Below are 71,090 nucleotides of genomic sequence, written 5' to 3'. Positions count from 1 at the left end.
CTTAATATCTCCATATATATTTATATTGAAAATATAGTTATCAAATTCAAGAAATTTGACATATTCCATTTTATTTTTCAGTTGTCCCAATAATGTCCTTTTGGGCATTTTCTTCCCTCCATCATTAAATTGAGTTCAGATCACGTATTGCATTTTATGCCTATAGTCTCTTTAGTCTCCTTTAATCATTTCCTCAGCTAGCCTTTCTTTATCTTTCATGATATTGACATTTTAAAAGAGTACAAGCCAGTTATTTCATAGAATATTTCTCAGTTTGGGTTTGTCTGACGTTTCTTCCAGACTAGATTGTGCATCTCAGCTAGAATACTAGAAAAGTGAAGATGTGTCCTTTACAGAGTATCATGCCTCGAGGAACAAGCATCCATCTGCCTCTTATTAATGATAATTTAGATCAGCCAATCAAGGTCTTGCCTAATTTCTCTGCTCTATAGTCTCTATGTTCTCCTTATAACTAACAAGTAACTCTCAGGGAGATACTTCAATTTTTTTTTATTTTTTATTTTATTTTATTTATTTATTTATTTTTTTAAAGATTTATTTTCATTTATTTAATTCCCCTCCCCTCCCCCGGTTGTCTGTTTTCTGTGTCTTTTTGCTGCGTCTTGTTTCTTTGTCCCCTTCTGTTGTCGTCAGCGGCACGGGAAGTGTGGGCGGCGCCATTCCTCGGCAGGCTGCTCCCTCCTTTGCGCTGGGCGGCTCTCCTTATGGGTGCACTCCTTGCGCGTGGGGGCTCCCCTACGCGGGGGGCACCCCTGCGTGGCACGGCACTCCTTGCGCGCATCAGCACTGCGCATGGGCCAGCTGCACACGGGTCAAGGAGGCCCGGGGCTTGAACCGCGGACCTCCCATGTGGTAGACGGACGCCCTAACCACTGGGCCAAAGTCGGTTTCCCTATTTTTTATTTTATTTATTTCTCTCCCCTTCCCCTCACCCCCCTTGTTGTCTGTCTGCTCTCTGTGTCCATTTGCTGTGTGTTCTTCTGTGACCACTTGCATTCTTGTCAGCGGCACCAGGAATCTGTGTCTCTTTTTGCTGCGTCATCTTGCTGCGTCAGCTCTCCCGGTGTGCGGCGCCACTCCTGGGCAGGCTGTGCTTTTTCCATGTGGGGTGGCTCTCTGGGAGATACTTTAAGAACAAGCAAATACCCTGTTCATCATCAGATGTTTCCCTTAGATTTAGCCAACATTGATGATTCTTGCTTGAACCAGTCTTTATATGAAGTTGGAAAATGGTGATTTTCCAACTCACCACCCACTCAAAGGCATTGGGATATTTTTAACAGTGTTAATGACAAACAACTGTAAATAGTTCGTTTAAACTGTACAATTTGATGTTTTGACATTTTTTCTTCTGTGGAACTATCACTACCATTGAGATAGTGAACTTATCTACCATTCTCAAAAGTTTCCTTGAGCCCCTTTCTATTCCTTCCTTCCCCACAACTAGTGATCTGCTTCCTGTTACTATAGATTAGTTCGTATTTGCTAGAATTTTATACAGATGGAATCATACAATATGTAATTTATTTGGGGGTGTGTGGCTTCTTTCACTCAGTATACTTGAGATTCATTTATGTTGTAGCATGATCAATAGTACATCTTTTTAAATATAATTTTTAAAGAGAAGTTGTAGGTTTACAGAAAAATCATACATAAAATGTAGTTCCCAGATACCCCCTTCCCATTACTGACACCTTGCATTAGTGGGGTACCTTTGTCACAAATTATGAAAAAACATTATTAAAATTGTAGTAGTAACTATAGTCCATAGTTTACTTAGGGTTCTGTGTTATACAGTCCTATGTTTGTTTTTTAATTTATTCTAGTAACATATATACGTTCTGTTCTAGTACTGAGTAGTGTTCTTCCATTACGTGAATATATCACAATTTGTTTATTCACTTACTGATGGACATTTGAGTTGTTTCCAGTTTTGGGTTACCACAACTAAAGCTGCTATGAACATTTGTGGGTAAGTTTTTGTATGGACATATGCTTTTGTTTCTTTTGGGTAAATACCTAGGAATGTGGTATGTTTAACTTTTTAAGAAACAGCCAAACCATTTTCCAAAGTGTTCGTAACATTATATGTTCCTGCCAGCCATGTATGAGAGTTCCAGTTCCTCCACAGTCTTCCCACACGGTATGGTCAGACCTTTTAATTTTATTCATTCTAATAGGTATCTCAACAGGTAATGGTATCTCATGACTTTAACTTGCATTTCCCTGTTGACTAATGACCCTGAGTATCTTTTCATGTGCTTATTTGCCATCTATATGTCTTATTTGGTGAAGTGACTGTTCAAATTGTATGCCCATTTTAGGGGGAGAAGATATTATTTGTTTTCTTATTTCTGCATTTTGAGAGTTCTTTATATATTCTGGATACAAGTCCTTTATCAGAAATACTTTCTCCCAGTCTGTGACTTTTCACTGTGTTAACAGTAGCTTTCAAAGGGCAGAAGTTTTAAAAATTTTGGTCAAGTCAAATTTATCAATTTGGCTTCTTATGAATTATAGCTACCGTATCTTTACTGAACCCGAAGTCACAAAGGTTTTCTCCTAGACACTTCTAGGATCATATTTAAGATCCCTTTTAAGCTAATTTCATATAAGGGGCTAAGCGAGGATGAAAGGTTATTATTATTATTGCATGTGAATATAACTGTTCCAGCTCCATTTTTTGAATTTGTTGAAAGGAGTTCCAGCTTCTTTCCCCATTGAATTGCCTTTGCATCTTTGTCAAAAATAAGTTGTGGTGGGAAGCGGATGTGGCTAACGCTGTTGGGTGCCCGCCTATCACGAGAGGTCCCGGTTCGGTTCCCAGTGCCTCCTAAAGAAGATGAGCAAGGACAGTGGGCTGGCACCGTGAGCTGACATAACAAGATGAAACGGCAAGAAAACACAAGAGACACAGCAAACAGGGAGCAGATGTGGCTCAGGTGATTGGGCACCTCCCTCCCACACAGAGGTCTCGGGTTTGGTTTTTGGTGCCTCATGGAGAAGGTGAGCAAAACAAGAAGCAGACAAACCAGAGAACCATCTGGGGGAGGTGGGTTAAATAAAAAGAAGTAAATAAATAAATCTTTAAAAAAAAGTTGTGGTATATGTGTAGGTTGCACGGGGATTTCTAAATGCTCCCAAGGTTGAGAGCCACTGGTATAAAGCCGAGAGCAAGCACTTGCGCTGCAGGCGTGCCTGGTGTTGCCACCTTTCTGAGGTACAGCGGACCTACAGAGCAGAGAGGATTTTACCCGCTGTTTTACAATCTTCTCTCTTGGTGTCTTTTCTTCTTGCCTTCTCCACTGTACCTCAGGACAAAGTCGTTGAAGTGGGAAGGCTGGCCCTGAGTAATGTTTCTCAACCTCTAGGATCCCCAGAGGCAGGGCTCTAAGAAGGAAATAAGGTGCAATGAGTTTATGGTATCCATGAGCTCTGTTCAGCCAGCTAGGGCATCTAACATAAATCAGACAATTGCTCCAGGCAAGGCTGTAGAGACAAATTCACATGTCAAACGCCTTTGCTTTTGGTGGAATTTGTATAACTTCTTGCCACCTGTGTAGGGCAGAATCTCTGCTTTCAGTCAATAACAAACAATTTGTTGTTACTTGATCACAGGAATTTTTTGATAGGCAACATCTTCAAAGCACTGAGATCATGGAGAAATAATAACGGAGAAGGTAGGTGGTGAAAATAATGATTACTCTCTTAGAGAAAGGAAGTTTTTCTGTGATTTATGTATCTTTTTAAAAAGATAATAATTTTTTAAAAAGTAAAAAAAAGAGAGAGAGAAAGGAAGTAACAAGGATCCTGTCCCGTGTCTTCCTGCATGTGGGAAGCCACGATCTCACAGCAAGGACCTTTCAGACTGTTGAGGGAGAAATGGGCTTCACCTTTGGATGGTTCTAGCAATGTGTCTGCAAGATCCAGGTCAAGTTGGGCAGATGTGAACCTGAGTGCTTGCTTCCTGTTGTTTACCTGGCTGGTCCTAAGTTTTAGCACATACCATCTCAGTTTATTATGAATACATGTACAATTAACCAAATCTTTAGCTAAAATTAAGGACATCCATCCATGATTGATCAGGGTAAGTTGTAGTTAACCCTCATATTCTGGTTGCTAAAATAAGGAGAATTTCTGTCAGTATCAAATCTTGGAACAGCATATGATCCAAAACTATTCCCTACTTGACTTGTAAAGGTATTCTATGATTTATGCAGTTGGATATTCATTTGACTTGTTAAGAAGTTTGTTATAAAAATATAATACAGGGAAGCAGATGTGGCTCAAGCAGTTGGGCACCTGCCTACCACACGGGAGGTCCTGGGTTTGGTTCTGGTGTCTCTGGAGGAAAAAAAAGAAGACAAGCAGACAGCAGACAGTGAGTGCAAACAATGGGGAGTGGTGGGGAGAAATAAATAAAAAAAATCTTTAAAAAAAAATATATATAATAGACTCAGTCTGATAATCTTGGAAAAAAGAGAAGATTAAAGATATAGGGAGAGAGAGAAATACAGATATTCTTTCCAGGATTTTTATGATTTTGATTAATTTTTCTTATGAAATATTTTATAGTTAACAAAGATAACATAAAATGTACATGTTCAGTGTCAAGAATAATAAAACAGGAAAACGGATGTGGCTCAACCAATTGGGCTCCTGTCTACCATATAGGAGGTCCAGGGTTCAATGCCCAGGGCCTCCGAGTGAGGGCAAGGTGGCCCACGCGGCAAGCTGGCCCATACGGTGAGCTGGTCCATGCGGGAATGCAGCCCTGCGCAGGAGTGCTGGCTGAGGTGGAGAACTGGCACAGCAAAATAACACAACAGACACAGAGGAAAGAAAAGAAGACATAGCAGAATAGGGAGCTGAGGTGGTGCAAGAGAGTAATCCCCTCTCTCCCACTCTGGAAGGTCCCAGGATTGGTTCCCAGAGCCACCTAATGAGAATATAAGCAGACACAGAAGAACACACAGTGAATGGACACAGAAAGCAGACAACAGGGGGAAAGGTGTGTGTGTTTGTGGGGAAGTAAAAAATAAATCTTAAAAAATAATAATAATAAAACAAATGCCTGTGTAGGCATCACCCAGATTAAAAGCTAGACCAGCAACAATATCTTTGAAGTGTTTTGTCAGCTCCTCTGTAATCATCCCTATTAACTTCTCTAGAATGAATCACATTCTGGAATTCTGAGTTGATTATTCTCTTGCTTTTCTCTAAAGTTCTACCTCTTCTGAATATATTTCTAAACAGTATATTGTTTAGTTTTGCATATTTTTGAACTTACATACATGGAACCATAACGTATATATTATTATTTTTTAAGATTTTATTTATTTCTCCCTGCCCACTTGTTTGCACTTGCTGTGTCTGTTTATCTTCCTTGTTTCCTTAGAAGATACTGGAACCAAACCCAAGACCTCCAGTGTGGGGGGGAGTCACTTCATCGCTTGAGCTACCTCTGCTCTCTGTCTTGTTGTGTCTCATATTGTTTACTTTTTTCTTCTTTTTCTTGTGTCTCTTGCATTATCATGTTGCATCAGCTTGCTGCCTGCCCATCGCCCAAGGTCAAAGACGCACCCTAACCCAACCAGGGACCTCCTATGTGGTAGGAGGAAGCCCAATGCTTGAGCCACATCTGCATCCCTATATAGTCTTCTGTCACTAGGTGTTCTTTTTTTTAAAATTTTTATTTTATTATTTTTTTCTTTTTTGTTCACTAGGTGTTCCTGATCAACATTCTGAGATTTTTCTATGCTCATACATTTTGTTCAAGTTCATTCATGGGCACTGCTCACTAGTATTCTATTGAATAATTTTACCGGGCTTTTTCTACCTTCCTGATGACAGGCATTTGTGTGGTTTCTAGGTTTTTTGTTATTATAAATAATGCTGTTATGAATATTGTTGTACATATCTCCTGGTACCCATGTGCAAGAGTTTCTCTAGGTAATTTCTAGTCTTTTGTGCACAGGTAGTTGAATTTTTAAAAGATGGTTCCAATCATATAAACTCAAGCACTTGATTTTGTGTTGTGTTTTCACTTTATCTTTATTGCATAAACTTTCCCTCAAATTATTCAAAATCCTTTTTGAGCACAATTTTTAAAGGCTACATAATATTTTATCAAGTAGCTATGTTAGAAGTTACTTGAATATTCCCGTTTTTGAACTCTATGTTGTTAACAGATTTTTCCCCCCTTACAGTTACATGCAACACATCTTTGTTCGTTAAGTCTTTTTTATATATTGGGTGTTTTTGTAGAAAAGTTACCCCAAAGTGCAATTTCTAAGTCAAACAGTATGAATATTTTTAAGGCTCTTATTACCTTAAAATTGTTTTCCCACACAGCCATATGGAATGTTTTATTTCACTATATTCTTGCTAGCAATGAATATTATAATTTTTAAAAATCTTTGCTACTTTGATGACTTCCTTAATTTGTGTTTTAATATATAAAACTGCTAGAAAAATTGGTTTGCCTTCTCCTTGATTGTGCATAGTTGCTTACTCGGACATTCAGTAAATATCTGCTATGAGCTGGGTGATATACCCCCAAACAGTCTGGGAATCACCACAAGGGAAGGCTGTCTTGGGGTGACATTTTTGCTTTGGATAACACACAAAATAACAAATCTTTACATGGTCAGTGGGGGTGCTAGCTACATCCCCAAAAGAAAGAACCTAAGAGGGCTCTTGGCAGAAGGTGAATGTGGGCTACTCCCTTGAGATTGTCATCCTGGCTGTATGGCATCAGGGGAGACCAGGGTGGTAAACAGATGTGCCTTCTAACTCTGATGGTTGGCAATGAGCAGGCACAGAGGCAAGAGGGTGCTGAACAGTTGGCATTGTCTGTTATGGGCACAGTTCTGGGGAGTGACGTGCCCAGAGATGCACCTTGGTTGCTATTCCTGATGTAGACCAGGCAGCCTTGTGACTGACTCTGTGATTGTGATCTATTGTATTTACAAAAATAAATAAACAAAAAAAAACACCCACATGCTGAACACAGAGCACAGTGTTTTATCTGATCATACTGACCATGTCTTTGTCGCAGATAGTATCAAAAGATACTTTTTAAAAATGTGTTTATTGGACATCTATCATTGCTATACTACCTGGATGATACAGAGGCTTTTCCCTCAAGAATTTGATACATAAACTGCTAATAAAATTGGTTAGCAACATAAGATACAGAGAAGGGATACAAAGAAATAAAAGTGTCCTATGACTATTTAGACAACAAATTCTGGGAGTTCAGGGGAGCGCCAGACTCTCCGGTCTGAATCACCCTGCACTGATCCTCAAAAATGTAAGGACTTTCCCGTTTTGGTGTATAAAATACTAAAAGCATCTCAGTATCCTTCCACTTCACCAGAAATAACAGTAGGAATGATAACAAGTTGCTGATAGTGGGAGAGGGAGAAGGAAGAGGGCGTGAGTGAGGGAAAGGAAGAAAATGATAGGAAATTTTGAATAGGTATATTGATTAAAAAGAGGGAAGAAAAGGGTTGAGGGGCAGAGGAGGAGAAGAATAACAAAAGGGGGAAGGGAAGAAACAAAGAAAAAAGAAAAACTGAAAAGAGGGTAAAGGTAAAGGGGGAGGAGAAAAGGAATTGACAGTGTCGGGAGTGGGAAAAAAATGGAGGAACAAAAGGAGGGGGTGAGGAAGAGAAAGGGGAGGGGAAGGGGGAGGGGCAGGGAGGAAAAGGAAGGTAGGGAAAGAGAAGGGACCTTGGACCCCAATGCAAAGCAATTTAGACATAACTAATATATTTGTTCCCTACACGTTTTATAAACACATTTTAAAACTGAAAGGACCATAAAAATGTATTCCATAATTTATCATATAAATGCTGACCAAATATTTTCAGGTTATGTTTAAGACTGGAAATTAAGTTGCCTTACCAAATATTCTGAAAATTTTGGGGGGTGTTTATGGGAGAGGTGGATGGCCCAAAACTCTTTCTAGACTATTTAACTCATGAAAATCAGAAATCAATTTTAGAATTGTATTTTACTTTAGTCAAGCAACGAGTTTTTAAAAAATAAGATACTATTGGGCTGGGTCCCTTTTCTTTCTAAAACTGGTTTGCATGTGAAGACAGACTGAAGAGTTTTTAGGAAATTCTGGATGGTGAAATATTAGAGATATATTAGGGAAATAATATATTTGCCACTTTTTGTAACAAATAAAAAAGTCACAGCAACTTTTCCCTTTAGAACGCTGAAATATGTGGGGCAGTTCCTGAGCAACCACAAAAACAAAACCAAACAAATAAAAAAACCCACCCTATCTAGAAGCAGGAGTAAAATCAATTAATCTTATCATCAGGAGTACAGTTTTTAAAAATGAAACAAAGACAACTTGCTTTTCACTAGAAAAATTATTTTGTCTTAAAAAGCATAGGTTTTATGTAGCTAAAATTGGATTGACTTCATACATTTTAATGTTGTAACTGATTCATTATGACATAATAATTTAAATACAAAGTATTTAAATACTGGAAGATAAGTGGATTTCAAGTACAAAATTGTCATTACTATTTCCACTTTAATTACATTTAGTTATGGATACCCTCTCTTTTGTTGTTTTAAAAATTTTGTTTTATTTTGAGAAATTATATTTATTTCCTTGTCTTTTCTTAATTGTTCAGTCTTCCACCAAATGAACCACTGATCTATTTTGCACTTTGTGTGGTAGGTACTGAACAAAATTGCTCATTATCTTTTTAATTAAATAATTTTTGGAGTAAAAATGCAAAACGCAGAAATAATATAGTGCAAGGAATGTTATTGACCATTTCTTCTAAATGGGTCAATAAGGGCTGGAGTGGAGTACTTTAACTTACTAACAAATTGAATTTGGAAACATCATTTTTTAAAAGTGTGTTACTACAATAAATTATTCCCTTCCTTACCTAAAAGTTTCTACATGGCAAACCTGAACTAAAATAAAAATTGCGCAGTTTCGTCATGCACACTGTGAGAACCACAGAAAAACAAATGATTGTGGTTAAAGTTCTTTTTTCCCCTCTTGATTCCCTTCTATCTCTGGAATAAATACACATTTCTTTTAAAAGTTTTAAACACCAGACACTTTTGAATGATAATTTGAAGAAGGAAAATTTCCTTTTCTGCTTTTAGTTCTCTTACATTTTATGAGCTATCCTAAACACACAATTATTCTCATTTATTTGACAGTAGAAAATGCTGCATGTGCTTTTAAACTGGTACTAATTTACACTTTTTCAAAGTTTATGGGCATTTAAAAGAACCATACTAAGACTTCAAGTTGCAGGAAGAAGCAAAACATCTCAAGGCAGTAACAATGAAAAAGCAAGCAACGACAATAAAATAAAAACCAAACAAAAAACCAAACTCTTCCATAAACTTTGAAACAAAGTAGCCTATGTCAGGAAATATGAAATTTTATTTTTCTATATTTCATAGAAACTCAAAACTGATTATTAGAGAAAATATAAAAAATTAAATTATTTTAATATATTTCAATCCAGCTGCTTTATAACTTTATCTTCTTTTTTTAAGCTATGCTGAGTTTTTAAAATAAAAAAGTTATTGATAAATGCTAGATTTGAAATGCTGTATATATTGTAGGAATTTATTCAAAGGAGCTATTAATTCAAACAAGGAAAAGTTATATGCCCCAAAATGTCTATCACAGTATTATTTACAAAGGTAAAAAATTTGATGCAACCTAAATATCTAAAATAACAGTTAATGATTTACATACATTTACTGGGTTGCATTTTTTTAAGTCGTTTGGGAAAATGCTTGTGGTACAACAGTGAGAAATTAGGCTGTAAGAATAAGATTACAAAACGTACTAATCTTACCAAGAACAAATATAGGAAGGAAACATTTTAAAATAAAATTAATTTTGTATGGCAATGGTGGAATTGCTGATTTTTTTCACCTTCTAATTTTTAAAAGTTGTTTTATCTCTCCATTTTCTCTCAGAATGTATTTGTGTGTTCACATTGGAGGAAAATGGATCAGAACCCCACCTTTACTTTAAAATAGTCAAGTTTCAGTGTTTCTGAATTCAGAGGGCAACTGAATTCCATAACTAGACCAAAAACTTCTGAAGGAAAAGAAAAAGGAGAAAAATGACAAGAAGCATTGTTAGTATTAAAGAAAGAAAATAATTTATCTTGCAGATATATCTTTAACTCTTTAAAATTTAACTTTTCATTGAAGATTAATCTTTTCCAAAGATGTAGTGTGGGGAAAAAAATGGAAAATAGACATTTCTTAGTTGCCTTTAAATATATATTTTATATATATATATATATAAAAGAAAGGGAAGATGATAAATTATGGCACCCCAAGACTGCTCAAACCTATCCCTAACCTAGGAATCTGTGTCTTGACAAGAAATAACCCTTCTTTCAGTTTAATTTTAGTGCTCAGCTCATTCAGAGGGGAAGAGATGAAGCACCAATCAGCGTCACTCAGAACTCCCCCGCCCCCCAGCCTAAAATAGCTAGGTCAGTGAGGCAAAACTGATTTGGGGGTTAAAAAGGTCTGTAGCTCACCCCAGCTGTCTCCTTCTCTCCCTTGTGTTCTTCAACCTCTGACTATATCACAGAAGCCATTTTTGTGTGTGAGGAGAGGATTAGAATTCAGTGAAACAGCTGATTTTTAAAAAGAACTAGTCACTTTCAATTTTGCAATAGTTGGTAAATTTTAATAATTTAAAAATATTTTTAAATAGCAGACGTTTTCACCTCTACTGTCATTTTAAATATATTTAAAACTGAGAATTTCAGCTAACATTTAGACTTCTATGTTTTTTTGATGAATAAAAAAACCTAAAAGGGAACTGGTTTCAATTATTTTTTAAAAAATTGTATCCCTTTGAGGCTAAGATAGAAAAGGTGAACTATATTTGTACAGGGGTTTGGAGATCTGGATGGAGATTTTTGTGGGATGTAACTTGCTTTTGTTTTAGGGAAAAGAGGATAGAGTAGTGTATATCCCCCCTGGGAGAAAAGCTGAGAGGTGCGACTATTAATACTTAAAAGATTTCAGTGGAATGACAGAAACAGTACTTGTATTTTCTGGGAACTGAGAAGCCTTGCCCATTACCCTCTCTCTTCCTTGTTCCCCAGGAGAAGAGACAAAGATTTAAAGGATCTAGGTTCTTACTTGGAAAAGGCCAAGGAATACAACCGCCTTTCTTGAGACCATCTTTTAACCCTTTCAAAAGTCTACACACCAAGAAAATTCCCCGGGAACCAGACCCACACACTCTGGCCAAAATCATTTGTATTTTCTGGACTCAGAGTTTCCTCTGAAATCTCTGCTCTGCAGTTTGCATTAGTTTGTTTCTCATTAAAAAAAAAAATGTTTATGGCGTGCCTACTATTCGATAGGCACTGTTGCCAGCCCTTTGGTTTATTTTAAAATGTTTGTGATCAAGAGCTGACTAAGTCTTAAGAGTCAGAGAAAAGTGGGGCGGGTCGGAGAAGAGGTGTGAGTGGGTGGGACACGGATGTCTTCTACCTCCTCGAATAGAAAATTCTCTACTCAGCATCTAATATTTTAAAAATTCCTGTTGCCCCATGGGAAAAAAAAATACCACAAAAACAAAAATCCGACAAACACGTGGCTGGCTGGAACAAAACGCTGATGAGAGAGGGTGGGTCTTGAAGGTAGAGGAGGAGATAGAGAGACCGCGTTGGAAGCCCCCACTGCCCCCTCGTTTCTTTTCCGCGCGCTGGGAAAACGGGGAGGGGGGCCAAGGTGCTGCAGGTCTTCTTTTTAAGTCGCGACTTTTTGGACGGTATAAATATCACCGGCAGAAGAGCGTGAGCCGAAGTCGGAGTCAGCTCACTGACTCTGGAAACGAAAAAAATAATAACAATAAAAAATTCAAAGCATTCCTATCGGTGCGGCAACACGTGTCGCAGAGCCGGGCCCGGGCCGCAGGCGACTAGACAATGGGGTCGGGGACCGGGGACCGGGCGAGTGACCCCCTTCTTCACCTGCCCTCGCTGCCCATGTGCCCCAAGCATTATTTGTCTCTCCCGCAGAAGCCGGCCCAAGCCCCGAGTGTCCGCGTGAGTGGTGGTCGACCCCCGCCCCTTCCCCCAGTTCCCTGGCTGAGGAGCTTCCAGGGTCCTCCGGCCGCGCTCTCCACCACCCCTCGGCGCCACCCCAGACCCAGCTGTTGGAAATTCGTTGGTTTCGCCTCCCCGCCCGGGACTCGGGGCTGGCGCGTGGACCCCGCGTCCCGCTCTCGGCCGCGGATCCGGGACTCCGAGACGCGCGGCGAGCCGCCCCCTCCCCCACCGCCGGGACGGGGCGCGACCGCCCACGTGTCGCCCCTCGCCCAGTCGGGTCGGTCTCTCGGGCTCCGGGAGCCGGAGGATCCGGAACGAGTTGGTCAAGGCCGAGGGAAGGGACCTGGGCGGATCCGCTTCCCCCTCCCCAGGAACCAGCGGCGGAGGAGCCCCCGCCCCCTCCTCGACGCCCCCGCCCCCGGCTTCCTCGAGCGCGGAGCGGAAATTGCCCCTCCCCCCGCGGGTCTGACCTGGGGGCGTGGGAGGGGCTTCGTGCCCCGTCCCCCGCCCCCGGCCCCTCTCCCGCCTTCCCGCGGGGATCCGAATCTTGCGCCCCAAACAAAGTTCGGAGACCCGGACCCAGCGCCTGCAGCGCTCCTCTCGGAGTCCCCGGTGCAGCAGGCCAGGGGACTCCACCTGTCTGTCCCTGCAGGGCAACGGGGACCATTCCAGTCTCCTCCCGGCCACCGGTCACTCCCTCGCTGAGACCTCCCCCTTCGGTTCGCCGGGTTTGCCCAAGATACCACCCCTCTTTCTTTTCTTCCACCCTCCCCCTCCCAGGGGGCATTCTGGGCCGGAACCGCGCGGCCCCCCAGGAGCTGTGAAATGTGGTCGCTCAACAGTCGGATCCCATGTGCGAGCACCCTTTCTCCCGTGGGAATCCCGAAACATGATTTCCTGCAGATCCCTCGATCCCAACTGCGATTCGTCGCGTTCCCGGCTTCTCGATCCCGCGCTCTCAGGGGAAATCGGCCTCCGGCCCCCGGAGGCGGGGGGCGTCGCGGGGGGGTGGGGCGGGAAAGGCGGAGACCCCTCACTTGAAAATCTAGGGAAAAGGCGCCTTTCTTTTTAAATCACCGCCTCGCAAGACCCCCTCCTGGGGACCCCAGAGTCCTCGGCTTCTCTTTGTCTCTCACCGCCGCCCCCGTACTGTCAGTCTCGAGCAGTTAATCGGGGTGGGGTGGATACCATTTCCCCCCAAACGAATAAAAAGTAACCCTACATTTTACCCTTAGATACAGGGAAGATTCTGGGCCCGACTACCCACCCCCCAGCTCGGGCCAGGGGAGGGGGATGGGTGGGGGCGGGGCGCTTCCCTAGGGGCCAGGTTCTTATAAAGGGGGAGGGGGCAAGTGGAGGCTCCGGGGGGATGTCGCCCCTACCATCCCCAGTTTACCCGGGGGTGAGTCGAGTGCCCCCCAGGCAGGAGATTGGTGGACGAGGATGGGCCGGAGGGCCGAGGGGCCCTGAGGCGTCACGGGTCTTCCCCTGCGGGGTGGGTGGGGGCTTTCACCACGTGGCTTCGCCTTTTTTTTTTTTTCCGCTCCATTTTTTTTCAAGTCTATTTTATTTAGAGGCGGCGCCAGGGCGGCCGCGGAGAAACGTGACACACCAGCCCGCTCGGAGGGGTGTCCGACCTCAGGAGAGGAAAGGGCCCGCCGCAGCGTCCTCCGCCTCCAAACGCGCCCCGGGCACTTCTCCCGGGCTCTCCACGGACTCTCCCGCGCCCTTCCCTGCCTCAGGCGCCCTCCCCGCCCTGGGCTCCCGACAACTCAAGGGTGGGGTGCAAAGAAAGTTTGCGTTCCGGCCGCCGGTCGCCGCATCGCTCGGCCTAGGAGGCTCGCCGTCCGCACTCGCTGGGTTCGGCCTTGCGGGAGACCGCGTCCTGCCCGGAGACAGCCACCATGAACAAGCTGTACATCGGCAACCTCAACGAGAGCGTGACCCCCGCCGACTTGGAGAAAGTGTTTGCGGAGCACAAAATCTCCTACAGCGGCCAGTTCTTGGTCAAATCCGGCTACGCCTTCGTGGACTGCCCCGACGAGCACTGGGCGATGAAGGCCATCGAAACTTTCTCTGGTAAGCGCGCACCCACCTCCCAGAAAAAACACCAACGAAATCCCTGACCACCGAGACCGGCACCTTCTCTTTGCTTGCCCGCCACCTCCTCGACCCCCAGCCCCCGGCTTGCGTGCCTTCGCCCCAATACCGACCCTCAACCCACCTCAGTTCTCCCCACTCCCTCCCGTAGAAATCCTCGGGATGCCCCCACCCCATCCTTCTAGCTCGAGGTAAGAAGTTGGGGGCTTTAGTAAGGTGATTCCTTCAAACCCGAACGAGAGCCCTCGTTTGGCCCTAGCGGGGGGCCGGTTTTAGCGGCGCTGAGGCGACCCCTGTCTGGGCGTTTTTTCCGAGTCCCGCTCCTTCCTAGCCGCCACTCGACGGGCGCTCAGTTTGCGCCCCCCCCCCCGTCCCCCAGTTCCTGCCCTGTGCCCTAGGCCTTTCAGAGCAGGAAGGGGGGTTCCCGCACGGTGTGCGGGTCTTGCAGGTTTCCGTGGGGACAGCAGCCTTCGAGCAGAGCCTGGGAGGAAGGGGGTTCCGCCTCCCGCCCAGGGCCTGGGACTTGAGCCATTTTGATTTGAAAGTGGGGCGTGAGCGGCGTGGCGCGGCGGCGGCGCAGGGTCGCCATGCTGCTTCCCGAGACGCCCAGGCTGGGCCGAGAGGCGCGCGGCGCCCGCGGGGCACCGTCCCCGCGGGCTCAGCTCCGTTTCCCCAGGTCCTCTCCTTCCTGACGAGGCCCGACAGGTGACCGCCCAGGCGCCGGAAGCCCTTTTCCCTGGCTCCACGGAAAAATAAAGTTTCATTCTGCACCCGCGCCCCGCCCCCCTGCGCACACTTTCCGAGAAACCGAGAGCTCTTTCTCTGCTGGCCACTTCTTCCCACATCTGGGGGTCTTGGAGGCAGCGCGCCCACACAAATGCCCTTGCACCTTTTGCAAATGGGCCTCCCGGAGCGATCTGCAACAAAGCTAGTTTCAATAGAAAACAACACAAAAATTAAGAAAAGATTACGAATTTATAGATTCCACATTTTCTCATCCACCAGCGGGATCCACTTCTGGATTTCTAGGAAGATAGCGAATCCCAATTACTCCTGAATAACCCTAGTGTCTTTCCTTCCTCTTCTCACCCCCACCCCTGTTCAGTCTCATTAATTTTTTTTTTTTTTTTTTACTCTTTAGGAAAAGTAGAACTACAGGGAAAACGCCTAGAGATTGAGCACTCTGTCCCCAAAAAGCAAAGGTAGGAAAGAGCTCTTCTCTGGGGGTCGTCCTGGGGGCCGGGAGGCACCGTTCTGGGGTCCATAGCGTCTCCAGTGGAAGAAACCCTTTACTGGTCTTCTCACTCCCAACTCCGGATGTTGGGGGCAGGGAGGGAAGATTGGCCAAGATCTTGTTGAAAGGGTGGTTTACAGCTTGTAAAAAATAAGTTGGGAGTAGGGTGGGCTAAAAGATATTACTTGGAGAATTAAAGGGAAACAAAAAATAATGGGAAGGGGAGAAATCTCGTGGAGTTTTCTCAAGGTGTAGGGCCGTTTTTGTGCGGAAGATTATAATCGATGCAAATCAATTTCTGCAACTTCTTTGCAGGCTTTATTTTCTTTTTCCCATCCTCACCCCCTTCCCTCACCATAATTCTGAAGTGGTTTGGAAAAAGGGGTCCCCTTAAACTCCCTAGTTTAAGGGGGAATGAGCTTTCTGGTCCCAAGAAAGAATATCCTTATGCTTGTGCTTTTTTTATATTTCTGCAACAGGCAAAGCCATTTTTTTCTCTTAACAGACCCTACTCCCAGTCTCTCACTCACGCATATGTACCACCTCACTGGATTTTCCTAAGAATATGATTTGGCTGTACTGTCCTTTTGGAGCCCCCTCCCTCATTCCTTGGGTCCATTGTTACTAGGGACCATCTGGGTGAGAGCTTTGTTTTGAGGCTGTGAGCTGGGCTCTTTGGAGGGCCTAGAACTCCCTGAATGAATGGTGTGTGTGTGTGTGTGTGTGTGTGTGTGTGTGTGTATAGGTAGGTAGTATGTTTTTCAATACCCTCTGTCCTCTTTTGCAAAGTGGGGTACTTCCATCACATTTCCCCCAGATGGGGTTCATGTTGGATTCCAAATCTTGGATTGAACTGTGGCTAGGAAGTAATAAGGGCAGTGTCTTTCTACTTTCTCAAATCAGCCTTTAAATATGTTGACAGTGCAGCTTTCCTTATGTTGTTAGTTGGAAGCAGCCCCCAGTAAATCTTGGATCCCCTTCCTCCTCCCTTTCATTTCAACTAGAAACTTGCTGCATTTCAGAATATAGTTCTAGCCTTCTTTGGGTGGGAAGTGGGTGACTGCTTTTTTATTGAGGGAGAAGGGTTAAGAAGAGGTAGAAAGTTTAACTTGAGCCCAAAATCTGTTCAGTGGGTTTAACTTGATATTTAAAGTAACTCGGAACTATTGTATCTATAGATGATCAATATGGCATGTTACTATGTTTATAGAGCTTGTGATTTAACCTCAAGTGGTTGGAATACTCTGTTATTGGAAAGGCAATTAGAGTTGGGAGTAAAGAGGCAATAAAATTGGAAGGAAGAAAAGAAGTCTTATTTATTTATTTGAAACATTTCCTGGAGATGGGAATAAGAGAAACATACACACTAGTATCAGTGGATTTATTGAGAAGATTGTGGTTATTTGAATTTAAACTTAGTCTTAGAAACATGTTGATAAGAAATATTCAGAATAACTGGAATTCTGATCTGTAGACATTTTTTCTTTTGCTCATAAGGATGGTTTAAATTTGAAGAGGAATGAAGTAAAAAGCAAGAGAAATACCAAAATGTGATGAAATGGAATTCAAAACATTTATATTTTAATTTCCATGGTGTAGTATAGTTATAGATCTTTTTCCTTAAGCCATCTGCTTGCTTTGAAGCCATTTCTAGGCTTGTTTCCTCCAAAATGCATTACTGTGGGCTCTTTTTGAGTTGGAATGGAATGGGGGGAGGGGGCGTTGTGAGAAAACTGAGTTAAACATCTCCCTCTGTATGCCCATATTAAATAAATCTTTTGTGTTTCCCATCCCCATCCTGAAATAATTTTTGAGCCAAAATATATTGTCAGTTTTGTTTTATTTCCCTTTGTGGGGTAGTAGTGAGGAGGCACTTCGTTTTTTGTAGATTGAGTCAATGTTTGCAGTCTTGGGATTTAAAAAGAGAAAGTTGGTTTTTAAGCCAGTTTATCATTTATGTTCTTTAAGGAAGCATGTGGTGTGGTGGTGTGTTTTCAGTCTGTGTCTGGAAAATATTTCTTCACTTGGTTTGTTACTGGCTTTTTTCAGCCTTATGGATATATACAATAGGAACTAGTTAATTACGACTAATAGATCCTAAGCAAAACGAACAACTATACTTATAGACTTTGTGTTTTACTTAGAAATTCACTGTTTAAAGTAGAACTTTTCTTCCGTTCCAAATGAATTATGATTTTTAAAAATCCTTACGATCTTCGTGAAAATGCCAACAACCTATATTTTGACTTTTTTTAAAAAAAAGGGGAATCCAATGGAAAATACATTATTAGAGCAGTTACCTGTTTTTTTGGTCTAACTTGGTATCTGTTTGGTAAATAAAATCTGTACCTTTTCAAGAACCCAAGAGACTGAATAATGTCAATTAAACAGAAAACTGCAATTAATTTGAAATTATTAAATGGGTTGAAATTAAATTTCTATGAGATGGCCTTCCCAAACCCAAACCCCCTCTTAGTCATAAGTGTTGGGATTTTGGTTAACAGATTGGGCTTTTTGTTGAGAATTTGTATTATATTCACTGCCAAATATTGGAACAAAGGAGAAAAACCAAAAACATTTTAAAACACTATGGAAAGAATTTGTATATGTGTTTTTTATTTGGAGAGGTTTAAGAAAGAGTAGTTAAGGTAAGACTTGTCTCCTGGAACTTTTGTTAAAAAATTTGCCACCATGTGTGATTTTTTTCTTGAGGAATGCAATCTTAAGACAGCATACTTGCTGACAACTTGTGTGATCAAAATGTATTGCTGTTAATTAAGAAAATAATGAAAAAGATGAACTTTCATTTTTCTGTGAAATGTGTTCAAGTTGAGAGTTTTAAGTTTGGTAATTTCTTGAAGCAGGCCAATCAATTGGTTGGCTGCTTTTTTCTCTAAGTTGACTTAAAATGTAGCAGGCTCACATCCCCACCCCACCTCCAAATTTCCAACAATTAAAGAAAACCCTAAAATTAGCCCTCATAATCATTTATTTAACTGTGAGAACTTCTCAAAAGAGAAATTGTTCAAACTTGATTCTGTTTTACATTTTAATCTTTTACTGAAATTAAATAGCTTTAAAAATATCTGTGGAGCTGTATTGACAAAAAATATTCATTTTGGCTTTAAAATTTGTGGAGGCATTGAAGAAGTAATTGATTACTAAATGTTTTCAAGGCAAACTAAGTTTTTGCTTTTAGAAATGAGTTTACCTTTGAAAAAACTGGTTAGGGATTGAAAATGAAGGGGGTTTAAGAGAACTAGGAAGTGAAATGTATTAGGATGGGGAGAATTTCAGGCACTTCTACTTTAGTGGTTGTAGTTGTAGATTAGTATCCAAATCAAAAGTTAACTCATAAGGAAAAAGATACATCTGACTGGTATTCAAGAAGTAAGTTTAAAGTAGAAATAGTTCATGACACTTTTCAGTAAAAAGCCTATCTTAACCAATATTATGTTAGATGTTTTTGACTTAAAAAAGTGAAAAAAGTTGAATCTTAAATTTTTCTGCACTGTTTGGAAGAAAGGTGAAAGTCAGGGTTCACTCCACATTCTCATTTACTCCTAGAAATTAAATTTAAAAATTTCATGAACTAAGTTTTCTTCACTGCCAGAGAAATCCTTAACTGTTATCATTTGCTGGACAGTTTTTCAAGATAAGGCTTTCCTAAGGACAGTGGTATTTGTCACTTTCCAGATCCTTTTATTTTATGACCCAAAGTAGAAAGGTGAAATTTTACTATAATGGTTTCCCAAATAGAGATCTTTTTAGTAAGGAAGGAAGAATTTTAATTTCATTCAGTAATTTATTCAAAGTATAGCTAACTTCCAAACGTAAAATTTTAATGACTTTGCTTTTGTGGAAAAAACAAAACATTCTTTTTTTTAATAATTATGTTTTAGAGAGGAAATATATGACACTAGCAATTGTGATTCAAAAGTTCTGAGCTTCTAATCTCTTAAATTACTTTAATATATATCATTTTAATCTATTTTGTATGTGTGGGTACTTTTAAGGCTTATTTTTGCAAAGCTTATTTATTTTATACTTTAATGCATAACAACCAGTTGACAAAGATACTATTGAGAAGTAGTAGTAAGCGTACAATTTTAAAACAAAACAAAAAGACATTTCAGATCTGCTTAGTTGAGTGAAGAGTGGAAGACCAGCAAGTGCTGTTTGTTGAAGTTTAGAGAGTTTGTGTGAGAGATATTTATTGGTTATTGGATTGTGGGAGAGGGGTAGTAGAGTTGGTGATGGTGTCATTAGAATAAATGTATGAACCAAAGGCGTTTGAACAGACGTTTTTCTAGCGGTTAGAATTTAAATTCGATCTTGTTCGCTCCCCATCTTTTTCAAAGATTCAAAAAAACGTGGCTAATGTCTTCCAGAAAGTGCAGCGTAGATTTTGGGATGGGAGTGTTAGGGAGAGAAAAGGGGAGGTAAAAAGCAGCAGGGGAGACTTGAGAAATCAGACGAGTTTGTCTTGGGTTGGAAATTCCAGACGGGGGTAAAAAAAAAAAAAAAAAGAGAGAGAGAGAGAGAGATGGGGGTTGGGGTGGATTTCTCGCTTCCCTTTTAAAGAGGAGCGGCAGGAGATTACAGCTATCCATGGGAGAGGGGGTTGGAGACCCCTGGTTTAGAGGAGGGGTCTAGGGGTTGAGAGAAGACCAACAAGGCTATTTTTGCTTTTTGAGTTGTCCGTCTTCGCTTCCCCTTTTCAAAAAAAAAAAAAAAAAGTCCGGCGGCGCTGGAGGCGCTTCCTGGAGAGCTCGCGCGCGCCCTGCTGCCCCAGTCCTTCCCCGCCCCAGCCTCGCAATCTCTGCCCCCTCTGCAGTGGAGCCGCCTGCCTTCCTCCTTTTAACAAGGCCAGGACAGAGAACATCCGCATGCCTGGGTCTCTGAGGAACCTCCTTTCCGAGGGGCCCGGAGAAACCAGGCTGCAGCGCGTCAACAAACAGCTTCGCTTTAGCTCCTGGAGCCCCCCAGATCTCAGACCTCCCCTGCCTTCCCCGTGGAGTGGAGGGTCTTCCCAGCCGGAGTGTGTGAGAGGGGGCAGGTCTTTTCAGCGCCTGGGCTCTTAAGACCTTTCCATTACAAAGCAAAGGCAGAAGGCCAGCGGGAAAATATGAAGGGAAGAGTCAGAGGAGAGTAACAGAGTAGTGGGTTAAGAGGAAAATAGAAGGATGAGAGAGGTGGAGAGAAAATGGAGGTGTATGTAGCTGGCTATTGCCCTTTCCCAGTAGTAGGGGCCCTTTGGCCATGGCAAATAGAAACTTGAAGAGTTAACAGTGTCGCATAATCTGTAGTGTTTAGAAAATGGACCGCCTATCCCTATGCACAGAGGCTGATGGAAACAGTAACAAAAGAAATAATAGTAATCAGAGGTCTTTTCCATAGATATTATAAATGTTGCAAAAGGTGGATCACAGGTCCTCCAGTTGACCCTGGATCTTTCCCAGGGTCTCATCCCCCAAGCATATCTCCCCTCCACCCCCTCCCCCCCTTTTTAAATGTCTGTCAAAACAAAAAGGGAAAACTGGTCTCTACAAAAAAAGTATGCACAAGAAAGAAAGTGTATGCTCTTTTGGTTATTGATAAAAGTTTGGTTTGGCTAGAAAACAAATATACAGGGTAGCTCCTGTGATACAACACCATCGCAAGAAAATATTGTCAGTAAGGAGATCTTCAGTTTCCAGTTTGGTAACTCCATTCTAGTAGAATATAGATGCTTACTCAGGTTTTGTTCAACAGGGATATATATTTCTGAGTGGGTGGGAAGGGATAATCCTAGTGTTGAAATGTATTGCAGAGCTAGCTTGTAAGACCTGCTTCCTACCTTTATAGCACAGTAGGTTTGCAATAAATAGGTGAGGAATGAAGGAACAACAGGCTGAAACAAGCTTTTACCCTAAACACAGACAGCCAGAAAAAAAAAAATGTGTTGGTTACGGGTAAATCACAGAGGAAAAGTAGGTCTGGACCTCATAATTTTAACATAGTTGGAGAAAACCTGATTATAACACACTGGAATGTAACTGTATGTAGAACAAAACACCATTAGAAATGTAGTCCTGTTGCAGGGATCCAAGCTCCTGAGATTGGATGTTCTTCATATGGCAGAGAGTATGGAACCTGGCTGGACATCAGTGAGCTGTTTTTGGTTTTGAATGAAGTACAGAGCAAAGAGCTGAATGATTGAAGGAATTTTTGACTGGACCTTGCGTATATTTCAAAACTCCTCAGGACAAGTCTGATTATTAGACAAGTGGTATTTTAGTGGATGCATGGCTTATGGGATGGGAAGGAGTTTTTTGCCCAGTTAGGGGAGGATCTTGGGGAAGATATCTTGCAGGGAGGTAGAGGTAGAGGGTGTCCCTTCTTCATTTTCTTGTTTCTTTTCCACCATCGTCTTGTCCTTGGTTCCAGTCAGTCCTTTCCACATTTAAGAAGAGAAGGTTAAGGAGAACTTCAATTTTTTTTTCATTGGGTTCATTTCAGTTTTAAAAAATTAGTCATCCAAACATTTTGGGCACTTGAAAATGTTAAGTTGGAGTGAAATTTGATAGGATAGTTTAGTTTTGTTGATTAACTATAGTTAGACTACTTGATGGGGAGCGGATGTAGCTCAGTGGTTGAGTGCGTGCTTCCCATGTATGAGGTCCTGGGTTCAATCTCTGGTACCTCCTAATAAATAAATAAATAAATAAAAGGGGCATTTGAATCAGAATTCAGAATTTTTTTTTTAAAGATTTATTTTATTTATTTCTTCCCCCCACCCCAGTTGTCTGTTCTCTGTGTCCATTTTGCTGCGTGTTCTTCTTTGTCCACTTCTGTTGTTGTCAGCAGCACAGGAATCTGTGTTTCTTTTTGTTGCGTCATCTTGTTGTGTCAGCTCTCCGCGTGTGCGGCACCATTCCTGGGCAGGCTGCACTTTCTTTTGCGCAGGGTGGGGGGCACACTCCTTGCGCGTGGGGTTCCCCTACACGGGGGACACCCCCGCGTGCCTTGGCACTCCTTGCACACATCAGCACTGTGCGTGGGCCAGCTCCACACGGGTCAAGGAGGCCCGGGGTTTGAACCATGGGCCTCCCATGTGTTAGACAGATGCCCTATCCACTGGGTCAACTCCGCTTCCCCAGAAATTTTTTAAAAAGTTGTTCTTGTGTGTAAAGGTCATTTGTGGGGTCTGACTTCTTTGGCCAGAGGGGTGGGGGAGGGGAAGTAATCCAGAATTCTTGAGGCTCAAGAAGGGAGGAAGCTCATTAGGTCATAAAGTCTTATGACCCATCCTAGGATCATCACTCTACAGGGTTCTGGAGGAAAGATCTCAGGACAAGTCAAGAGTTTAAAACTATGAGCTTTGGAATTGGGCAATACGTAACTGGGAAATCCTGGAAAATGTCTTAACCTCCTAAAGCCTCAGTTTCTGTAACTGTAAAATGATTCTAACAGTAGAACACATTTGCTATTATTGTTGTTGTTATTTTATATTATATACTGATCTCTCTGTCTCCCTCCCTGGTGAGCTGGTCTTCTGAAGCTTTTAACATTTTCTGCCCTGCAATATTAGTTGCACGAAAATGAGAACTGATCAAGTGTTGTATAGATACTTTGAAAAGTGTGGTCCTGAGAAGTTCTGCCTGTGGAACAGTGTATGGCAGCTTAAGGCATATAAGTAGTAGGTTAGTGAGTTTATACCAGTGTGAATTTGGCATGTATTTTATTTGAAACTGATGGATAGGCAGGTTGAAGGGCATCTGTGTGTAGGGTGCTTTGAAAGCAAAAGCCAGCTTGTGGGAGTGGGGGATGAAGCTTGCCAGGGCACCCCCAAAGGCTGCCCTCCCCAGATTATGGATTCTACCACATCTCTTACCCATCCTTTAGATAAAAGGCTTGGAGACTTGGAGAAGTAGGGGCAAGCATGATAGAGAAAATATTAGGGGACATGACCATTTATTCTGTCTTTGATGTCCTGAACTCATGCCAAATTCCTAGCTTAAATTTCACACTGTCAGAGGTGCATGTTAGGGTAGCCACATTGGTGAGAACAGGCATATTGTAGGAATCCAGGATGAGAATCCATTGATGAGGGAGGTGTAGAAATCCAGGATGAAGGGGACAGTATGAGATGAGTCCTCTTGGAATATCTGAGGAAGAAATGAGAGCAGCTTCCCCCCAACCTGGTGGGAGATGGGTATCTTTGTCTCAGTGATCTGCTCTTTAGAATTAACAAGGCATAGAGGAGCTGGGAATCCTGGATGTCCAAGAGGTGACCCCATAAATTGTCCTCTTTCCTCTGCCCTTGTAGGGGACAAAGGCAAAGTGGCCTCATTTCTCTCCCTGGTCCCCTGGCCTGGAAAGACTCCCCACAGATGCGCTGAGAACCCACTTCCATGGCCACTTCCTCTCTTCAGTAAAGGGTCGTGCCACCATGCCACACCACGTATATGTGCGTGGGCACACACACATACACACCCCTATGCACAGCCACTTTGAAAAACGCAGACCTGGCAACTTTCTCTTGCTGAGGGTGGGGAGGGGAAGAACTTCCAATCTGGATGTGGTTTTTACCCATTTAACAGGCTTGTGACTTTAATCAGTTACTATAAAGGGTTTTACAATTAGTTTATGCAGAATGATGTGTGTTGCCTCTTTCTGGAATGGCATTTGGGATTGCTTGGGGCCCATCAACTTTCCATTAGGTACTCTGAGGAGGAGAAAATGAGGGGAGACAGGAACTGAAGTGGGGGCTGTTGGGTAGAATAAACTTGTTGAGGATGTCTATTCAGAGTTAGAAATATTTATTCTATTTCCTCCTTGGTCGCTAAGTTACTTGGGAGGAAAAGTCTAACTGTAATAAAGACCAGTTGCCTTGGTAGGATTTGGAGATGGAACCCTAAATTAAAGGCCTGTTCCTTACCAGAGAGAGATGTGGTTGGTGGTGGGCGTGGCCTCTGTACTCCGGGTGAGCACTGAGGAGATGTAATGGCATGTTGGCCGAGAAGCAGCAGCGTTCGGAATATTTTCTCCATGCTTCTTGTTGAGTGTTTTACTCCAGCTTTTTACTTAATGTGAGAGGAAGGGAACATCTAGCTGATTGAAGTTATCTTATCTACCCTGGTCTGCTTCCCAAGCTGATTGTCACGAACCTTATTTATCTCTGTGAGATCATCTTTTTTTTCTTTCTTTCAGTTTCTTACCTTGCCGCTTACTGGCCATCTTGAATGAATAGTTTCTTTTAAACTTTAACTAGAAGAGGAATGGTGCCTATCTAGCCCCAGGCTCCTTTGCTCTCTTAAAAATATCCCCTGGCCGAACTTTAGCCTGGGTGGGGGTCACTCAGTCATTGGCCATTTTTAACCATTGCTTGTTTTGCTTTTTCCTATATGGTGGACAGCTCTTCATCCTGTATAAAATGGAAGCCTTTGCTTGACCCCTGAAGTATTTTAAATTATTTATTGGGTTTTTATTTAGCATTATTGGGCCTTTTATTCAGGGTGGGTGAAGGGAGACAGAGGTAGAGAGAAGGAGCTGCACAAAAGAGGTACAAGACAAAGTCCCTGCCCTCCAGCGTTTTCACTTTAGATCCAGAAAAAGCACAAGAGGGCAAGAGATTATGTACTAAAATGGGAGGCATATAACCTGGGGAACTAAAATAGTTGAGAGAGGCTTTGAGCTAAGCTGGGTTTTAGAGGACAGGCAGGAAAAAGAGAGGAGTGGATTAAGGAGAGCATTGTGTACCCACAGGAAGATGTTTGTGGGAAGAAAATTCTAGAAAGGGGGGGGGGTGCAGCATTCCAGTGAGAAGTTACAGAGATGAGGCCCTCACATAGGTAGGACAGGCATTCCTGTGTATCTCCCTTATTCAGCATCCTCTTTGCCCCTGAGCGCTGGGTGAGGCTCAAAAGAGCTAGAGTTAGGCACTGTGACCACTGAATCCATTTAAGAACCCTGCCAGTATTAGCATCTTCATTCTACAGAGGGAACTAAAGCTCTAAGTGGTTCAAGTAACGTAGCCAAGGTTCTATCTTCAGTATACGGTAGATCTGGGATTCCAACTCAGGCATATTACCTCCGGAGTTCAGCATCAGAAGGTGATCCCTGAATACACAGAGAAGTTGAGTCTTTTGGGGAAGCATAAACTCAGCAAATAAAAACACGCTCAACATTAATTTCTTCCTGCTCTTATGATCCCTTCCTCCTTCCAGGTGTTTCATCCTTGCCTTGCATTGTATTTTCCTCTGAGCCCTGGAATTTTCAGGCATTCTTGAGAGGTTGAAGAAAATTGATGAAGGGGTCAGAACCTTCCCTCATATGGTCAGCTAAGGTGGGAAAGTGGGAATTCTGCTCTTGGAATGAAATAACCCATAGAGAGGGAGCTAAACAAAATGAAGGACCTGAATGGGGCTAGAATTCAGCTGGATATCTCAGCCTGTCCCTTCCCAGCTGTGGAATCTGTGAGATGGGGTCAGTATCTCTTTTTCCGGCCCTCTATTCCTCATCTGAATCCTCCATCTCCGGAAACACCTAGAAGTAAGCTTGGTAAGTGCTTTGAGTTCTAAGAGCCTCCATCCTTTGGCACTGCTGGGGAGGCACCAGGGCTGGAGCCTTTGGCTGATTTTTTTTCCCCTTCCTTTTGTTTGGGTTTAACCCAGGGGAAAATGGGAGGTTGGGGGGAAGGGCAGGGATTGAACTGACTCCTCCCGTCCTCCCTCCTCCCAGTGGGAAGGGACAAAGAGTTGACCTTTGTTACATGCATACAGAATCATAATTCATAGCTCATACGTGTTAGTTTGTAAGGAGCAAGAACCCAGCCACTTTTTTTCCCCTGACAGGTAGGAGCAGGCCAAATGATAGTGACACTTGCTGACTGGTATCACCTTGGACTAGTCACTGAACTACTCTGAACCTGTTTTTTTGACCTGCAGAGAGGAAATAAAAATACTGTCAATCTCCTGTGGTTGTTTTGAGACCCATATCAGCTTCTTGTCGTACCAGGTTCTTAGGAGAGTGTGGGTATAAAAAATAACTTTGTAAACTACAAAGTACTAAGCAAATGTGAATTATTAACAATTATCATTAATTGTTGAGGAGAATTGGGGACAACTCCCAGAATGCTGGCTATAGGGTCAGTTGCCCCCGGCTTTAGATTGCTGCTCCAGCCATCTTTAGTCGCCCACCCAGTACCCCTCATGGCAGACAAAGGTTATTCTCACCCCAAATGCCCACTCCTGCATGAGGGTAAATACCATGCCTCTTTTCTAACCTTCCCTCAGAGCCTCCCCCAGTGCCATGGGGACCTGCCCTGGGAAGAGAGGGTTCTTTTCTCCCCAGGGGCCCTGAACCCCAGGCCAGGCCAGGCCTGCTCCTGCCTTCTCAGTGGGAGGCCCTCCCTGCTCTGTCCTGCCTCTACCCGCAGCCCAGCCGAGGTCTCTAAGGAATGCTGCCTCCCGGGCCATTTTCTCCCCTCCAGCTTCTGTGGCCCCACTTCCAGCCCCTTCCCGGCCTCCTACCCCCAACCCGTTCCCACTTAAATGCTTGCAGGCCTGTTTGCAGGCGGGAAGCCCCCTCCCCCACAGGACCACCTCAGTCACAGCCCTGACCACAGGGAGGTCGGGTCTGGATTTACTAAAGGACCCCTGAGGGGGAGCCTGCCCCTCACTGGCTGCCTCGTTCGCTGCTGATGGGGTCGGGTTTCGGCCGGTGGCTCAGGAGAGGGGGGGAGAGAGTGAGACAAAGGGCAAAATCCTGGTCCCCACCCCCATTCAGCAGCCCCTGGTGCGTGTCCCCTCCCCCTCTGGGCCCTGCGCGGGTAGCCAAGGGCCCCCTGGGCCCGGCAGGACAGGCTCTCCGAGCGAGTCGGGGTACTGGGGAGGCTTTAGCGGCAGAATATTCCAGACTGTGCGGAGTAGGGGGGGATCCGGGGGCATCCTCCGACCCCCTCCTTGCACCCTGCAGGCTCAGCCCACCCAGCAGCTGGGATGGGAGGGTGGAGTGCTTAGCTTTCCCTGGGTTAGGTGAGAGGGGCTGGGGGGAAGGGGCCGGCCCAGCCGCGGCCGCTCAGCTGCTCAGACCTTCTCAATTGCCCGTTCATGAGGACGCCCCTCCCCCTCCCCCAGCTGCTGCCCGCCCTCCCCCACCCTCAGCTGCTGCTGCCCAGGCACCTCGCCTCCTCAGTTGCCCCGGCTGCCCCCCTTTCCACTCTCCTCTGCAGTGAAACGCTGTGTTTGGGGGCCTAGGTCTCCTAGGCTGTTAGAGACCTTGCGGCTTCTGGCCAAGGAGAGGTGGAACCGTCTTGGAAGCTGCCCTTAATCCTCTCTGGATAGAACCCCTGCGCTGGGAAGAAAGACTCCTACCGAGAAGGCATTTTGCTCTTGCCCCAAGCCTGGGCAGAACTCAGGATAGGCACCCCAGTCAGAGGAAAATTATTCTGATTAAGAACTACCCCACTAGGAAGAAGTAAACACCCAGGCTCCAGAAGTTTCTGACCACCAACAGGTCTTTGTTGGGAACTGGAGGGGAAGACTGAATTTCTTGAGGTTGTTAACCTCATGTTGGAGGGACACAAACCAGAGTTCCTTTCCACTAATCGGATAAATTAAATTATTTTTTTTTGTAGCCTGGGATACATTCTCATCCTCATACAGGGGTGGTTAAACAATTCCAAGAAAACTCTCACGGGGTCCTTTTTGCGTGTTGAATTGTAAGCTACAGAAGACAGATTTTTCTTGAGGCTGGTTTCATTTCCTTTTCCTTGCTTCTGAGAGCTCTACCTCAAAAATCCTTGTCTCGAGCTGGGCCCTCCAAGCATGCTCTTCCCTCCCGAGGAGGGACTCTACCTCTTCATTTCCAAGGTGGTCTTCCCATGCTGCCTTCCACTGAGTGCCAGCTCCATCCTCATCCTGGGCCCAGGAGTGCCAGACCTTTTGGCCTTTAAGCTTTCTGGAGAGATGCTGACATCTCCACTGATGGGGTGGGGGCTAAACCAACCTTTCTAGTGAGGCTGGGGCCGCAAATGATCTTTCTAGTCCCTCTGCCTGTGCACACATTCACACCCTCCCCACCCCCCCAGATCCTGGAAATGCTTCTCACTGCCAGGCAATAGGTGCCCCCAAAGGTTCGTCCTTTCCCCACCCCATCTCAGCCTCCACCACGAAGGCTCAGCTGCACTGCTTACATTGGGACGGCTCTTTTCCATCTTTCCCCCACACTTTAGGTTTACTCTGATTTTTTTTCCACACCGCCCCACTCCCCAGATTGTCTTTCCTCCCACTTCACACTGTGGAGCTCCACATGGCCAGCTCCCTCAGGAGGAGCTCCTCTGAGGCTGGAGAGCAAGAGTCAAGGCAGAGACCAGGGGGAGGGGATAGTTAGTGGGGGGCTTACCTGGAGTTTGTCTGGAAAGAACACAGTGTCCCAGAGCTTCTGTGTGGCTGCCCAGATGCACAAGAATAAAAGCATGGGGGCTCTCATGTCAAACTGTTTATTTCTGAGATGAGAGAACTGAGCAATGTGTTCGTCACCAAGCCTTGCTTGTTCTCTGCTACCTGTTAGCAAGCACCTTCCCACATTTGCTTCCTTGCCTATTCCTAGACCTAGAGAGAATTTTGCAAGATAAGAGCTTTTGTGATTACCCTTTAATCCTGCTAACAAATCTCTCTTACAGTCATCCCAGCCGTATTATAGTGCAGTTAGCTCTTCTACAAGTTAAATCCTGTGCCCAAATTAGAGCTGCATGCAGTAAAAGCCAGTTGGCACGCACTTGGCCATAGGGAATATGGGCATTTTTCCTGTTTCTAGTCATTGGTGCTACAGAAGTTTCTGCTGTGTTAACACTTCTCTTCAGAAAGAAAGTTTGGTGAAATAAGCATAAACGAGCCTAGGATGAGTGCTGAGGTCTCGTGCTGCCTAGTTTGCAGGTCTCTTTCCCTCTTTGTTTCTCCCTCTGTAAAATGAGAGTGATTGTGTAGGATCCTCCCAGGCTTGGGAGGCTTACCCTTCTTTCTCCTACCATCAGTGCATGGATCTGATGTCCTTCAGGTGGATCTTCCTGGTGGCAGGTTAGTGTGTTGGTGTGTGTGGGAGTCATGTAAGAAGTCTCATGGTCCCTCCTCCCACCCTCATGCTCCTCGTCCCTGGCTCCACGTAGGCTGGAATGTGGAATTACACATGAATATGAACCACCAGAGAAACTGGTCGAAAAGAGGGAATAAGCGCTCAGCCCCAAGAGTTCGTGGAGACTTGCTTTTCCTTCCTGCTTGTCCGCAATGTTAGGGTAGCAGTAAGGGTACACGTGGGACAGTGGGTGTGTGCCACATGTATTTAGAGACCATGCCTATGGGATCACAGGTGCATTCCAGTGCTGTCCCTTCCTTGTAGTCCCCCCACCCTCTGGCATTCTCCTTGGTGGTGGCATCTGCTCTGCCTCTTGGTACCTGGTCCCACCCCCCACCCCCTGTAGGTTAGTGTTTTCTGGCCCCCTCCACCCCTGCCTTCCCAGCCGCCTGCCAGCCCGTCTGCCTGCCCTGCCTCTGGCTTAGTCTGGCAGAGAGCCCTGGGCATTGGGCCAGCTCCTCCTCCCCTCCCCGGCCCCGCCCCCTTTCTCACTACTGACTTGCCTGAAGCGTGCCAGGTCCGCCCCCTTCAGAAGTTTTCCTGGACAATTATTTTTTTCCCCACCTCCCCACCCTGTAAGGATAAGGAGGCTGGGTGGGGAGGTACGACTAGGCCATTGGTGATCTTTGGGAAAAGACAGAGGTTGGCACTTTAGGTCATCTTTCAGGTGACTTCCAGCTGGAAGGAACAACTGGGAGGGGACCAACTTTAGGGGTGTGTGCTTCTACCCTGGTGTCAGCACGTGGGGGCCCTCTTGTTGAGGAGTCAGCAGAATCACCCACTTTTGAAGGGATCTAGTGGACAGCCCTCCTCCGCTACCCAGCTAAGCTTCTCCATTCCCCTCTCCCATCCCAAATCAACCTGTGGTTTCTTGCTGGACTGTAGCCTCCATGAGGACAGGAGCGACGCCTGCCTTGCTCATCACACTGCTCAGCTCGGTGCACAAGGCCCAGCACTGTGCAACAGAAATGCATTGTGAGCCACGTACATAAGTTTAAAGTTCCTAGTAACCACACTAAAAGAGGAGAAACAGGTGACATTAATTTTAAAACTCTAGCCCGTTACATCAAAAGATCATCATTTCAACTTGCAGTCAATATAAACAATATAAACAATTATTACTAATTTAAAAAGATTTATTTATTTATCCCCACCCTTGTTTGTGCTCACTGTCTGCTCTGTATCTGTTCATTGTGTACTCATTGTCTTGTAGGCGGCACCAGGAACTCAACCCCGTGGAAGGGAGGCACCCAATTGCTTGAGCCACCTCTGCTCCCAACAGTTATTATTAATGAGATTTTACAATTTTGGGTGCTAAATCCCATCCCAATTCAGGTGCTAAATTATCATTGGAAATAATTTATCTGTATTTAGCTATCATAACATTTACAGTTGGAAAAGTTAAATTATATAAATACTAAGAATTAAAATAAAAAATTCAGTTCCTGAGTTGTACTTGCCATATATTTAGTGTTCAGTAGGGCTGGTGGCTTCCTTGTTGGACAGTGCAGGCTCAGGACATAGGGGCTAAGAAAATACCTGTGGAAAGACTCCACTGCTGGGCTCCGTCCTAAAACCTTGATGAAAGTCATGGCAGCCAGCTTCTTGACCACCCATTTAGAAGTCTGTACTTGTTCTCTGCGTGAGATGAAAGTCCAGGTTTGACTCAGGACAGGGGCTTCTGGGTTTTGGGCCTCAAGTTTGACAATATTCCCAAACCCACTCCTGCCGCACCCCACCTTCAACTGGTTTACCCCACCCTGGTTTAAAGGGACTCCCCCTCGGTGAGGCTGACTGAAGACAGTACCTTCTCCTCTTGGTGTGGAAGAAGAGGAAAAGAGCAGGTTTGCTGAGGATAGAAAATTCCCTCTCCCAGGGGCAGTTTTTAGCCTCTGCCCTCTAGCCTCCCTTCTGAGAAGCTTGGTTCTGCTCCATCCTGCTCTGGACCAGGCACTCACCCCTCCTGCCCCCAGCGACCTCTTTCGTTTAGACCCATTAATTTGGAACCTGTGATGATTTCAGAACTGGGTGAGCCAAATTACCTTTTTGCTATGGACAAAGAGTAAACATACAAACTCAGAAAGCATCATGTGTAATCAACTTGTCACCTGGCTTTAACAATTACCAACTCATAGCCTATTGGTTTTGTTTTCCCCACTCCCTATTTATGTTGAAGCATATCCTAAATGTGTCATTTATGTGTAAATAAGTCAGTATGTATTCTGAAATAGAGCTGAAAAGTCAGTGTGATTTAAAAATTAACAATAATTTAGTATCCAATATCTAGGCAGCATTTAATTTTCTTTGGATCACTTTTCAACTAACTATGGCAATATACAACTGGAAAAACATGTAAAAAGGGGTAATAGGTGGAATGTTCTGATTTATTGGAGAGCAACATCCCTGTAGCAGGAGCACTATTCACTATGTGAGGTTATGTGACCTCTTATTCTGGGGGGGGGGGAATTTAAGGACCCCCTCCCCTCCCCTTCCCCCTCCCCCAGATGGCTCCCACATGTCTGTTTACTCATTGTTTGCACTGTTAACGCTCATTGTCTGCTCATTGTCTGGTTTTTCTTTAGGAGGCTTGGAGAACTGAACCTGGGACCTCCCATGTAGGAGGCAGGAGCTCAACTGCTTGAGCCACATCTGCTCCCTTACTCTGAATTTTAATCTGTTCTGGCAAGACTCTCTCTTGACAAAGACTTTTCTGTCTTGCCATCAGAGGCAGCACAGGGGCCAATACAAATAACCCGGAATCAGAAAGGTTTGGGGTCCAAATCCTGGCTCTTTGTAGTTGTGTGACTTGGACAAGACACTCAACCTTCCTGATGGCAGTGGCTTTGTCTGTAGAAGGGGGCTGTTGATACCACTTTCAGAGCTGAGAGGAGGATTGTGTGAGATTACAAACCTGACTTCTTGGAAATCATCAAATGTTAGTTCCCTGCCTTTAAAATTTAATTTAAGCTCATCCTGGCCAATTTGCCTTAACATTCAGTCTGTCAGTGACACCGAAATTCTTGAGTGGAAGGGATGCTCCTGTTGCTTCCTGAATCTCTTTTTTTCTTACTTAACCCTTTTCCTGCTGCACGGATGCTTTCTCCCTCTTTTCCCTGCATTTTCTGCTGGGTTTGCGAATAGTCATTTGGTCGCTGTGGCCCTGGCAGCAGCAGAAGTGGGTCCCCTGGGGCTGCTGGTTGCTCTGCAGGTCCGAGCAGGCTGAGGGCAATGCTGAAAGCCATAGGTGTTGGCATTGGGAAATATATGCTGGTGTAACCACTGTCTTTATTATTGCCAGGGGCTAGCAGCTTCATTCTTTCAATCCTCAGGTTTATCGGTTGTGGGTTGAAGACTTGGGGAGTTTTTTTTCTGAACTGTGAAGATTGGGGTTGAGGAGCTCCAGGCCAATGGAAAGTGTTCAGAGAAAAGCTATTACCTGTAGGGCAAGGGCACTGCCCAGCCCTCAAGGGAGCTGGTCTACTGGAGTGCCAGAGGGGGCCTTGGGCCAGACCATACCCTTTAGTTGTGGGGTCACAGGGACGTAGGGACCTATAGGGGCGGGACTCCAGCAGCTATTTCCCCCCAGTGCAGAAGTCTTAAAATATTTAATGCTTTACTCCTGTGCTTAGGGGCTCATTGCCATCCCTGCCTGTCTGCTGCTTTCCATGCTTGTCTGAACTCCTGGACACCTGTAGGCTCCTGGGGAGAAGGGGCTGTGTAACGAGGGCTTACTACCTCACATGCCTTATCTCTCCACATCCTCACACAATCCTTTTCCACTGTAGGAAACGTGAGGTACAGAGTGAAGAAGTGACCAGTCGGGTGTTCTTAGCTACTCTACCATCTGTATCCTCCAAGCCTCCAGCACACTGCCCCAGCCCAGCTCACAGTGGGCCTTTCCTAAATGTTTGCAGAATGAAGGAGTTACCAGGGCATCCTGGGAAAGGGAACACTGGTTATATAGTTCCCCACACAGCTCCATGTGCTCTGGACCTGAAAGAGATTAGGTGGTACCAGACCTAACAGAAACCAGCCTCCGTTCTTCCAGGCCCTCCACGCAGAAGGGAGGCTTGGGGGCGTGGGGAGCCTGGAGTGGGTTTCCATGGGCTGTAGACCCTGGAGGGGTTGGGGGAAGGGCTGCCAGGATCACTCTTCTCTCATTGGTTGGGTGGGCCTGCGCTCTTCCCCCCCTCCTGGAACATTCCTGACATTCCAGACAATCTGCTTGCCATTGCTTTCAGGATATGGATTAACATCCCAAGCAGAGATTTGATTTCACCACTGCTGCCACCTCTCCACCCTGCACCCTCCCTGAGAAGAGAAGGCTCTAAAACTTAGGAGTTTGAAGTAGGAATTTTTGATCTTTGACCTTAGATTACAGTACAGGGCCATCTTGAAAGAGTGAGCTTTCAACTGGCTGCACTGGGGTTTCCTTAGGCCCTTACTGGTTTGGATTCTCAGTAACGTCCATTTCCCCACCCTGCAGCCTGAATGGTTTGCATGGGGGAGGTCCTGGGCTTGGTGATCCCTGCTGTTGATGGTAATCTTGGTCCGTGTTCCCAATCTTCCAGTGGTGTAACCACCTTTTTCCCCAGTTCTCCACCAGTTTGACCATCATTGTGAGAGTTTCTGCTTTGTCGGTCCGTTTGGTTTGTCTGGTGGGTTGTATGGACAATTTCTCCCAAGGGCAGATGTTGAAATCCCTGTCGGCCATTGAATTGAGTCTCAAGAAGGTGGCCTGGTGGAACCTGAGGACCTGGAACGATACTTGTTTCTGATCCTTACTGTTTCGTCCTGTTATAATCTTACCTCCCAAATACTACTTTTAGAACCAACCAAAGAAGAGAGCCACAGACATATTGCTTTCCATATTTATCTTCCTTTTCCCCCAAGTTATTTCATCTCAAGAAAAGATTTCCTCAACACATTTCAGTGATAAAGACTCTCCATGCAAAAAAATTGTAGAGCTAGCCAGGATCTTAGAGATTCTTCACTTTTCATTTTATAGCTAGAGATGAAGTCAGAGCGTTGGAAAGAGTGAGCTGGCCCAGGGCAGCCAAGATTGAAAACATTTACAGTGAGAGGTCAGCATCCCTTCTCTTCGTCCCCAGGAACTTGACCAGAGCTGACATGGTTCTCACTGAGGCCTGAAACTTAAGTGACTCAATCAAACTTACAGTCAGGGGCAGTTTGGGATTTAGAACTGGACTCTCTTGCTTCCCAGCCCAGTTTTCCCTCTGATCATTAGAATTTTTTGGGCTATGTCCTGGTCTAGGAATTCCTTATCAAGGATATACAAAAACATAAATGATAATTGACTAGCCCAGATCAAGTAAATTTAAATGTTAAGGAAAGAGGCATTTGAAAGATGGGAAGAAGAAAGTGTAGTTAAGTTGTAGTGGGGGAAGGTGTTGAGCCTGATGCTGGTGTGGGTGTATGTGTATGAGAGAGAGAGAAGAGAGAATGAGTATGTATGTCTCCTTTGATAAATTGTGAGCACCTTGAGGCCAGACTTTCAGGGTCTGTTTGTCACTGTGTCCCTGGCATCTAGAACAAAGTCTAGGATGAAATGGGCACCAGTTAAAGAATTGTTAAATGAATTAATATTATCTTATTTAGCTTTGTATTTCCATTGCCTAAAACACAGAGATGGTTACAAATGTTTATTGACTAATGGAATGAATGAGAACGCTAAGTCTAATGAAGACAAAAGTGAGACAAACAAAGCAGTTGTGATTTTTAGGAAATTATGTTACCCTAGTGCTTAGAGCACCGGATTATTTATTCCTATCTGTGGGAGCATTTTTTAAAAGATTTCTTTTTATTTATTTCTCCCTGCCCCTGTTGTCTGCTCTCTGTGTCCATTCGCTGTGTGTTCTTGTGTCTGCTTGCATTCTTGTCAGGCGGCACCAGGAATCTGTGTCTCTTGTTGCATCATCTTGCTATGTCAGCTCTCCGTGTGTGCGGCACCATTCCTGGGTGCGCTGCACTTTTTTCGCACAGGGTGGCTCTCCTTGTGGGGCGCACTTCTTGCGTGTGGGGCTCCCTTATGCGGGGGACACCCCTGCGTGGCACGGCACTCCTTGTGCACAGCAGCACTGCATGTGGGCCAGCTCACTACACAGGCCAGTAGGCCCTGGGTACTGAACCCTGGATCCTTCATATGGTAGGTGGATGCTCTATCAGTTGAGCCACATCCACTTCCCTCGGTGGGAACATTGATAATAATTTTGCCATCTAAAGTGAAATGCTCCTACCCCAAATCTACATTCCCAAAATGGTATTATTTCTTTTTAGCTTCTGAGATTTTGGTGTTGGTGGACAAAAGGCAGGGAGATGAGAGATATCCAGAGCTCTCTCTAACCCTCTTCCCTCTTTAATTTCAGGAGTCGGAAAATTCAGATCCGAAATATTCCACCCCAGCTCCGATGGGAAGTAAGTGTTTGGGGGAAACTGTAAATGGGATGGGGGCGTGTGGAGATTGGAAAATAAGTCTGGCTCCCCCTGAGTTGGCACTGGAGTCTCCCAGTGGTCTGGGATAAGTCAGAGATGCTAGTGCTGGGGTGGGGTTGGTTGAGTCTTATCCTTAACCAGGGCCTCCACCAATATTAGTCCTTTGGATTGTCCCTATGGTGAGAGGCATTAGGGAGATGGGAAGGGTGTTCTCTGAGTTCCAAACTTGGTGATGGCAAAAGCTGATTGAGGGATCCAGGTGGCCCACGCCTGCTTCCAAAATGCCTCTGGCAAGGCCCTTAATGCAGAGTTTGAGTACATTCCTGTAAGTACACCCCTCACTGGTGTTGCTGTAAGCATTAGTACCCCAGAAAGGGCAAACCAGTAGGTTAATCCAACCCCCACCTGAGGCTCTGCCTGTGCCCCAGTCCTCTGGGGTGAGGGGGATCCAGTGGTTGCCTTAGTGGCAGCTCCTGGGATGGCCAAGAGTCCCCTTCCTTCCTTCTCCATGCTCCTCTAGGTTCTGGACAGCTTGCTGGCTCAGTATGGTACGGTAGAGAACTGCGAGCAAGGTAAGAGTAGGCAGCGGTGGGGGTGGGGGAGTCTGGGGGATCTGTGCCGCTTCACTTTCCATTACCAGATCTATTTGGAAGGCCCAAAGAAGAAAGACAGCCAGGATATGGTATGGAGGAAGACACACTGAGTGGGGTCCCAGACCCCTGACCCTGGCTTGGCTCTGCTTCTTCTCTGGAACCAGGTTTCTCCTCTGTTTAATGAGAGGCTTGTTGGATGAGAACAAAGTCCTTCCCAACATGGAGTCCCCAGGCTTCTGGGGCTCAACCAAGGTGCTAGAGCGTATGTGTTCAACCCAAGTTAAGTCTGTAGCCCTTTTCCTTTGAACCTTCAAGTTTCCTTTAAAAGTTTCTTCATTTTTAGCTGGAATAATCAACTGGTTATCTCTTTCTTGTTAGAAACTCTGTTTGACAGCTATATGTATATCTTTAGTCAATTAAAAAAAATGGGGAGAGGATTTATTACTAAGTTAATATAGTTTAATGGCAGACAAAATCTTTTAAGAGTGAGCCCACAGAAGGAAAAAATAATAAAGGAACTCTAGGCCCATAAAAAATTTGCCATGAATTTTGAGGTGTTTCCATTGCTAGTATTATAAAATATTTTCTGAGGAAATGAAATAAAATATGGAGTGATTCTGGTTAGACACAAGTAGAACTTGGTCTTTAGGTAGATAAGATACTAGTTTGGGTTTGGAGATTTTCAAGAAATAAATAATCTCCTTGTTGAGATTTAAATATTCATCTCCCAAATTGGAAAAGGGCAACCTATAAATAATTGAAGGATGAAACAATTCACCTGCCCAAAGGTAAAGTGCTCACTTAATCAAGCAGGTTCTACCCTGCTCTAATCATGTAGCTTAACTTTATCATAAATGCCAGGACACAGCTGACTCGCTGATAATCATTGCCCAGTACTGCACATGCTTAGACTAGTGAATAAGTTACTCTTGGACAAATAGAGCGCAAGACCGAGCAGTGGCTGGGGTGCCCATGCTGAGCTTTACTGGGAGTTCCAGCGGAAGTCAAGACTAGTTTAAATTTATCCTAGGTTCATTGAGGAGCTATCACCTATTAGATCTGGAAAAGATACCTGCTTTCTGAGAGAACAGGATGGGAAACATTTGATTTTATTGGACATTAGAGAAAGTCTTCAGGTCTACTCAGCTAGGTCTACTCTGTACACCGTATTTAAAATTAAACTCTCTCCCCATTCCCCTCATCCTGATATAAGTTTCTCCACAGCACTCATTTCTAATATATAATTTGCTTACTGTGTTCATTGTTGTCTCCTAGTGGAACGTAAGCTCCGTGAAGGCAGGGGTTTGGGTTTCATTCACTGGTGTTTTTCCAGCGATGAGAGGAAGATTGTTGTATTATCTTTAGTTTGCCAGGGCTGCCGTAACAAAGAACCACAAACAAGTTGGCTTAAACAACAGGATCTGGTTGTCTCATGGTTTGGGAGGATCGTGCGTTCTCTGAAGTCCGTAGTGCTGTCGTGATGGCCTGCCTGCGGTCCATAACTGAATGGCCATCTCTCTCTCTGCGATATTCTCCTGAATCCCCATATCTTCTGTTTACAAGGACTCCAGTCAATTTGGGTTAATGTCTACCCAGAATCAGTTTGGCCTCACCTTAACCAATAACATCTTCAAAGATCCTATTTACAAATGGTGGATACCATTGTATCCACAATACCTGGGTTAGGACTTGAACATATCTATGTGGGGAATAGGATTCAGTCTATAACTGTTGTTCCTGTTAGAACCTTCCTCACCAGTGAGGTGGGAGAGCCTTGCTGATGAAGGCCAGAAGTTTTACATGGACTGCAGTGAAGTTCTTTGGCCAAGTGCCTTAACCTCGGTATTGGGACAGAGGCTTGATTTTTACCATTGTTGCCCATCCCAGAGTTGAGCAGATCTAGGGAACCCAAATTCATGAGACACAGAAGCGTAAGACAGAAAGTCGGGTTTACTAGAGTGAGAGGTATGTGCCCTGATTTGCTGGCCCTCCCTATAGGAAAGGATACATGGGGAATCAAATCAAAAGGCTGCTCATAATCAGAGCCAGGGCCTTTGTTTGATGTGATTAATGGCTGTTGTCATGAAGCTGTAATGGCCCCTTGTGCCCATCTCCACTGCCATGTTGTTTGTAATACTTACGTCTGGAAATCCTTTCCCCTGGAAATGGGCACAAGATTCCTGTTTTTCTACACTCCACAATAGCCACTCTCCTGTCAGTCCATTTAGCTAGTTCATCGCTCACTTTTACATTTTGTTGCATTCTGGTCCTTGAGGACACATGAGGCCCCCTAAATTGGATTTGGGTGTTCCTTATTAAGTCCTGCCAGCTGTATCCTTGACACATCTTTACAAAGCTTTGCTTATACAAATTCCTAAGCTCAGCCAATGTGTGTGTTTTAAATTCATTTAACCTAAAGGTAAATTTTATCTCCCAGGTTGGGGTGGTGGTGGAGCTGGGCCTTTGCTCTCCTGCACAACGGCTGATATGTGACTGCACCCTTTTGTATACCGGGATCTCTTGGGAGATGGGTGGGGAAATCAAAAGAAAACAAGGAAAGGGAAAAGAAAGCTTAATTTCAATTTTCCAGTAGCCCTGGTGAAAGGGGCCCAAAGGGAGAATGTTCTGCCTTTTTCATTTTATTCTAGCCTATGATTTTATACGCATGGGTAGTTTGATGCCTTGACCTCCCAAGGCCTCCAGATTTCACTGTTCTAACCCTGTCCTCTGTTTGTTCCTCCAGTGAACACCGAGAGTGAGACGGCCGTGGTGAATGTCACTTATTCCAACCGGGAGCAGACCAGACAGTGAGTGGGCAGGAAAGTGGGTTTGGGGTGTTGGGAGCTGGCTTCCCCTACTTAGAGGCAGGCTGGAGTCGCCGCCTCTCATCCAAGGTCTTTTTAGTTTCCTTGCTTCGCTTCAGAGATCTGAAAGGCTTAGAAATACATTGAAGGAGGAACTAGAAGATCTCTCAGGGAAGGTAGAAAATCCTCTGTGGGAGAAAATTTAGGCTTCTGATAGGTCTCTGGTTGCCTGGGAACGGCAGGGTCTTTTGCTGTGTCGATAGCGCCATCTACTGATGATCGGGGGAAATATGGGATTTAAAAAGAATTGTGCATGTGCTGATATGGGAGCAGACATTTTATTCTGGTGATTGCCACATAGGTAGTTTATGCTTATATAGGGGTTTATGCTTGTATAGGGTTCTTTTAGTCCCATCACAACCACGGTTTTAGCTCCTTAGTCCCTTGGTTAAGCAATTACATATCTCACCCATGGTACAGATGGACTATTATTTCACGCATTTACCCATGTATAGCACCCCACCCTGTTACAGACCTTTTGCCTCATTTTTTCTTTTGATGACTTTATTGATTCTTCATCATGCTGCCTCTGTTCCTTCTCTTTTCTCCAACTTAGTTATACTTTGTAAAATGCAACTACTTCAAATACCAACCATTTTCTTTTAGGAGCCTCCTGGGCTCAGAATCTTTTGGAGGTTCCTACTGCCTTTTGTGGCCTGTCTAGGCTCCTTGGCCTGGCTTTAAAGACTGGGCCAGCACTTGCTCATTCCTTCCTACCTGTTGCTGATTTTTGTTTTGTTTAAAGATTTATTTATCCCCCCCCCCTTCCCTCTTCCCGCCCTGCTGTTTTTGCTGTCTGTGTTGTCTTCTCTTCTCATTTTCTCTCCTCTAGGATTCACTGGGATTTGATCCTGGAGGTCTCTGATGTGGAGAGAGGTTCCCTGTCAATTGTGCTACCTCAGTTCCTGGTTTCTGCTGCACTTCACCTTGACTCTCTCCTTGTCTCTCTTTTGATGGATCGTCATTTTGTTGCGTGATTCACTTGCGCAGGCACTGGCAGACCACACGGGCACTGCTTCACTGTGTGGGCATTTGCGCGGGCACTGGCTCACCCCATGGGCACTCAGGCAGGCACTGGTGCACTGCATGGGCACACTTTCTCTTCTTTTCACCAGGAAGCCCCAGGGATCAAACGCAGGTTCTCCCATATGGTAGGCAGAAGCTCTGTCACTTGAGCCACATCCGCTTCCCCCTGTTGCTGTCTTATTAACATTTCTAATCAGTCTGCCTTGGGGATGGATGGTACTTGTCCTCTTCTTCAAGCTCATTCAACCCCCTTGCTGCCATCCTAGATATACTTAAAACTTCTGGCATTCTTTCTTCAATTCCTACTTCCTTTCCACTGAATTCCCTTAACCATGGAAGGTGCTATGCTCAATAGGTATAAAAACAAACACCCTAATTTATTACATGCTGTCACACGTCAGTTTTATTTGATTCTCACAATGAATCCTGTAAGAGAGGCAGTTTTTGCAGAAATTGACAGGCTGGTCCTAAAATTCAGTGGAAATGCAAGGGACCCAAATAAGCAAAACAATCTTGAAAAGGAACAAAGTTAGGGGACTTAAACTTATGGATTAAGAAATTTACTTCAAAGCTACAGTAATCAAGCCAGTGTGATAATGGCATCAGGAGAACCATATGGATCAATGGAATGGAATTGAGAGTCCAGCAATAAACTCTCACATTTATGGCCAACTGGTTTTCAACAAAGGTGCTAAGAACATTCAGTGGGGAAATAGTCTTTTGAACAAATGTTGCTACGGGACAATTCAAGCAAAGAGATGTTTGGACTCTTACCTCATACCATACACAATAATTAACTTTGAATCGTTCACAGACCTGAATGTGAAAGATCAACTTCTCATTTTATAGTTGATGAAACTTAGGTCAACACTGCAGGTTCAGTTCCCATAACTAGTGAGTGGTGGAACTAAGATCGGAATAACTGGTGTCCTAACTCGATTGATTTCATCACCTATAAAGTTAGGATTTTGCAGTAATTAGCTTCGTTTCCTCACCTTTTTAAAGACTCCTCATTCCAGAGAGTGTATGTCTCAGCTTTCTCAAGGTACTTTAGGTATATGGCATGTTTTTCGGCTGACACAGGAATTCCCTGGGATCTACGGCTGGTCTTCCTTTCTGACTGGGAGCATGCTGTTCTCCCTTTTGGATTACAGCCTGTTTCCCCAATAATATATGTGGAAGGCCTTTGTGAATAGTAAAGCCCCAAACAAAGTTTAGGAACCACAATAGTGAATTTATTTTTCCTTTTGATGTCTTACGCCATTTAGACTGGAAGGTTCCCTAAAGTGGGGGTGGGGTGGCAGACAGGTGGTTGTCTCCTTTTCTTTAGCATGTTCCATGCAGTCACCTAGGAGAGCCTTGCACATGGAGGAGGGCATTTGGTTTGCTTGGCATGGCTTGGAGTGACCAGTGCCGCCTTCCTCTGTCTTCAGAGCCATCATGAAGCTGAATGGCCACCAGCTGGAGAACCATGCCCTGAAGGTCTCCTACATTCCTGATGAGCAGATAACACAGGGTCCCGAAAATGGGCGCCGAGGAGGCTTCGGCTCCCGGGGTCAGCCCCGCCAGGGCTCGCCTGTGGCAGCAGGGGCCCCAGCCAAGCAGCAGCAAGTGGACATCCCTCTGCGGCTCCTGGTGCCCACGCAGTATGTGGGTGCCATCATCGGCAAGGAGGGTGCCACCATCCGCAACATCACAAAGCAGACCCAGTCCAAGTGAGTCCTGGCTGTTGGGGGAGGGAGGCTGGGTGCTGGAGGGCAGTGTTGGTCTAGGGAGAGGCAGGGCTCCTCCAGGAAGCACAGTGAGGGGCAGCCACATGGACCTTAGGGAATATGCCTGGAACTTGTTGCTTTCCCCCTCGTTCAAGGATCACCATTTCCAATCTCAGCCTCTCAGGGCAGGCAGTGGAGGAGGGAGAATGGGCCCTGGCCGCACTGTTTGGTGGTAGTGGCTGGGCCAGGCATTGCCATTGGCAAGAAGGGTTCTAAGCCACTTCAAGCACCAGGTGAGCCAGCTACGTCTCTGTGCTCTGATTTCATGACTGCTTATTGGTGGCAGTATAGCAGACCAGCCCAGCCCAAGTCGGATGCCCCAGGAATGGATCATCATATGACCCATTTCCCAATCTGCTGCAACCACTCCTTTTCTCTTTTGTTGGTGATGTATATATACTCAGTGGAAAATAAGAGGTCACATTATGTCCTGGTTGATAATAAATTTCACTGTTAACCTAATTTCAATTTGAAACAATGTATCGTCCTTTTACATGTATTAAGGAGTACATACAGAATTCAAGGGGATATGTAGCTTTAGAGCCAAAGGCTGGTATAGCAATGGCTACACTGAGTTCTTGTCCCTAATCCCACCTCCTGATTGGAAAATTGCCAGGTCTGATATAGAATCTCTAACAACAAATGGGTCTATTTCCCTGACTTTCCCTCTGCATTTCCCAGTTCTGCTCCTGATAAACCTTGTTCCAAGGAGAGCAGGTTCTATGCCTTTGACTGAGGCACCGTGGGGGGAGACCCAGAAGACCTGCATGTCATCAGAGACGGCTAACCACCCTTTTCCTGTGGTTCTCAGGATAGACGTGCACAGGAAGGAGAACGCAGGTGCAGCCGAGAAGGCCATCAGCGTGCACTCGACCCCCGAGGGCTGCTCCTCCGCCTGTAAGATGATCTTAGAGATTATGCATAAAGAGGCAAAGGATACCAAAACGTAAGGCTTCAACTGATCATGGAACTTTTAGCAATAATATAGGGACATAGTTAAAAATTGAACAAAAAGGCATAAACTGAAAAACAAGATCCTCCTTCTTCCGTCCCACAAGTAACACATCCCTCCTAGAAATTTTAAGCACTTATAAGCATATATGTGTTTGTGCACAAATAGGATCATCCTGAACATTCTCTTTATAGCTTGCTTTTTCATTTTTTATATTAGTGCATATGTCAGCACAGATTGAAGAATCCCCCCTTTTTTTTTAAGATGCGTCCCCCTCCCTGTTTGTTCTCGCTCTCTGCTCTCTGTGTCTTTTTGTTGTGTACTTGTCTTTAGGAGGCACCAAGAACCGAACCCGGGACCTCCCATGTGGGAGGGAGATGCCCAGTCACTTGAGGCACCTCTGTTCCCTGCTTGTTGTGTCTCTTATTGTATTTCCTCTTTGTGTCTCTTTGTTGTGTCATCTCGCCATACCAGCCCGTCACGTCAGCTTGCTATTTTAACCCTTATTCTTTCGGAGGCACTGGGAACCAAACCTGGGACCTCCCATGTGGTAGGCAGGTACCCAACTGCTTGAGCCACATCCTTTTGCTCCCATTCTTTTTTATTAGATTTAATTTTATTTATTTCTCTCCCCTTCCCCCCCCCCCCCCGGTTGTCTGCTCCCTGTGTCCATTTGCTGTGTGTTCTGTGTCCCCTTGCATTATCAGGCAGCACTGGGAATCTGTGTCTCTTTTTTGTTGCGTCATCTTGCTGCATCAGCTCTCTGTGTGTGTGGCGCCACTTCAGGGCAGGCTGTGCTTTTCTCATGCAGGGTGGCTCTCCTTGCGGGGCACACAGCTTGCGCATGAGCACCCCTATGTGGGGGTGCCCCTGCGTGGCACAGCATTCCTTTGCACGTGGCAGCACTGCACATGGGCTATCTCACCACACAGGTCAGAAGGCCCTGGGGATCGAACCCTGGACCCTCCATATGGTAGACAGATGCTCTAGCAGTTGAGCCAAGTCTGCTTTCCTCCCATTCTTTTTATAGCTGCATAGAATTCCATTGTATGACCTTCATAGTTAATTTAGCCAAACCCTTATTTCTTGATGGTTGTTTGAATTAAGTTTTTTTTCTTAGAAAACAGTGATTGTAAAGAATCCACTTAATTCCTTTGCAGGCTTGTGCTTTCTCTTTCTTTTTCTTTTTCTTTTTACAGTTTTAGTTAAAATTGACATAGAGTAACCTGTAAATATTCTTCAGGTGATGCTGTTTGATATGTTTTGGTATGTTTACCTGTGAAAGGAGCACCACAATTAAGATAATGAACATATCCATTACCCCCAAAACTTTCCTTGTGTCCGTTTGTAATCTGATCTATTCTTCCTTCCCCACCTCTTTATCCCTAAGTAACAACTCATCTGCTGATTTTTGTAATCTTTTAATACTTTTGCCCTGAGGCTTTTCCCTGGAAACCGTGTGTCTGAGTGGCATGACAGTTGTCTCAATGTCATTCACCATTTAAGGAGCTCTTGGCCACCTTAATTCTTCCTCTTTCTTCTCAAGGGCTGACGAAGTTCCCCTGAAGATCCTAGCCCATAATAATTTTGTGGGGCGTCTGATTGGCAAGGAGGGGCGTAACCTAAAGAAGGTGGAACAGGACACCGAGACGAAAATCACCATCTCCTCGTAAGGCTCTGTCCTGTTTCCCCGTGCATGAGAGGGGTGCATGCAGGCCCGTGGGGGCTCGGGTTGGCAATATTTCATTGAGTCTTAACACTTGCCACTTTAAATTAGATGCAGTTCTGCCAGTTGAAGGACAGTAGCCAAAGAAGTGGTAAAGAGCATTTTCCTTACCTATAGAAGGGCTGGAGCTCATCTAATATCACTGCCACATGGAGTGGGAGGTATTATTAGGGTGCTGCCTCTTGTTTGAATTCTACAGACCTCTGCCTTCCACACCATACTTCCCTTCCTCTCTGCCTCAAGGAGGGAGCCTGAACCTGGGAGCCAGAGCTTGGGGCCTTAGGCCTTTCTGCTACCATGTGGAGGGGACAGTCTTTTTCTGAGGACAGAACAGATGCTTCTCCCTATAAGAACTGAGTTAAGGGATGAACGAGCTTCTTTGTGAGCACTGTGCTTCTTCATTTCTTCAGAGACTTATCTGTGAGCAAAGAAACCGCTCTGGTCCAAAAAGGCATGGGAAAATGAATTGCTAAGAGCCATTGTGGAAGCTTGCAGTCACGAGCCTCCTTCCTGCTTTGGCCAGTGATGAAAACCTCTCTGGGATTGGATTTGTGTGAAACAGAAGGGTTTCGTTGGATATTCCCATTTCCCTGCACCGCGCACCTGCCCTGGTTCCAAACTGGGGAAAATGAAGGCCAGAGACAGCCAGGCATTAGACAGCCTCTGGGGGTGGTGGTGGTGCTGCCACTCAGTGGGTCTTAGGTCCTTGCTCACAGCAGTGCGTGCCCTTGGCCTCAAAGTGGAAGGTTGACACTGCCCCCACCCCCCAGGTTGCAGGACCTCACCCTGTACAACCCAGAGAGGACCATCACCGTGAAGGGGGCCATTGAGAACTGCTGCAGGGCCGAGCAGGAAATCATGAAAAAAGTCCGGGAGGCCTATGAAAACGACGTGGCCGCTATGAGTGTGAGTGCTCGGCCGTGCCCAGCAGTGCCCATCTGTGTACATTTCCGGGTCTACACAATAGACAGGTGGGAGCCGGTGTTTGGCTGGTGGTGCGGACATGCCTGCCGGGTGCTGAGTGGCCTTAGACAAGCTATGCTTTGGACCTCAGCTCGTTAGAAATGGGCTCCTACCTTTTACTTTATGTAAGGAACCAGGGGTTCTTCATCTGGTCTTCATGGATTCCTGGGGTATAGAAGTAAGGGAATAAGCTTGGACTTCTGAGGCCTGTAATCTGATTATGTGAAAATGTGTGTTTATATGTACATGGAGAGGGTCCATGATTTTCATCAGATTTTTAAAGGGAAGCGAGGTTGGGGTATACGGCCAAGAAAGGTCAAGAACTATGAGCCAGATGGACATCTGCCTTCCTTTCCACTCTTTAGCATCACAGGGTTATTATAATACAGAGTTAAGTGAGTGGATACTCTCTGTCAGGGTGGAATGAAAAATCAGAGAGGAAAGGTTGCTCAGGGTATAAAACTGGCTAGCTCTTGTGGTTGGAGTTGCCAGTTTTTAGTCCATTGGAAATACCATATAATGTTTAACTCCACATCCTAAGGGTGTATGTGAGTATGTGTAAGGACCACAAGGTCAGGCAGGTTTTGTGCAATAACAAAACCTGTTCTCCTGTTCTTGGCCCACTGCCCCTGGGGCACTTGCCCTCCTGGTTCAGCTTGGGTCACACAGCTAAGGGACGTCCAGGCCCTGTCAGAAGGAGCTGAGCCTTTTCCTCACCTTCCTTCTCCAGCTGCAGTCTCACCTGATCCCTGGCCTGAACCTGGCAGCTGTAGGTCTTTTCCCAGCCTCATCCAGTGCAGTCCCACCACCTCCCAGCAGTGTCACCGGAACAACCCCTTACAGCTCCTTTATGGTAGGTGGAAGTCCTATTATGGGGAGCCCCTGGGCCCATCTATGGCCTCCCTTAAAGGGGCCTAACTCTCTGCATTGCTCCCTGCCATTGGTGCTGACCACAGAACACCTGCAGAGGGCAGCCTGGGATGCTGGTGCACCCTCACTCTTTCCCTTTTTTTGCCTAACTTCTTCTTTTTAGCCCCACTGGGCAGAGGTACACCTGAAGAGCTTGCCATGTCCTTTGCCAGTCCAGGGTGGTGGCTGGGTGCTGCCTGCATCCCCTTCCTCCTTGAGGATACAAGGCAGGGCTGTGGGAGGCTTTCAGGCTCTGCCCTGTGGGGCTGCTTGGTAACATACCCTGTCTTGGCAGCAGGCTCCAGAGCAGGAGATGGTACAAGTGTTCATTCCTGCCCAGGCGGTGGGTGCCATCATTGGCAAGAAGGGGCAGCACATCAAGCAGCTCTCCCGGTTCGCCAGTGCCTCCATCAAGGTGATCTGCTCTGTCGGCCTTTCAGTTCTTGGGATGGGAGACCCTGCTTTTCTATTGCTCTATGTTTGTTTCCACATGCTGTTTTGAGAACTCCAGAAGGATTTTAGCATCTCATGTTAGGGACCTTCATCCCTGTGGAACTGCAGTACCCTCTGCCTTTGACCTTGCTTGGACCTCGGTGGAGTGCCTTCATTGCGGGCTAGGAAGGGAGGCAGTGTTCGGGCGTAGAAAGAGCTCACGTTCTGCCACCGATTGACCTGGGTTCAAATTCCAGCCCCAGCTCCTCAACCCCCAAAGACCTGTATGACCTGACCTCATTTTCCTCATCAGTACAGTGGGGCTCATGAGGCAGTGAAATAATACAGCTAAAGCCCCTGACTCAGTCAGCGCCAAGTGCATAGTAGCTGTTAAGTAAGTGTTAAATTTAGTCTTTTCACTTTTCCTGGCACCTGGGAAGAAAGGTGGAGGATCTGACATAGTGAGACAGGTGCTGTTGAATTTCACATATCTTCCTCTTTCGTGGTCTTCAAAGCGGATTGTTCCTCAGGGAAGTTATAGTCACTGCCCTTTCTGGACCTCTGTCACCTGGCAGGACACCTCCCCAAGAGATGGGGAGGGAGTGGGGTGAGGGAGCCCTAGTTAGAAAATGTTACTGAAGCAAGGCCCTCCTAACTGACCACCTGTACCCTCAGAACAGTTTGGTATGCAGTGGCAACGACCTTGGGGTACAGTGGCTTTTGTTCTTCCCTCCCTTGTCCTCAGAAGTGGGCAGTGGAAGTGAGGGAGGTGGTGGGGGAACTGGAGGTGTTGCCCACGGGGAGGGGAGTCTGCCCATACAGGGCGCTGTTTGACCAGTTGTTGCTTTGTAGATTGCTCCTCCTGAAACGCCTGACTCCAAAGTTCGAATGGTCATCATCACTGGACCCCCAGAGGCCCAATTCAAGGTTCTGACTTTGTTTTTCCAACCTGGACACAGGGGAATTGAGGTTGGGGACTTGAGCAGGAGCGCAGGAAAAATGCTGGGGCAATTCTCCGTTAACTTACACATCCGTGTCACATCTTTTAGCCTTCCCCACAGGATATAGGGCTGCAAGGCTGCTTTCAAATTGGCACCAAACTTAAAAAATTTGTGTTGACTTCCAGTCTTCTCTTAACTTCCTGAAGTGCAACAGGAATATGGGAAAGAAGCAGCTTTAGGACTTCTTCCTCTCACTCAGCCTTAGTTGCTAAGGAAGGTCTTTGATGTCAGATTCTCTTCTCTCCTGTTTGCCTTAATATATATATCCCTGGGTTCTCCAGCTTCTGATAAGGCAGCCAAAGAGCTCTAACCTCACTTACGGCCCATGCATGGTTAGGGACATGGGACTTCAGCTGCTTCAGCTCTTTGGAATATCAGGCCTGCCCTCTTAAATGACTTCATTATTTGCCAATCAGGGCTGTCAGTCCTAGTCATTGATATGTTTAAATAAATGCAAGCAAGCCAAGCCCCATAAAACTAATTCGTAATTGTCTTCTGGAAAATATTTATTCAAATTTTTAACTCAAAATAGTCTCCACCCAGGGTCCCCAGTATTACAAGTGAGCAAAAGGACCCCTTCATAGCACCTGGCTTAGATCGTTGACCCACCTAGGGTGGGCTGGGCCTGTGGTCCAGGGAAGGATTAGCTAGACTTGGAGGCTGCACTTGGTGTTTTTCACCCTCCCCTTTTGACATCCATATAAGCAGCTGATTAACAATTACCTCCTCTTTTCAGGCTCAGGGAAGAATCTATGGCAAACTCAAGGAGGAGAACTTCTTTGGCCCCAAGGAAGAAGTAAAGTTGGAGACTCATATCCGGGTGCCAGCATCAGCAGCCGGCAGGGTCATTGGCAAAGGCGGTAAAACGGTGAGCCACGAGGGGCAGGTTGAATACTGGGCCCCACCTCCAAATTCCCCCCTCCTCTGCCTCAACCTTAGGAGTCCTGATTTTCCCATTTACTTGATTCTAATCCCCAAGCTCCTAACCCTTCCAGTTTCTACCCACGGGGTCACCCGCCTCTTGCTCCTCCTCCAAATACCACCCTGCAGGTGAACGAGTTGCAGAATTTGACAGCAGCTGAGGTGGTGGTGCCAAGAGACCAGACCCCTGATGAGAACGACCAAGTCATTGTCAAGATCATTGGGCATTTCTATGCCAGCCAGGTATGTAGGACCCTCCGCATCAAGGCTGTGAGAGGAGCAGAGACTGAAGGGATTGACCTGTGTGACCTTGACTGCATCAACTTGTCCCTGGGCTGGGCCATCCCTCTTTTCCAGGGTAGGAGTGGGGTGTTGAGATAAATTATTCTCTCTTAAGGCCTTCTAGGTTAAAGGATTATTGACAACTTTCATATTTAATATATGTATTATATGGCATAATTATTACATGTTATATGTATATGTTATTATATTAGAAGTCTGTGCTGTTGTCCAACCTTAGTCCTTCTTTAACTTCTTTTTGTGTTGGATAAGAAAGGAAATTGAGTTCCTCAGATATCAGCCATCACCTGTCTTTTTCTTAGAATAATAACAGTAATGATAATACCTTGAATTGCAGATTTCCTCGTAGTACGGCCCTTTTTCCTTTCTCATGACTGCTCCATCCCTGGTTCCTGTTCTGCCATCCTCTCTCTCATCCCCTTCCCCGAACTTGGTACTGCCACTTATGAGCCAATCAGCAATGCTCAGCATTGGGGTAAACCCCAGAACCTAGAAAAGTAGATCAATTATCAGGGACAAATCTTGCTGTACTTCAGCAAGGATGCTCAAACATAGACTCAGGAGAGAAATGATGACTGAGATCTAACGGGGTGGTGGGGGGAGGAGCGGATGTGCCTCAAGTGGTTGAGTGCCTGCTTCCCATGAATGAGGTCCTGGGTTTGGTCCCTGGTGCCTCCTAAAAAAACAAACAAATGAAAAAAACCACCTCTCGTTGGGGAGCAGATGTAGCTCAGTGGTTGAGTGCCTGCTTCCCTGTGTTTAAGCCTTGGTACCTCCTTAAAAAAATAAAAAACAAAAAACTACAGGTTTCCTAAAATAAAATCTCCCAGTGTTGGAACTGGAAGGGATTGGAAACCACTTATATTTGTATAATCTCAGCAGGCTTGTGGTCTGTCTGAGGCTGCTCAAGCAATCAAACACAAATCTTTAACCTAGACCCTGGGCTTTTGGCTCCCAGGGTAGTGTGGAGCAGCCTTGAGACCGTGGGTATTGGAGCCAGAGGGCTTCAAGTTCAAATCCCACCTATGCCTCTTTCCTGTGTAACCTTGGATAAATAACTTCCTCTGACCCTTTGAGTAGTAATAATGAGTCGCAGTATGGATGCTCATGATACACCAAGCCCTGTTCTAAATGTTCTGTGTATATTAACTTATTCTCCACTCTTACCTTATTTTACAAATGAGGAAAATGAGATTTAGAAAGGGTAAAAGATATATCCAAGGATGCACAGAACCAGGATGTATTTAACACCAAACTGGGGAAATTCTAGTTTATCTGAATGAGGATTAAATAAACTGTGAAGCGTCAAGCATGGGGCTGACAGAATAGGAGCTAATGTAAATATTGATTATTGATTCTTCATAATTCCCACAACCTAGTCCAATTTCCCCTTTAAAACCAAGACACCATCAATTTATGGAAAGGAGATGTTTTTGTGATTTCCTATGAAGCACATCCCATTTTACAGTTGATTTATCTTATACAACTTTATTCCTGGGAAGGGACTTTCAAGAAGGAGAGAGTAGAGGCATTGATGGAACTTATTCATTTCACTGCTTTTTTGTTAAGTCATATCTGGGCATTCTGTCCCTTTTTCTGGATAATAGATTTCTGATGAGGTTTGCTAATTTATGACCTTCTGACAACACATAGTATAATTGTGCCTGGAAACTCCAGGAGTTCCATTTTAAGTTGAGAAACATATGTTTGTCAACTTTGTCGAGTTTTAAATTCTGATGAATAGTTTTTCCTACTCTTCCCTCCTTTCCTCCAATACTTGCTGTATCAGTTGCTCAGGGTCCACTTGGAGACAGAGAAATAATCTAAGGTCACCCTAACCTCACTTTCTGCCAGGCCCTGTGTGCCCTGTTCCATTGGCTGTCTGCCTGCCTCCTGATGGCCTCTTGTCTCCTTGCCTTTGTTTGTTTTTTTCCTCTCCCCCCCCGTCCCCCCCCCACAGTTGTCTCTACTCTCTGTGTCCATTCGCTTTGTGTTCTTCTGTGACCCCTTCTATCTTTATCACCGGGAATCTGTGTTTCTTTTAGTTGCATCATCTTGTGTCAGCTCTCTGTGTATGCGGTGCCATTCCTGGCAGGCTGCACTTTCTTTCGTACTGGGCGGCTCTCCTTACGGGGTGCACTCCTTGCACGTAGGGCTCCCCTACACAGGGGACACCGCTGCATGGGGGGGCACTCCTTGCGCACATCAGCACTGTGCATGGACCAGCTGCACACGGGTCAAGAAGGCCTGGGGTTTGAACCGCAGACCTCCCATGTGGTAGGCGGATGCCCTATCCATTGGGCCATGTCCGCTTCCCTTGTCTCCTTGCCTTTGAAGGTCCTCACTCCCTCCCTCTCACCTGTTTATTCTGTAGATGGCTCAGCGGAAGATCCGCGACATCCTGGCTCAGGTTAAGCAGCAGCACCAGAAGGGACAGAGTAACCAGGCCCAGGCACGGAGGAAGTGACCAGCCACCAAGCAGCTCATCAACTCCAGGACAATAGGCGGAAATCAAGAGCGCACTCTTAACGCAGGCCTGAGAATGAGTGGGAATTGGGGACATTTAAGCGGGACTGTAGATCAGGTTTGCCCACTTACTTGAGAAAGACGTTCCAGTGAGGAACCCTGATCTCTCAGCCTCGATCACCCTACTTGCTGACCCAACACTGCCCACCCCTTGGGGTGTCGCCATTGAAATTCTAGCTCAGGGTGCTTTTAAACGTGGATTGTTTTAGTAACTCCTCCAGGCCACTGAAAGGACAGGTCAGACCCCAGTGGGAAGAGAAATAAAATTCCTTTCAAGTTTTTAAAAGATGTAGAGGGGTGTTTTAATAAGCCTCAAAGGATGATGGTTTGCTTCTTGCCTCTAAAACCTTCCAAACTTCTCTCCCTACTTGGTTTATTTGATTATATACTTACATTCTCATGCCCTGACATAAGCTCCTCCTATATTTAAACTAATGATTTTATCTCTACTACTACTAGGAAGAATGGGAACTAATGCATTTCTTTGTTTATAATGTTGATTCTAAGGGAAAAGATATACCACTGGCTCTAGTTCAATTCCCAACCAATAGGAACAGCAAGGAATAAGAATGGAGAAGAAATGGGGAGAAAGATATTTAAAATATAGTAATCCACGTTTAAAAGGAGTGCCCTTGTGGCTGATCTATTCTAGATCACCATATTGAAAAATTGGAATAATTAAAAATGTCCCCCATTCTATCCCTGCCCCACTCACTTCCTTCTAACCAGATGGGTCCCATGTCATGTGGGTGGTACTGAATACGCACTGGGGTAGGGACTGACCACTGTCCCTGATTCCCATCATTCTCAGGCGGATTTTATATTTTTTTAAAGTCTATTTTAATGATTGGATGTGAGCACTGGGAAGGGGACGCTAACTCCCCTTGATAAAGTCTCTGTTCCATGGAGGACTTGAGTGGCCCCAAAGGCTGCCACGGTGCCCTCACCCCAGCCCACGTGTTCCCATAAGGGCTGGTTCCCAGAGGTAGGGGTTGCAGGGCACTTCCCCCACCCCCCACCCCACGGCACTGTTCCCTTGGTGGTGGTGGGACTTGGAACCCAACCCTGAGCTCCCGATAAGCTAAAGTTCATCACCTGGCAAATATTTTGAATATTCAGTAAATTGGGGAGTGTCTGCTTCTGTTCTAATCCTAGGGGCATATTTAACTGATGGCTTCTTTCTCCACAAATCATTGTTGATATAATAAAAGGCATGTCTAAAAAACAAAATTCAAAATAGCAACAACATTATTCACAGTGGTGTAAATAAGTTTAACTTATTAATTTACCAGGCTCAATTTAAGATTCTATTTGAAGTTTATCCCTTGTGGAACTCAGCAGCCATCAGTTAAATGAAGTTAGACCTTGCTTCCTAATATACGGATTGTCAGTGGATGTTAGCTAGGTGATACACTTTAGCTACCCTGGAAAATTCTATCAAGTGTGCTGGGAAGGGAGGAAGGCCTCTCTGCATGTGGAAAAGCCCATGCATGGAGTTCCCCTCCTTCCAACATTGCAACAACACCAGTAACAACATGACAACCATGACGTGTGGGCGGAGTCAGGCAATGCTGTGCGCGAAGTAAACTACCTCAAGGTATGAAGTTACCTCAGCAATTTTCCTTTTTGGTTCCCCCTTTTTAATTTTTTGATCTTTTTTTTTTCTTTGCGGCTTGCTGATATTTTATATAAAAGAGAAAAAAAACAAAGCAAAAGAGAAGCTGATAGTCTTGAATATTTTATTTTTTTAATGAAAAGGAAAAATGAGAAAGTTATGTTTCATAATTTCTTACAACATGAGCCAGTAACCCTTTAGGAACTCTCTATGGAGAACAGGCCCCGTGGGAAAGGTGGTGGCCGGGTGCCTTGGGAGGAGGCTAGAGTTGAGAGGGGAGGCCCAGGCTTTGAGAGGGCCCAGGGGGCAAAGCTGCCTCACCTGACTGGTCTCTGGCTACCAGAGTCCCAGACTGCAGACCCTGGCTGGAAAATCCTGCCTGATGGAATTAAAAAGCCCAGCAAAGCGTGGGCCCCCAGTGGCAAAACAGCAGTGTCCACCAATGGGCCCCCTTGGCCTCCCCTCTGTGAGCTTTTGGTTAGAGGGCACCCCTAGCCAGTCTTTCTCACTGGTGGAGCTGTTGAGATATTTTAATTATTGCCTCCGTTTTATCGAGGAGAGAAATAATAGCTAAAAAATACACACTTTAAAAAATATATCTCTGTCCAAAAATATGGGAGCCAAGATTCCATTCATGGAAGAAAGACAAGGCCACCCTCTCACTCAGAGAGGTCCACCTGGTTTGTCATTGCAATGCTTTTCTTTCTTGCTTGCTTTATCTTTCTTGCTTTTTCTTTTGTTTCATTTCAATCCACTCTTGCTCTTCTTCTTGGTCTATATCTGTAGACCAAGGTGCAAAGAAGTACGCAGACAATTGCCTCCCCTCTGTCTCCCTATCTTTAAATTGATCTGATTGATCCTAAAAGTGGACCCAAATTAGGGAATATTTGATTTCGGGTGGTGTGTGTGGCAAGGAGGGGCAGGCTGGTGCATTGTGACTGGAACAGGTTCCTGCCTTGTTCATGGTCTAATTGCTTTCTCCCCATGCCATTCCTTCATAGTCCCCTAGTACTGTCTAGCCCAGAGACAAGGAAGAAGGAAAACATAGAGATATCGGGCCGCTATAATTACAACTAAAGCTTCCCACCTGTCCTAACCACAAAAAGGGTCTCCCAGTTACTTTTCCATCTCTGGCTCTGTATATATGCTTTATAGCAAAATGAAGCAGATAACATTCAGACATCGGCCATTTAGTGATTTAAAGTGAATTTACAGCAGCAAGCATGCTTTGATATCTGGTTCAAACTATTGTCAGGAAAAAGGAAAATAAATCCCACAGTACCTGAAATGTGATTGTTGCAGTGTTCAGTTTCCTTGGGATCCTGCTCCCTTCACACCTTAAGCCCACGTCCTTTTCTTTTGGCTGATCTAGCTCCCAGAAAGACCAGCTTTAAGGAGACGTGGCATGGGACTGTAGACTTTACTGACTTAGATTGGGCAGGGACCACCCATCGCTCTCCTTTGCCCAACAGGAAAATTGGGGAAGTTACACTACCAGAAATCAAACAGGAGTATGGTTTGATGGTTAAGGTTTAGCAGGATGAAGGACCTATTTTGGTGGATCCTCCTTGGACAAGCAGGCTGTGTTTGGGCGACTCTTTGCCCTCCTGCACAGTACTTCCCATTTGCCCGTCCTTGGTGAGATAATAAGCTATAGTGAAAAGCACTTGGAAGATTGGATAAGAAGATTTGAGAATAACAACTTTAAAAAAAAAACCACTTGTGTTCTAAATATATATATGCGCTACATATATATTTTTAAGAAAAGACCATCTCTTAAGGATATATTTTTAATTCTTTGAAACACATTAAAAACCAAAATGGTTTGACTCACTGACTTACTCTGGAGCTGCATCTGTCAGTTATACCTCCATGGCTTTAATCCCTGCTGGGGTCTGGTTGCCTTGTTCATTTTGAGTTGTGGGCTCAGCTCCTGTGAGGGGTCTGGGTAGGAGATAGCCATTTTTAGGGACAGGGAATTTTGTATTGCCCTTCTACTCTTTTCCCCCCTCCTCCCGGTCCTTCTAACTTCTTTCCCTTTCCAAGAGCTCTCTCTCCACTTCCAGGGACAGATGGGAGGTGTCCTCTTCTTTATGCCTCACTGCTGGCAGGAAAGACCCCATGTAAAACTCAGAGAACGCTGGAGGGAACACTCCAGTTGAGTCTGTGTGTCTGTTTTCCTCTGTGCCAAAGACAGAGGCTAAGTGAGGCCATTTCTGAATCAAAGCAATAGCCATCTTTCAACATATATACCTGGGCTGTCAGAGAGGAGGAGGAGGGCTCCCGGAGGCAGCGTGAGCTAAGGACAATTCCCTTCCCTTCTGAGGCTCCTGGGGAACTGGGGAGTGGTACTTGCCCCAAGGGGTAGGGTCCCGAGGGCTCCTGGTTGCACTTTGGGGAAGGAGGGGACGTTTGGGGCTGCCAGTCGTCACGTACCTCCCGTGGGGTTGCTCGCAGTCCCCTTGCCCCCTTGCAGAGAGAGCCCCACACAGTTCCCTTCAGTCCTGGCAGTCTGGTGGTGAGGAGGGCCATCAGTTAGCTCTTGAGGGTGCCTTCCCCTCCTCCCTCCCCAGACGTACCCTTCTGCCAAACAGGGCAACAGCAGTGCTGTGTAACTACCTCGCAGAGCCCCAGAGGATCCCCTTGGGCCTTCCTGGGTCACAAGAGAAGCCGGCACCTCTAGCCCACCTTTTCCTTGCTCTTCTCATCCAGAAGAGGGGGCTCTCCTCCTCTTTCCCCTGAAGCATTTGGTGAGATCCACGCCACCGTTTTTGCCTGTTGAAAACGGGTAGAAGGAAAACAGCTCAGCCTGACTCAGTAATTGCAGGAAAATTGAAGGAAAATCCTCCTGCCAGGGGACATAAAAGCCATTTCCCTTCCAAATGTCTCAGTGATTTAGATGCAGAACATTTCTCTTGACTTCAGACTTAGAGTAACACCAGCTGAAAACTTCAGTTTCTTTCCTTTGGATACATAAGGCTTCTTTATCGGGATACAGGACAGTGGGGAGGCCTCATGACTGAAGGTGGATTTAGAGGGTGAGGGCAAGAGCCCCAACCAGTATTCATCTGCCCTGTGCTCCTTGGGTGCAGGGTGACGGTGCCGCTGCTGGTGCTTTGGTGTGCTTGAGTCCGGACTGACGCAACAGAAGTAAAGGAAGAATATGTTTTTTTCTTAAATGAAATAGCAGGAAGCTCCTCGGGAGCGTGTGTTTTGAGTAACCACAGGTTGATGGATGCTACGAGTATAAATGGATTAACTACCTCAATCCTTACAGTAAGATTGGAACCAAGGGCAGGGACTCATGCATAAGGGTTTGAATCCCATAGAATGAATCCCAGCCAGGAGAAGTGAATTGAGGCTTGTGCCACAAAAGGTTTGTCCTTGGGGAACAGGTGGGCCTGCCAGGACCACCCCCCACCCCACGTATCGGATGGGTTGGGCGGGCTGGCCATTAGGTCCCCCTTTTGCCTTTCTTGCCCCCGGGGCCCATTTTTCACCCTTTTCCTTCCTGCTTGTCCCTCTCACCTGCTAGAGCTGTGTTAGACCAGATGGTGAGCAAAGGATTTTCCTCCTCCCTTCCACCATTCCGCCAGAGGGGGCTGGTTGGAGGTGAGATCTGGGGCTTGGCCTGGAGCCCACCAGACCCCCAGTCAGGAAGCCTAGGGAGGCCAGCAGGGTTTCTTTGAGACCTCTGCCTTGATCCGTGCACCCTTTTCAGTCTGTAGGGGACACTTGGCTCTAGAAGAGGTGGAGCAGGATCCTTGGCCCTGAGAGTCCGAGGGCAGGTCCTCTGGACTGGCTGGGGCCATCTCTGTAGTCCAGGAGCTCCATGGGCTGTCCCAGCCCCTCCCCGCCCTCTAACGGACCTCCTCATAGAAGCCCTGTTTCACTTTTTTTTTATCTACCTCTTAGCAAAACAATAGAGATAAATTAGGTAGTGGCAACTCCACTTGCTTAGGTTAGGGGGGGGAAAGATTTCTTTTTCCAAAGGAAAAAAATAATTACCTTAAAAGTACTTTCCAAAAAACAAAAAAAATAAAAAATAAAAAAACCAAAAAAAAAAAATTAAAAAAAAAAAAAGAGGGAGACATTTTCCAGTAACCACTGGATTGTTTTAATTTCCCAAACTTTTTTCTTTTTCTTTTCCCCCATAAATAAGTTTCACTCTGGCAACTTTCTTCACTCATTTAAGATAACATGCTATTCTAAGGTACAGCTTTCACAGTCTGCCCCTGGCCTGCTTCACCTCCTACCCCACTCCTGCCAGAACCTGTGCTTCTCACCTCTTTTGCCCTCCCAGCCAGGAAACTTCAGTCCCCCCGACCCCAAAGCTTTGTGAATGTTGGGGGTGCTTAACTCGACTATTTCCCTATGAGGTTTGGGAGACCACTTATAACATTTCTGTACAGATTTTTTGTTATTCACTGCTATATGTAAAGGGTGTTAATGAATTTCAGTGGGTAATGAGTTAACATAATGAATAGACATCCTCTACCACCATTTGGATTTTCCCCTTTCTCCATAATCTTAATCCTGGTTCCAGAAACAATAAGCCAAACAAGCACCCACCCCTGAGGCAAAGTGAACTGGTGTTCCGTCCCTAGATGTCACTTACTCAGGGTAATGAAAATTATTTTTATGAAGGCAAATCAGGGTGAGGGTGAGGGGCGGGTGTGGGGGGTACTCCTGCTTGTAATTGCTTTTAAAAGGAAGTGCTACTTGATACTGTAATTGGGGCAATTTTGGAAATTGTGCTTATTGGAAATCTGCCAGCTGTTACCACCCCGGTTTTGATTGTGCCCATCCTCCCGCCCTTCAGTGTGTTCTCTACCCCATTCTGGGGAGGCGGGGCCACTGGCTCAGACTTTCGGAGTTTGTTCTTTTGATGGATGAACACTCCAGATTTCTCTCCCGTGAAGGTTGTTTCAGCCATAAACCACTTTATTCCGATGTTTCAATTTCAAAATAAAAGGAAACTTATATTGAAAGCGGAGTGTGTGTCTGTGCCTCAGGGAGGGCTCTCTGGGTCTGGGGGCTGAGCTGCGACGTTTCAGGGGTTGACCTCAGCCGAGAGCCTCGGTTCCAATGAACCTGAGTCGTCCATGTGCAAAGTGGGCGTTTTTCTTCAATTTACAAGACAGCCACAGAGGAGTGGTTTTTAAATGGTGCCCTGCTCTTAATTTGTTTTGCATATTGAGGGATGAGGTGTTTGGATTAAGGCCTCTGCCATTAAAGAAGATGTAGCCCCTGGCCTGAGTAAGAAGCTGAGGCCCAGCCTCAAAACCTTTACTTCCACACGGGGGCAGTGGACGATATTTGTTGAGTTACAATATGGTTACACCTGTCTCTTATTTTCCCTTCTTTCCTGCTTCTCCACCTACTTCCTTTCCTTTTCTTTCCTACTTAACTCAGTCTTTAAAGTGAATCTGGATGGTGTGAGGTCACTGAGCTAGATACAGCATTTGCTGTTAATTTTACTTTCCCAAATAATTGCATAAATAATTGAGACATGACTTTCAAGTCAAGATGGAAACTTTTATAGGAGGCGAATATTTATTTGTTCCCTGCTTTGCTTCAGAAATTGTTAAGGTACCTTAAAAGTGGAAGTGGAACTCTGTGAATGTCTTCCTGGTAATGGCCAATATTTACTGAGAACTTAACTGCATTAAAGGCACTTTGTGGTGGATTATTTATTTAATCCTTGCAACAGGTCCAAAACAAACATGCAATTCTCATTTTACAGGTGAAGGAACTGAGGGAAAGAGGTTATTTTATCAAAGTCACATAGACCATTTGATTCTAGGGCCTGTACCTTTAAAAATGCAGCTAACTGACACCTCTGCAAAAGAGTTTTATGGTGCATGCAAGACAAGATGAGAACTCCCATTTCAGCCATAGGTCTACTAGAATCTCCTACATCCAACCTTCCTTCAGTTGCATCAAGATAAATTATAGGGAAGCAGATGTGGTTCAAGTGTTACGGCCTCCGCCTACCATATGGGAGGACCCGGGTTTGATCCCTGGGGCCTCCTAGTGAGAAGAAGAGAAAGCGTGCCTGTGTGGTGAGCCAGTGCCTGCACAAGTGCCTGTGTGGTAAGCCAGTGCCCACGCAGTGAGCCAGTGCCCCCGTGGTGAGCCAAGTACCCACGCAGCAAGGCGAGTACTCCTGTGGTGAGCCAGTGCCTGCGCAGGTGAGTCACAAAGGAGATTGCCCCAAGCCCTGCCAGAAGAGTTCTGAGAGTTGGGGATGGATGGGAAAAGACTTGATGTATGCCATGTGTGGCTCTCTGACTCTCTGCTCCCATTGCCAACTCTGTAATCCTGAGGACCTGATTTTTTGTCTCACCAGGTTGGTCCTCCCTAAACACTCCATTCTCGTGGCTGTGATCCTGATGAAATTACCCCACTTAAAATGCTGACCCTACACCTGTCTAGAATTATGTTACTGAAGGTCTCCTGACCAGGAATCCTCCCATCACCTATATGGGACCTTCTCATATGCCCAGCCCCAGCTGTTTGGTTTACTGTCTTCCAGACCCCAGCTTCTGATGGTCAAGCTTCAGTTATGACTGAATCTATCCACTGGCCACTTTCCCATTGCTTTGAATGTGGCCATAGTGCCAACTCTTGAAGAATTTTTTCCCATACTTAACAATGGCCATTCCAAATTGCTAGATGAGTCTTTGGTTTATTTCCCATTGTTGCATCCTTGATTTGGCCAGTTATCCCAGGCCCAATGAATATATTGCTATCCTACACATTACCACTCTAATAGATCCATTTCATGTTTCTCAGCTCTTATTGGGGTTCAGCACCTGTCAATCCATTTCATAATTTCTAGTACTACAGTACTACAGGCAGTTTTTTTGTTTGTTTTTAGGTACTGGGACTGGGAATTGAGCCAGCGCTCAACCACTGAGCCACATTGACTCGCCAGAGTTGGTTCCTTTGTTTTGCTTGTTTTGTCCTTGTTTCTAGGAAGCACTGGCAACTGAGCCTGGGACCTCCCATGTGGGAAGCAGATGCTCAATTAATTGAGCCACATCTGCTCCCAAAATGAGGCAGTTCTTGAAGTGGTGGAGAGCCAGCTTGATCCTGATCTGGAAATGGTGGGATATGTTCTAGAAGTTGTGGCATGTTTTATCTAAGGTTCCTTGTTCAGGGTCTGTGGCCAGGACTTCAGGTTGATGGTTAAATCAGAGTCTTACAGAAAAGCCTCCAGACCAATGAGCTCTTCCTTTTGAGGAAAGACAAGTAAAATAGCAATGCTTTTCAAGTAAATATGGTATATAGGTCTGTACTCTGGAAACAGAAAGTTCCTAGGCATGGCTGACAGACTGATCTCCATAGCCACCTCCCACCTTCATTACAGAGTGGGCTACTTGTTGGAACTGGGGGTTGAACCTGACATTCTGAGTTTCTCTATGTAGGCCAGGAGGAAGTTGCTAATACTGGCTATCATGCAGTTGGGGAAGCTGTCCAGGGGCACAAGAAGCCGCTCCATTATTCATTGCTAAATGTGGTGCCATTTCTCTCCCAGTTCCAGCAGTAGCTTAAACAGAACTGCTTTTCAATGATGCTGCCTCCCACCTTCTCCAGGTAGGCAAAAAATATGCATGAGGGAGTGCCTTCCCAGACAGTGTCTTCCTTTCCTCTCTCTCTGATGTAGCTTGAAGACCTAATGTGTTGTGCAGCTTAAGCCATTCCAAAGATGGGGTTGCATGCCCATGGGGAGCTTAGAGTCTAATGAGGGAGGACGGCTAAAGAAACACATTTTTCCAATACCACAAAGTGCTAACAGAGCTATGCACAACTGGAGGGAGTGATTAACCTGGGGAGGGGGAAGATTAGGGCCTTGAAGGGCTTGAAGTAGGCGCAGGCCTTTCTAGATAGAAGGGACAATTCATTTGCATATTTGTAGAGGTAAGCTCAGGGCCTGGCAGGTGGAGTAGGAGCTTAACACCTGCTGAGTGAATGCCAAGGTAGGTGGTATGGAAGAGCGTGGGAGTAAGGACTAGTGAGACGTCTACTGTGGCTGGAGGGAGAGGTTGGGAGAGGCCTGAGACCACAAGGGCCTACTGTGTTGTGTTATCAGGTATCCCCCTGGAGGCCATGGAAGCAGCAGATGTTTTTCTGCAGGTGAGTGACAGAACCAGTAAATGTTTCATAAAGAGCACTGTGACAACTGGAAGGAGGACTGGAATGGGAGGAGTTGAACAAGCAGGGCCACCTAGGAGGAATATGCAGAGGCGAGGGGTGCAGGGGGACCAAACTATGCCTATTGCAGGCAGGACGAAGGCTCAAGTACATATCAAAGAAACCTTAACAAGACCCGAAGGTGTGGAGATTTCGAGCTTGGGAAAATGGATGCACTATAAACCCAGAAGGACAGGTATGCTGGAGAAGCTGTGGAGTTGAAGTTTGAACATAAAAATACGGGAATTACAAGTTTGAAGCACATTCATTTATTATATTTAAAATACATAAATATATTATTGAGTATAACACTTGTACTAAGACATGTCCTAGGTGCTGGGGATATACATTTTAGTCCATAAATAATGATAATACTGATAACTAGTATTTACTAAGTACCAGGCATTGTGCTAACTGCTTTAATGCATTACACTTAATTCCCAGAACAAATCTATGAGATATGTATTATTATTATTGCTATTTTACAGACCACCTCAATGCTACCTCCTCTTTGCCCCTATAGCATATTGCTTATTTTCTTTCTTACAGCATGCAGTCCATTGTATTTTATCATCAAAATGCAAATGAAAAACTGAGAATACATAGAATAAAAATCATGTACATTGAAATTAATTTTCAGAAGTAAATTTGTAGTTATGCTCTTACTTAAAAAAATATATATGGGAAGCGGATTTAGCCCAACGGATAGGGCATCTGCCTACCACATGGGAGGTCCAAGGTTCAAACCCAGGGCTTCCTGACCTGTGTGATGAGCTGGTCCACGCGCAGTGCTGATGTGCGCAAGGAGCGCCGTGCCACGCAGGGGTGTCCTCTGCGTAGGGGAGCCCCACGCGCAAGGAGTGCGCCCTGTAAGGAGAGCCGCCCAGCATGAAAAAAGTACAGCCTTCCCAGGAATGGCGCCATGCACACGGAGAGCTGACACAGCAAAATGATGCAACAAAAAGAGACACAGATTCCCAGTGCCGCTGACACAAGCAGACACAGAAGAACATACAGTGAATGGACACAGAAAGCAGACGACTGGCGGGGGGAGGGGGGGTGAGTGGGGAAGGGGAGAGAAATAAATAATAAATCTTTAAAAAAGAAAAAATTATATATATACTAAAGCAATGTCATTAGTAAAGAAATCCAAGAACTGTTGCTTTGAAGAGGAAAATAGTAATATAATTGGTGAACTCTGGAAAATCTAATCAAGAAATAGAAAGTCACAAAGACATGATCAGCTTTTAAGGAGTTAAAAATGTTAGATTAACATTACTGCAAGTAAAACTACAACTTTTTAGAAAAATATGGAATTAATATAGAAGTCATAAGACAGTAGGGAATCTGAATAGTCTAATAGAGAATCCAAGAAAGTCATTCAACTTCCCTCCCTAAATTCCAGTTTCAGAAATTTTTACTACAGAAAAATTTCAGCTTTAAAGGATCAGATCATCCCCAATTTATAACTTACGTATGTTACAGAACACAAGAAAAAAAGGAAAGCTATCTTTAGAAAGTTGTCTATAAAACAAATTCTAATACTAAAACCTGACAAAAATTAACTTTTTAAAGTAACAATAAATGACATCCAAGAATATTATTAAAAGAAGAATTCACTCCCAAGTGTAAAGATTTCAAGGAAGGTTCAAAGTGAGGAAATCTTTCAATGTTCTAATAAACATTAAATAAAAGAAGCATAGGTTTATCCCCAAAAATATAATATTTGACATCTGCTTTTGATTAAAATCACCATACAAGCAAGTACTTTAATACCATGATTAAGATACTCTAATTCAAACTGTCAGACCAAATATACTTCATACCGACTGCTGGACAGTTCCATTAAGGTCAAGAACAAACCCAAAGATGCAATTTAACCACATTTGAAGTTTATGTTAATGGGATAAAATGTTAAGTCAAAATAAGTGTTAATATAAAAAAAATTATCTGCAATTAATATGATTGCATTTTCAGGTAATCTAAAACAGTTAATCAGTCAACCATTATAATTAATAGAATATTTTAGTGAAGGAGTGTATTAGGCAAAGAGGTGCTGATGCAAAATACCAGAAATCTGCTGGGCATTATAAAGGGCATTTATTTGGGGTAGGAACTTACAGTTACCGGGCCATAAAGCATAAGTTACTTCCCTCACCAAAGTCTATTTCCACGTGTTGGAGCAAGATGGCTGCTGAAATCTGCGAGGGTTCAGGCTTCCTGAGTTCCTCTGGGCTCAGCTCCTAGTTTCTTCACAAGGACAGCTGTAGACTATCAGGCGAATGGCTCTGTCCCTTTCTCTGGGGCTCCAGCTTAAGACTTCATCATCGAACTCTAACAACAAAACTCCAACATCAGAAATCCTCAACTCTGTTCTTTGCCGTGCCTTTTATCATCCTTTTAATGTCCTAATCATAACTTAATCATGCCCAGGTACAGATCAGATTACAAACATAAACCAATACCTATTTTTGGAATTCATAACCATATCAAACTGCTACAAGAAGCCATTTCAATATAAATATCCTAAGGGGAAACAACAAAAGTTACTAATAAAATTCTAAAAAGCATTTTACTCATGGTACTAACAAAAATTATTAAACAATAATGTAGACTTTTGGAGAAATCTGACTTATCAAAGAAAGCAAGAAATCCTTAAAGATAAAAAGACTAAAAAAAGTTTCTAGAATTAAATATTGTAAATGTTGTTACTCTTCCTTAATTAGTTAATTGAGGAATTATATAAGGGGAAAAACATCAAGAAGTGGAGAAAACTGGGCAGTGATGAATGTAGTTCAAGTGGTTGAGCACCGGCTTCCCATGTACTAGGTCTCAGGTTCGATCCCCGATACCTCCTGAAAACAAAACAAAACAAACGAATGAAAAAGCCAACTCATTGGGGAGCGAGTGAAGCTCAGTGGTTGAGTTCCTGCTTTCCATGTATGAGATCCTGGGTTCAACCATACTTCCTTAAAAAAATAAAAAATAAGAAATTCAGAAGACCTCTGAGGTGGAAGGTTGGCCTGGAGAAGGTTGGGGGTGGTGGTGGATTAGGGGAGGCACCATTGGAATTGGATCTGCACCTATGCATGCTTCCTGGGCCCCCACCTCCCCCACCACCTCAGAAGAAACGGGGCTGCCCCACTGTCACCCTCTGGCAGCTCAGAGGGGTCCAGATGTCCTCAAGAGTAAATAAAATCAGGGCTGTTCTGAAGCTTTGTGCGCTGAGGATCTGAGAAAAAGAGGTGCTAACTAACCAACCTTGGGCAGTAGGCCACCCGTATGTTCCCTTGCCAACCTGCAGGGCTGGTGAAATCCTCAGGACAGGGGAAGGGGCTCTGAGCTGAGGGTTGTGTTTTGGGGTGGGGAATGATGGGTTCTCTGCTGCCCAGAGCTCTCTACCCTGGTGCCCCGCCGGCCGCACACTTGGATACTGTTTGCTAATCCTCTACATGCATTGCCTGACGTAGTAGCCCAGCCAACCCAGGGGGAATATGAACTCACAGACTAAAAGGAGATTTAATGGGAACAATCATTAAAAAAGCAAGTGTTCTGGAATACAATTTCTATTCGGAGAAGAAATAGAACACTTGACTCAATTATTAAAACATTAGGCTAATAAACACCGAAAGTAAAAGAAACTACTTGCAATATGCAACTTAAAGAAGAAAACAAAATAAATGAACAAAAATAGGCTTGAAAACTAAAGTTGAAAAAAGAACGATAGATGAGATAATGAGATAAATAGCAGATTGGAGAATAGGGAGGCTTACAAGGAGCTGTCCCCGAGCCATCTCCCCTCGCCCCCTCTTCTCCCCTTGGAGACCTTCGTGCAGCAGCTTATCGTTGCCTCCTGGATTCTAATGCGGTAGGGGGCTTTCTGCCCACCCCTCCTTCAGAATAGAGCTGCAAGTCTAAGGCGGCTCAGCTGCAGGCTAGATGAGGCTCCTCAGCCGTGGGGATCTATCCTGCAACTCACAACTTGCGATAACAGTCATCCAGCCGCTTTTGTGCTTTTGTTTTCGTGTCTTCCTTTTTGGCATGTGGGACAAGGATCGTGGGAAGCTGGTACCTTCAGCTTATCCTTTTCACCGTCCAAGTAATAAACAGTAGAGATAAAAAAGGCAAGCAAGTAAAGAGTTTGTTGATAAACATGAAAAAGAGAGAGTACGCACTCGAGATTTGAGTGCAGGCATGCTACAGGGTGAGTCAGCTTGTATCTTTATTGGTCAAATCAGGAAGTCCTTGGACTTGGCCTTACCTTGTCTTGTGTAAGTCTGACAAATTTGGTGCCCAGTGTAGTACCCGAAAAGTTACAATAGCCATAACAGAAAGGGGATAATACACATTCCTAGGCTCTGGAAGCACAGCCCTCATCTGAGTGGGGGCGACAGGGCAACAGTAGGGTCTTGCCACTGTCCTCCCTATTCGGGGGCTGCAGGGCTGAGTTAGCAAATAGGACTTCCTGGGACCCAACAGCATGTGCTGACTGTTGATAAACAGTCATAAGTTGGGGGCTACAGGTAGGATTGACAGCAGCCACTTGATTGGTGCCTTAAGTCGTTAAAAGTGCATTTGAGGCTGAGCAAATAACCACTTAAAAACAAAAATAAGTGTAATGCTGTGCTTCCTGGTACAAGAGGCTCCCTCTGGGCCACCATCTTTCTAGAGCTTCCAGCTACTATGCAGCTCCTGAAGTGTTAAGCTCCTCGGCCTCTGTTTCTATACAAAAGGACCTAATAGAGTTTGGGCAAAAAAAATTGCAGTGGGGAGAGGGGAAAAATAGTGAAAGTAACTTTACAAGTGAGGCTCCAGCCAATTCGTTGTATGCGCTGTTGTAAAAATGTGTAATTGATATTGAAATGTGTTACATGGTTGAATTGTGAATGCTTATGAAGTGATAGAAAATTCCTCTGATGTCCAAGACTTTGAATTGTATGAGGACACCTTACTGGTAGTCAAGCTGAAGGTCTGTGTGGTACGTAGATCTGCCTACCTGACCGAGGATCGATCCCTCCTGGTAACTGCCTGGAAGCACACCAAGCTTTGGCTGCTGTAACGTCGAACTGCCTGCCCTGAATGCATCACGGATTGAGAAAATATCACATACCAACATGTTTTTCCAAATCTTGCACGCAAGTCCTTGGCATTTAGTCACTTTTATTCCCCAGTTGTATGTACTCTGTAAAGCTTTGCCATAGGTGCAGACATACTCAATTGAACTACTTGCCAGTCTTTCTATTTCCATCCCGAGGTATTGCAGCTCTCTGCATAAATTCCCCTAATAAACGCTTTGGATCAATCCATTGACCTTCAGTGCCTCTTTCTTCAAATCTCAACCTGCCCAACTGGGTCTTCTGGTTTCTTCTTTGCTATGAGCCCTGCTGTTACTGCAGCAAGAAGCAACAAGGTCTCATTCTTAGTGGCCTTGGCTGCCTGCCAGCAGGAGTGGCCCTAAGCCCCAACAAATTTCAGGGCAGATTGGCCAAGTAAAGTGTCTTGAAACAATGTAGGTGGATTCGCAACACTGAATTTCTCCGGCAGTCAAGGAAAAACGGCTCTTTTCTTTGCTAGAGGAGTTGTAGGATTTCAGAAAAAATCAGGCAGAAAGTAGGGTTCCTGTGCACCCACCTCAATGATTTTCTCTATTAACGTTTTTGCATTAGTGTGGTACCTTTGTTATAATTGATGAACCAATATTGTTATAATTATGTTGTTAACTGTTGTCCATAGTTTACATTAGGATTCACTCTTTAAGCTGTACAGTTCTTTGGTTTTTGTCTTCTTACTGTGATAACATATAAACAACATAAAACTTCCCATTTTAACCACTTTCAAATATACATTTCAGAGGGATCAGTTATCTTCACAATGTTGTACTGTCATTGCCACCATCCATTACCAAAACTGTTCCATCACCACAAACAAACTCTACCAATTAAGCATTAATGTCCCATCTTTTTTTTTTTTTTTTTTTTTTTAGCAAAGTAAGAAACATTGTGTTCTGATACAAAGCTTGTAATTCTTGCAAAAGCTGGCAAAAGTTGACTCATTTGTCTTGCAATAAAAGAGGCCACACAACATGCAGGACTGGCCCCACCTGTTCCTGATGGGTTGACTAACTTAGGATTTTTAATCCTCTCCTCCCAGACATTAATAAGGTCACACTCCCCTTTTGGAGAAAGACAGGCAAGACCCTCCAGGTCCACCAGTGAGGATCACGAGTCTGGTGGACAGAGCAGACCTGGTTGATGAAATCTTTGGTGACACTTCATCCCTGAGTGTTGTCCGTGAGATCCTTGGTGGTGTTGTTGGGGGTGGCATTAGAGATAAAGTAGGAGGACTCCACAAAGCCAAGAAAAGCATTTCGTGGTTGTTGTTCACTCTTCTCTGCCACTGGAAAAGCAAAACTGCTTCCCTCTGATGGGTGGAAGTAACCACAGATAAAATACTCCTTGGCAGGGAAGCAGATGTGACTCAAGTGATTGAGCTCCTGCCTACCACATGAGAGGTCCTGGGTTCGAGTCCCAGTGCCTCCTGGAGCAGGCAAGCAAGACCGCGGGCTAGCACCATGGACTGGTGCGACAAGAGACACATGGAGAGGGAAGTGGACTTGGCCCAGTGGTTAGGGCGTCTGTCTATCACATGGGAGGTCCATGGTTCAAACCCCGGGCCTCCTTGACCCGTGTGGAGCTGGCCCACGTGCAGCGCTGATGCGCACAAGGAGTGCCATGCCACGCAGGGGTGTCCCCCACGTGGGGCCCACGCACAAGGAGTGCGCCCCATAAGAAGAACCGCCCAGCATGAAAGAAAGTGCAGCCTGCCCAAGAATGGCGCCGCCCACATGGAGAACTGATGCAGCAAGATGACGCAACAAAAAGAGACACAGATTCCCGTGCCACTGACAACAGAAGCGGACAAAGAAGAACATGCAGCAAATGGACACAGAGAACAGACAACTGGGGTGGGGGGAAGGGGAGAGAAAAAAAAAAAAAAGACACACAGAGAAAACATAATGAGAAACACAAAAAAGCAAGGAACGATTAGGTGCCTCCCTTCCACATCGGAGGTCCCAGGTTTGGTTCCTGGTGCCTCCTAAAAAAAGAAGACCAGCACACAACACACAGACACAGCAAAAGCAAACAATGAGGCAGTGGGGAGAAATAAATAAATGAAATAAATCTTAAAAAAAAAAACTACTCTCTTGTGATCAAGGGCAGTCAGTTACACAGAAATGTCCTGAGGTCTGGCAGTTACAATGAGTGGGAAAGGAGGAACACTAGAGATAGTTTTGGGTAAAAGCCCAATGAGACCACAGTGAGTTAGCTCCTCAGCTGGCAGATAAGGGAGCCCTGCGGGTTCTGCTGGATGAGGAATGGAAATCACTATCACCTGATGACCCACCCCATGGCCACGACCACCTGGACTCATGACAAGAGCATGGAAGAAAAACATGTAAAACCGCTCAGGGCTTGTTGTAGTAGGTCTTTTTTTTTTGATGGCAAAAAGCTGTAGTAACTCCCATGCTGGTGCGCAAGAGGAAAGCAGCTGGTTTTATGGTCAATCTGTACGCTCTGGGCCTTAAACATATTACAGCCAATCCTTTAGATAAGATATAAATTGTTTCCATTTTTACAGATAATGAGTTCAAGGCCCACAGAGGTTAAAAAACTTGCCTGAGATCCCACAGCAGTGAGAAGCAGGGGCAGAATTCTGGCTCCAAAACCCTTATTTACCTCAGTTTCCCCCCTTCTTTATTTGCAAGTAAGGGCTGGAGGCTGTGTGGGTGAGAGATTTGGGCACTGAAGCTGCTAGACCCAGAGGCCACTCCTTACACCCACCTGTTGTGTGAGGGAGCAAGGGCACCCAGCCATGGAAGGATGCTTAAAGGTGCTGTTCTTTACAGGACAGAGAAGCTGAGGGGCACTGCAGCCAACTCTGAAGACTTTACTATAAACCAGTCTGGCACAGCCTAATTACTTTACATGCTTGATCTCATTTAATCCTGACGCAATGAAGTCAGCAGTTGTTGCAATCTCTGTGTCATGGATGAGAAAACAAGGCTCAGAAATTGACCCTTCGTTTTGAGTCTACTTCTTCTTGGGCATCAAGTCCTGATATTGGCTCACTGGCCCTTCCTCTGTCACTTTTGTGAGCTTCAACTCTTCTCCAGTTGTTGAAGTGTTAGAAAGAAAGCTGCACCTCAGAGAACGACCCACTTCTTCTTCAGTTTCCCCAACCCCATACCAACTCTGCTGTACACCCTGGACCAAGAACCCTCATCTTGGCCTGGATTATATGGCAGCCTCCTAACTGGTCACGGCCCCCCTTTCCAGCCTCTTCTCCGCACAGCATCCTGCTCTGAGTCACGCTCCACTTTCCCTACATTCCAGTGGGCTCGGTGCCCCTTTCGCTCCTGTAGTAGGTCCTTACATCCACAGTGAAACAGTGACCTGCCTGAGAGGAGTTTCTGTCATCTGATAAGCACCCATGGATGACAGTAGGGGAAGCTATAATTTCCTTAGGGTCACTATACCCCCAACCTGGATTTGTAGTGGCACCCAGAAAATGAAATAGTCCTGCAGGATTAGAGTTTGTTCAGCTGGTACTGTTGTAGAATTTGAGAGAGGTTCAATTGTTTCCGTATAGAAAGGCCAGGACTCAGGAATGATTTTGAGAAGGAAAAATGGTTTATTGACGGCCGGCCAGACTCGGGAGCTTTCTGTTTGAATCCCGAGCCCCGAACAAGCTTTTCAAATTTCTTTTATACAGAGAGGAAAGGCCAAATGGTTCCTTTGTTTTAGTTCTCAATAGGTTTGAATTAGCATATATATCTTCCACATCTTAGGTAAGCTTTTAGCATGGACTCCAGACATTCTAGATAAGCTTTTAGCATATTTTGTTTGCATTTCCTCTAAATACTTAAAGTTTATAGACCTTGCACTGTTAAACTGTTTCCTGGGACTGGAGTCGTTGCCATTGTCACTAAGGGCAGGACTGCAGCCTCTTACCTTCCACACCCACAAGTCAAACAGCTTAGGTTATCTCTGAAGAGACAAAGAGCCTCCCACCCATAGCCCATATCATTTCCGCCCTTTGCCAAAGTTTAACTTGCTAAGTTTTGGCATAATTATTGTTGGAGCTATGAGGTGGATGGCTGTTTGTTGTTTTTTTTTTTTTTTTTTAATTATTTATTTATTTTTAAAAATTACATTATGAAAAATATGAGGTCCCATTCAACCCCACCGCCCCCGCCCCCCACTCCCCCCACAG

General features: G+C 45.1%; 1 protein-coding gene across 2 annotated transcripts; it reads left to right on the top strand.

Moving 5' to 3' along the window:
* The first annotated feature begins 13,932 nt into the window (after window positions 1-13,932).
* Window positions 13,933-55,457, top strand: IGF2BP1 (insulin like growth factor 2 mRNA binding protein 1). 2 transcript variants are annotated; one of them, XM_058284027.2, is made up of 15 exons: window positions 13,933-14,192; window positions 15,355-15,415; window positions 35,952-36,000; window positions 36,539-36,590; window positions 39,355-39,418; window positions 41,935-42,216; window positions 43,085-43,219; window positions 44,772-44,894; window positions 45,722-45,857; window positions 46,645-46,767; window positions 47,119-47,238; window positions 48,108-48,182; window positions 48,993-49,124; window positions 49,307-49,420; window positions 51,852-53,767. In XM_058284027.2, exons 1-15 carry the CDS (start codon window positions 14,018-14,020, stop codon window positions 51,942-51,944), a joined length of 1,734 nt encoding a protein of 577 aa, XP_058140010.1. In that variant the 5' UTR covers window positions 13,933-14,017; the 3' UTR covers window positions 51,945-53,767. The 2 variants fall into 2 exon arrangements, with proteins under 2 accessions (XP_058140010.1, XP_058140011.1); XM_058284028.2 differs by having other exon boundaries at window positions 13,951-14,192; window positions 47,122-47,238; window positions 51,852-55,457.
* The last annotated feature ends 15,633 nt before the right edge of the window (window positions 55,458-71,090 follow it).

Source organism: Dasypus novemcinctus, chromosome 21 (genome assembly GCF_030445035.2).
Source record: "Dasypus novemcinctus isolate mDasNov1 chromosome 21, mDasNov1.1.hap2, whole genome shotgun sequence".
NCBI lineage: Eukaryota > Metazoa > Chordata > Mammalia > Cingulata > Dasypodidae > Dasypus > Dasypus novemcinctus.
Note: the sequence above shows the minus strand (reverse complement) of the source record. Positions and strands in the feature narration are given on the sequence as shown.

What these genes read in the sequence shown, in the direction of transcription:
- IGF2BP1 (XM_058284027.2), top strand. Translation starts at nt 14,018, where the DNA reads ATGAACAAGCTGTACATCGGCAACCTCAACGAGAGCGTGACCCCCGCC. An exon ending in CACCCCAGCTCCGATGGGAA is followed by an intron (nt 36,001 to 36,538) that starts GTAAGTGTTTGG and finishes ATGCTCCTCTAG; the next exon opens with GTTCTGGACAGCTTGCTGGC. An exon ending in CCCCTTACAGCTCCTTTATG is followed by an intron (nt 46,768 to 47,118) that starts GTAGGTGGAAGT and finishes CTGTCTTGGCAG; the next exon opens with CAGGCTCCAGAGCAGGAGAT.